This window comes from Helianthus annuus, chromosome 4 (assembly GCF_002127325.2).
Source record: "Helianthus annuus cultivar XRQ/B chromosome 4, HanXRQr2.0-SUNRISE, whole genome shotgun sequence".
Classification (NCBI taxonomy): Eukaryota; Viridiplantae; Streptophyta; class Magnoliopsida; order Asterales; family Asteraceae; genus Helianthus; species Helianthus annuus.
Window position 1 is genome coordinate 44628513 of NC_035436.2, and position 72089 is coordinate 44700601.

A 72089-nucleotide genomic window follows, 5' to 3' on the forward strand; every position below is an offset into this window, starting at 1 on the left:
CACGGTCGTGCGGCGTCTCGCACGGGAGTGCAAATCAGTGCTGCAGTCTTGTTTGCAAGGATGTGCCGCTGTGCACGGTAGTGCAGTTAGCTCGCATGGGAGTGCGTGTCCGACGACTACCAGGTGCACGATGCACGATGGTTCTAGTCTGGTGCGATTACGGAGTGCACGGTCGTGCGACCAAGTGCACGGTGGTGCGTTATCTATGCGTTTTGTGGACAGAAGTAATAGTAACCATTTAACTCTGTATTTTCACCCAATTTTTCCATTTTTGCAAGGTTATGTATGTTTTAACTGTAAACCAACTTCAAAACTTCAAAAGTGATGGATCAAACTTGTATGTACCTACGTTTAAACCGAAAAATTAATGAACTAGGAAATAAATACAAAATATCAATATGTACAAAATTACCCCTAACGTGTGAAAACACGCTCGCTAAATTTGTCAGTGAGTCGATAGCTAGACTCATTCTCCCCATACTTGTTTTAAGCGCGCGGGATGTGGAGTTCGAGTATTTCCTCCACCGAGTCAACCGGTCCGTAGATGTAAATTTTTAATCGATGACCGTTGACTTTGAAATTCACCACATTTGAGTCCTCGATAGTTACGGCACCGTACGAAAATATTTCTTTAACTGTGTACAGACCCATCCATCGGGATTTTAGTTTCTCGGGGAACAAACGCAGCCTTGAGTTATATAACAACACAAGATCTCCCATGCGGAAATCCTTATGGTCTCTCTTTTGTCATGAAATCTCTTGACTCGTTCTTTGTACCTGCTAGAACTCTCATAGGCATGGTTTCTTAGCTCCTCAAGCTCGTGGATTTATAGAAAACGGGCTTCACCTCCGCCTTTTAAATCCATATTTGCCATTTTCAAGGCCCAGAATGCCTTGTGTTCTAGCTCGATTCGTAGATGACAGGCTTTTCCGTAGACCAACCTAAAGGGAGTGGTCCCAATAGGTGTTTTAAACAATGTTCGAAAAGCCCACAGAGCATCATCACCAATCCTTGCGATTCCGACTAACGGACCGTTCAAGAATTCTTTTTAAACCCCGATTCGTGACCTCCACTTGCCCGCTCGTTTGAGGATGGTATGGCGTAGCCAATCTATGATGAACACCATAACGGGACAAGGCTCGTTCCAACTGCGCATTACAAAAATGCATTCCTCAGTCACTGATTAGTGCTTTTGGAGCACCAAATCAGGCAAACAAACTTTTTTAAGAACCTCACAACTACCCTTGCATCGTTTGTGGGCAAAGCTTGTGCTTAGGCCCATTTTGAGACATAGTCTACAGCAACTAGGATGTATTTGCTACCTCGTGAGGCAGGAAATGGACCCATGAAGTCGATACCCCATATATCAAAGACTTCATAGACTTGCATTGGATGTTGAGGCATTTCATTACGTGCGGAGATATGTGTTGCCCTCTGGCAAGCGTCGCACGCTCTAACCCATTTATGCGCGTCATGAAAGATAGTGGGCCAGTAAAATCCAGAGTCTAACACTTACTTTGCTGTGTAATTCGCTCCATGATGACCTCCGATGGGCCCCTCGTGACAGTGGCGCAAAATGCTAGTTGCATCTTCTCCAAATACACATCTACGGCAACTCTAAACAAGAATGGTTCATCCTAGATATAATATTTTAAGTCTGCGAAAAACTTCCTCTTTTGCTGATATGATAATCCTTTGATAAGTATTTCACATGCGAGGTAGTTTGCGAAGTCGGCGAACCAAGGTGACTCGTCATTCATTTCGACACTCAAAAGAAATTTGTGGGGGAAATTGTCATTTATTGGTTCCTCCCATGAATTCTCAGAATTACCATGCTCGAGTCTCGAGAGATGGTCGGCTGCAACGATCAAAGCACCCTTTTTGTCTTGGATCTCAATGTCAAATTCTTGTAATAACAAGATCCATCTGATAAGACGCGGTTTTGCGTCCTGTTTGCTAAAAAGGTATCTGATAGCTGCGTGATCCGTGTACACAATTATTTTGGACAACGCAAGGTACAACTTGAATTTATCGAAAGCATAAACTACGGCCTAAAGCTCTTTCTCTGTAGTCATGTAATGTTCTTGAGCATCATGTAGAGTTTTGCTGGCATAGTAGATAGGATTGAAAATGCTTCTCCCTTCGTTGTCCTAAAACTGCTCCTATTGCGAAACACTGGCGTCGCACATTATCTCAAATGGCAACGCCCAGTCACAGCAACCAAAATACGGGCTTCGATAAGCCTCTGCTTTAGTTGTTTGAATGCCTTCATGCATTCCTCTAAAAACACAAATGGAGTGTCTTTTTCTAACAAATGGGTCATTGGTCTTGCGATTTTTGAAAAATCTTTTATGAATCGCCTATAGAGCCCTACGTGACGCAGGTAGGGGGAGGAAATTTAGAAATGATATCTACCTTTGCGGGATCAACTTCCATCCCGTCTTCATAGATTTTGTGCCCGAGAACTACCCCTTCCTTCACCATGAAGTGGCATTTTTCCCAGTTTAGCACAAGATTTGTTTCCTCACATCTCATTAACATTCTTTTCAGATTTCCAAGACATTGATTGAAAGAACTCCCGAAAACAGAGAAATTATCCATGAATACTTCCATGGAGTCTTCAATTATATCATGGAAAATGGCTACCATGCAGCGCTGAAATGTGGTTGGTGCATTACACAGCCCAAAAGGCATACGCCGGTAGGCGAATGTGCTGAAGGACATGTAAGAGTAGTCTTTTCCTGGTCCTCGGGAGCAATAAGAATTTGAAAATATCCAGATAACCCATCTAGAAAACAGAAAAATGACTTCCCCGACTGTCGTTCCATCATCTGATCGATGAATGGAAGCGGGAAGTGGTCCTTGTGGGTGGCATGGTTGAGTTTGCGGTAATCGATGCAAACTCGCCATCCAGTGATGGTACGGGTATTAATAAGTTCGTTCATATCGTTTGGAACTACAGTAATACCACGTTTCATGGGTACTACTTGCACTGGACTTACCCAAACTGAATCAATTATCGGATAAATCAGCCCTGCATCTAACAACTTAATTACTTCTTTCTTCACCACGTCTTGCATATTCAGATTCAAACGCCTTGTGCACTAGGCTTGTAATTGTCCTCCATTAGAATCTTATGAGTATAAAAAGAAGGATTAATGCCTTTGATATCCATAATTTTCCACGACCATGGCTTTTTTATGAAGCTTTAGAACCTCGAGAAGCTGTCTCTTTTCCTCTTTTGCTAAAAATGTTGAAATGATGACTGGCAAGCAACACTCCTCATCTAGAAATGCATACTCGAGATGTGGTGGGAGTTCTTTTAACTCCAACGAAGGTGGATCTTCAACTGAAGGTTTTGACTTTTCTTCAACTTCACGGTCAATCTCCACAAATCGATCTGGACTTTAGGAACCATCATAACCGATTTGATAAACCGGTTGCTCAACTCTGTGGCCCTCTTGTGAAATGCCATCTAGGTTCTCACATAATAAATGTTTGTTTATGTCGATTTCCTCAATCGTACCTCAAAAATGAGAGCTTACACAAGTGTCGACAATGTCGACATAGTAAAGCATGTCATCGTGACTTTGCGGATGCTGCATTGATCTTTTAGTATCAAATGTCACATGCTCGTCATTTACTCGGAGCGTGATTTGGCCAGCCTCCACATCAACAATCGTCCTCGCAGTATTGAGGAACGGTCGTCCGAGTATTAAAGGCACTTTTGAGTCTTCGTCCATATCAAGAATAACAAAATCCATGGGAAAAACGAATTTATCGATTTTAACTAACATATTCTCAACGAATCCACGCGAATACTTAATTGAAAACTCTACAAGTCAAATACTCATCCTAGTTGGTGAAAGCTCACCCAGATCTAATTTTGCAAAAACCTTGTATGGCATAAGGTTTATACTTGCTCCTAAATCAGCCAATGCGTGACTGACAGACATACTGCCAATGAGGCAGGGAAGAGTAAACCTACCTGAATCTCCCATCTTTTCAGGTAAACGATTTTGGAGAAGGGCCGAACAGTTTTCATTCATCAACACACAAGACAAGCTTTTGAGTTTTTGCTTGTTTGTGAGGATATCTTTCAAGAACTTTGTGTATTTAGGCATTTGAGCCAACGCTTCAACAAATGGTATGTTTATGTGTAATTGTTTAAACATTTCGAGAAATTACCATGTTGTTCATCGTTCTTTTGCTTCTTGCTCGGGTATGGAACTGGAGGAGTATAATCTGCAACTAGCTCCTGGAGCTGTGCTGTACTTGCTGGGACTTGCCTAGCGTGAACCTCGTCTGAAGCGTCAGAATGGACTTTCTCAGTGATCGGTAGTGAGTCCGATTTGTCAGGTCCCGTGGTTTTACCACTCCTCGTCATTACGGCATTAACATGCCCTCTCAGGATTCGTTCCGTGTTACCTGGAAGACCACAGACAACATCTTAGCCAACTAGCTGACTTGATTCTCAATGGTTTGTATTGAAGCCTTCTAACTCTGCATATCCCCTTCTTGCGCCATGAAACGCTCCTCATGCTGCCGGTATCGTTTTTCAGATATTTGATTAGCATTATTGGAGTTGTTTAACAGCTGCGCCATCATCTCCTCTAATTTTGAGTTATTTTGAGAGGCGGGTGGCTGGGAAGTTCTTCCTGAACCCTGATTTTGGTAACGTGGTTGAAAGGATTGTCCTTGAGATTGAAAAGATTGCCCCTGGGGCTGAAAGGATTGCCCCTGAGTCTGTTGTGTCGCGGGAGTGCGTTGAGCATACCCGAGTGGGTTTTGATTATTAGAATTACTTTTCTTTGTGTGTTTAAGTGTATATTGATAAATGTGATTTCACATTTATTAGCAATCATGGTGTCCATGTTGGTTCTTGAGTAAGCAAATCAGAATACACATATGTACTTGCAAAAGTTAAACGGCAGAAAAAATCTAAACCATATAAAATGATATTGTAAATTATAAATTTCTTTTTTCTACCATACAAATTGTGATTTAGCTATTGCTTGTAATTAATTTAATGAGTATGCTACAAGAATGCTTTGCAAGGAAATTTAAATCTAACTAATTGCAACTAGAACGGGCTAAGTTACGAAAATTAAGTGAGGACAAAATAGAGTAAATAAGATACAATCACAAGAACTTATACTTTGTTTTCCTGATAACTAAATAGAATAGTTTTTCATGACGCAATATGTTCTTAGGAACAATGGTTCTTATTGCTTTTAAAACCTTAGAATTAACAGTTTAGATTGATTCTAGTTGTACAACCAACTTGCACGTTGGTGGAGAGCCCCCTAAGTATTGTAATAATCTTTAATGGGATGTGTGCTTGTAGTTATGCAATTTTTATTGAGAGAAATATACTGAGGCATAAAGTGAATTGTTTTTTTCTTTTTCTTTTATTGTGTTATTAATTAGTTTTTTATAGTTCTTTGTAAGTTTGAGTATATATTATGTGACAACCCGAACATTTAAGGTCAGTGCCTTTACGTCACGTAATCCCTATTTTCTCATTGTTTCTCTTTTCACGCCCCTTACGACAATATAAATTGTTATAAAACGTGTGACTTTAATAATCGTGCTAAACGAAAATCCGGTTTAATATGTTTGCGTGTTAGTGAGTTAGTTTACTATGCCTAGTGTATGTGGGTCGAAACCCCTAGTAAACTACATCAAATGGAAATGGGGCCGTACATGCTGGTTATCCCATAATCTAACAAATTGAGCCCACCTTTGATTGTCTTGAATAACCGGCCCAGCTGTTTGATACATCTCATGGCCGGCCCACCTCAATTGTGATTGGTATTATAGTAGGAGGTTACGTAATATATTTATAATAATCACATTATCACAAATTTCATGATACAACAAACCCTACCCCTACATCCCCTCCCCTGATCGCACAATCTCAGCAGCGGAACCCCCCCCCCCCCCCCCCCCCGTGTGTGTGTTAATCATCTATACCTTCTCGTTCGTTTATCCGGTTAGTATAATCGTTCCTGTTTCATCTACGTATATATATATGTTGCGTGATGTCGGTATGCACAAGTAATCAAAGTGTGATTTCCTGTTTTGATGTATGCTTTCGTTGATCGTTAGTGGTTTAGGTTGCTATATATGTGTACATCTTGTAGGTGATATTAGAACTTTGTATTCGTATGCATGACGGTCACGTAATCAGTTAGAATAATAGCAACCGATGGTTATGATGTTTTGTGTGGAAACTGTTAGGTATTCTTGGATGGAAAACAATGTTATATAAAAGAATCAACTCATGAATTCAGATTGTTTAATGATTATTATGTTGTGTATATGTGAATGCGATCTTGGGTAATACTAGTATTATGTATGATCAGAGAGTGAGTTAGAATTGGTTATGTATTGATTTATGCTAAGAAGGGTAGATAGAATCTTGGTAAATCGGCTAGACCCTTTACGTATTCATTGGGTTTAGGAGGTGTTACAGGGTGGGATCTTTGAGTAGGTTCTTTGGTCATGTTAAGTGTTATAAAGAGGAATCTGGTTTGTTGTGGTTATACTTGGTTAATAAATTAATGATAAATAGAAAGCATGATGATCATAGTAACTGTTGTAAGTGTCTAAAACTTGGTTGAGAAACTGATGAGCCGTGATTAGAGGGGGGGGGATGGGTAATGGAATTAGGTGGAATCGCACACCTATATTGGGCTGGGTGATAACATCAGATAGCACATGGGTAGTGGATTACACACAACATCACTTGGGCCCTGTTAACGGGAATAGGCTGCATAGCTTAGGGTGGTTGGGCTGATATAAAAATTGAACTAATAAACTTATGTAAATAGGTTTGGGCCTGATGATTAATGAGGGGGCTGCAACTTATTATTGAATCGGGTAGTTAATGATGTTAAATGGGTAGTGGGCTGATCATTTATTATTGAATTGGGCCGCTGGGGTTAACTGAATTCGACAGCCCAACCGGCCAACTAAAGGAAACTGGGTTATTTTATTATGGGCCGAACAAACTTGTTGGCTGGGATGGTAGTGGTGATGATTTTATGTTAATTGCTTGGACTGGGCTGAAGTAGAGTGAGGCCGGTTATAACTTAAAATGTTAGATTGGTGTTTTAGGTTGAATAGATATATCTTTGGGCCTGTTAGAAACTCGTGACTCACATATTCATCTTAAACACATCTATTATTGGGCTGCATAGTGTAGAGCTATTCAGCCGAGCTTAATTTTGTAGATATGGGCTGATCTATAGGGTGCACATCAGAAGGGTTGATCTCGTGTCCATGAAAGGTGTTGTCTAAATTGTGTATCACTAGTTTGAATGTTACTTGTTTAGATAAGATGGTACACATGGTTACTCGAGCTAGGGGCTTCAGTAAAGAACGTGTTACGACGTGAATAATTACAAATGTGTTGAGAATTGTTCAAGTCTAGTATCAGTGCACTATTTGTGAAACTTGTGACTTACGTAAATGTGGAACTGATTGTTATGTGTAATATGGTAGGTTTTGATTGATCATTGTGTGAAACGTGTAATTAATTCTACCGAGCACTCTAAGGTGAGTTCATCTCTCTTGAGCATGCGTCCCGGTGGTTGGGACAGTTAGTGGGTATCCCAGGGAGGGAAAAGTCTTTTGGGTAAAAACGGGAATGTTGGATAATATACTCTTCCTATCACCTTTAAAGTCCCTCCGTGTTGTTTGGTTACCGGGAAGGTAACATGGTATTAGTTAGTAGCGCTACTTAGGTTTGGCAACCTCACCCCGTTCCTGGGAGGACGGGTGTTGAACTAATGACCTAGTCATGACCAATGCTTTGATAGGAGCATTGGAGAAAGGGCAAAATAATCAGAAGCCGTCTTGTATTGGGGTATTATCAACATTGTTTTCAACATTACTTCGGGAATTAACTTCAATGGATTAACTACATATTTGGTAAACAACGTTTTCGTAAAACTATGAACTCACCAGCGTTGTCTGATACACTTGTTGCATGCTCGCAGGTTGTTAGGTTATATGGATTTGGAACTTGCTGTCTGAAGTAGCTGGAGTGGTCATGGGTCGTTCCGAGTGGATACGAATGATGGGTTTATTGATTTCACACATTTAAACTGAAACAGTTAATTATGTTTTCTTTTGTTTGCTTCCGCTGAACATGTTGATTTTCTTTTAAACTTATTGACAGTACTTTTCAGAATAATTGATGATTTTATTCAACATTATGATTGGTTCAATATGATTAGTGGCTCGTTATTGGTTTGTCTCACGCCTGACAGGGACACTCCCTAGGTGGTATTTTGGGGGTGTGACAGTTTGGTATCAGAGCCACTGGTTATAGTGAACTTGGTTTTAAAACGTTTTTATAAAACCAGACTATAACCGAACAATACCGAAATCGACCATGACACTCAGCTCCAGACTGCAAGGTTCGTCTCTCGTTTATTATTGCATAGCATATCTAGTGTTTGCTTATGAATAACATTACCCGTGAATGCACACCTGACACTGTAGTATGAGCCCTTTGTTATCAATCCCGTTATGTGAACTGTTAGTGCGACACTACCCTTCGACTATTGTCATTCTTGATCATGTGAAACCTTTTGCTTGCTATTTGAATGTGGGGAACCTTTTAGCGCAAGTTAAGAGGCACTGAGATAAGCATGCAAATCGCCTTATTATTATGGGTGCACACATAATAATAACGCGAGGTGCATGCAAATCCCAGTGAGGCTTAATGAGCGTGAGAAGGGTTCTGCCCTATTGTGTGTAAACTTGGTAGTTTGTAGATTTCAATGTGATACTCGACTTTTACCTCATTTCGACCCTTAAGATTGTTCCCTTCTCTTATATAGAACCATGAGTGGACGTGGAGGAGGTCGAGGTGGTGGACGTGGTCACATTGCTATGACCCAGGCCGAATTAACCAACTTGATCAACACTCGTGTAGCTGAAGCCCTAGCGGCTTACCAGGCTGGTACGATATGTTGCCAATTACTCTCTATCCTTGCGACGTATACTCGAATCTTACTTGTGTGTTGTATGTCCCTTCGTTTTAGGTCAACCTGCGAATCAACACAATCCGCCTGCCTGCACATTTAAGACTTTCATGGATTGTAAGCCACAGACCTTCAGTGGGACTGAAGGGGCTGTGGGACTCTTGCGTTGGTTCGAGAAGGCTGAATTAGTATTTGCTATGTGCAACTGCCCCGTGGGGGACCGTGTGAAGTATGCTACAGGCACTTTGGAGGATGGTGCCTTAACTTGGTGGAATGCCCAAGTACAAATGTTAGGTATTGAGATGGCGAATGCCACTACCTGGGATGATTTCAAGGAGTTGATGCGAGAGGAGTATTGTCCTCGTGATGAGATTCAGAAACTGGAGAACGAGTTCTACAACCTGAAAATGGAGGGGTCTGAGATTGAAGCATACACTAGGAGGTCTAATGATTTAGCAACTTTGTGCCCTAACATGTCTCGACCCCCACCTCGGCGAATTGAGTTGTATCTCAAGGGCTTAGCACCAGCTGTTAAGGGGTACGTTACTGCTGCAAACCTAGACAATCTGCCCCGTATCGTCCGTTTGGCACATAAGATTACTGACCAAGAGGTCGAACGTGGCAACTTGCCGCCACGTGTTTCTGCTACTACCTCGACTGCTACAGCTACAACCCCTGCTAGTGATCACAAGCGAAAATGGAACGATACTGACAAAGCAACCAGTGCCAGCCAACCTCAGAAAAGGGCAGACAACAACATCCACTGTAGTTTTAGCCAGTCGTCTTCTGTGAACCAGAATCAGAGCAACAATTCAAATCAGGGTTCCTACGCGGGAAAGTTACCAAAGTGTGATAAGTGTATGTTTCACCATCGCGGGCCGTGCACCCGGGTATGTCATAGGTGCAACAAGGTGGGTCATATGGCTAAAGATTGCAGGGTCTGGCTTCCAAAGCAGCCGCAGCAGCAGCCACAGCAACAGGAGAGGCAACAGTCTCAACAGAACCAGGGAAATTAAAAGGGGTGCTTTCAGTGTGGTGATGAGGGTCATTTTAAGAGGGATTGCCCTCAGCTTAATCAGAATGCTGGCAACAACAACAATACTGGGAGCGGCAACAATGGGAACAATGGTGGGAACGGAGCACGTGGAAGAGTATTTACTATTGGCGCTGGGGGAGACTCGCAATGATGGCAATGTTGAGACCGGTACGTCTTCTTGAATGATCTTTTTCTGCTTCTGTTTTATTTGACTCTTGTTTCGATTGGGGTTATGTGCGTTAGGGTTCAGTCGTCAGTTAGGACTGACTCCCACCTTTCTTGTAAATAAGCATGTAGTAGAATTAACTGATAGTAAATCGATAGAAGCTTCTCATGTTCTTTCTGGTTGTAAACTTGATCTCGTGGGTCAAGTGTTCGACATTGACCTACTTCCCAATACTCTTGTAAGTTTTGACATGGTCGTTGACATGGACTTGGTTATCTATGTACCAAGCAGAAAATTCTCTGCAAAAAGAAAATCGTGCGTTCCCTCTCCCAGTGGGGAATCCTTATCAGTTTGAGATCATCGTAGTGGTGCCATTGTTGGCATCGTCTCAATCGTGAAAGCCCAGAAGTGTCTACGGAAGGGCTACTCTGCTATACTAGCTCTTGTCACCGATTCGCCACTTTAAGAAAGGAAGATCGAGTATCTTCCAGTTATTCGTGAATTTCCTGACGTGTCTTCTGAAGAGTTACCTGGTTTACTTCCACATCGTTAGGTGGAATTTCAGAATAGACCTTATGCTAATCCTGATTTCCTTCTGGGGTACAGCAATCCCTTGGATTCGCTGGATACTATCACAGATTCATCACGGGATTTTCGAAGATTGCGCAACCTTAACCTCGTTAGCACAGCGGGGAGCGGTGAACTCATCGGAACCAAAGTAGCAGGACGTCTTCTCAGCTTTTGAAACCCAACCCTGTAACGCAAGGAGCATCACTTCTATCCGAGGGTACTGATGATCCGGCGATATATCATGATGGTTCGATTCAGAGTCCCGGTTACACGCCAATGCAACATGAGCGGGCGATGGCTTACGTGGTGGACCTACAGGAAGAACTGCATGAGTTCCGACCTGCGGTGGGAGCCGTGGTCTTTGGATTTAAATTGGAGGCATTACTTGGACGGTACCAAATGCACTACTTAGACCGATCACAAGGGCCTCCCGTGTATCCTTGTTTCAAGAAAGCTAAACATGTGATGGCAACGCTGGATGGAACTTTTGAATGAATACGACCGTGAAACCTGGACGTGTACGAGCTTTGCAGCTCGCTATCGACTTTATCATACCTGATCAGACTCACCCTATTTAAATTGAAGAACTGACGGAAGAGAGTTCTCAAGATAGACCCATGCGGGGCATGGGGAAGCAACCTTTGGCAGGACGGACGATATTTGCTGCTTCGTGGAACGGATATGGACCTCACTATACAGCAACCTTAGGGAACTGGTGCAGGCGAAGCACACGGGCCTCAATATCCTACTCATCAGAGCTTTGATAGGATGTATTAAAACCTGAAGACCATGTACGGATGACCGGGCCTGAAGGCCCACATAGCCACACATGAGAACGAAGTCAAGGTGGGATGCTTGGGAAGCGTGGCGAGCTTAACTGACGTCTGATGAAACGCGAGCGATACCTTTACTGGAGAAACTTATCGAATACATGGACCAGGAAGTCAAGGTTCGATTAACATAGTCATATCTCGATTGTGAGAGTTCGTTGGAACTCGAGACTAAGTATCTGCAATCATGCGAATCTGCTGAATCAATTCCGATGCAACTGGTGAATTTCGAGGACGAAATTCCCTTTCAAGTTGGGGATGATGTGGCACCTGAGAATAATCCGCAACAATCTTGATTTCTCACTTCACTCTTTCGTGCTCACTTGTCAAATTTCGGGACGAAATTTCTTTCAAGTTGGGGATGATGTGACAACCCGAACATTTAAGGTCAGTGCCTTTACGTCACGTAATCCCTATTTTCTCATTGTTTCTCTTTTCACGCCCCTTACGACAATATAAATTGTTATAAAACGTGTGACTTTAATAATCGTGCTAAACGAAAATCCGGTTTAATATGTTTGCGTGTTAGTGAGTTAGTTTACTATGCCTAGTGTATGTGGGTCGAAACCCCTAGTAAACTACATCAAATGGAAATGGGGCCGTACATGCTGGTTATCCCATAATCTAACAAATTGAGCCCACCTTTGATTGTCTTGAATAACCGGCCCAGCTGTTTGGTACATCTCATGGCCGGCCCACCTCAATTGTGATTGGTATTATAGTAGGAGGTTACGTAATATATTTATAATAATCACATTATCACAAATTTCATGATACAACAAACCGTACCCCTACATCCCCTCCCCTGATCGCACAATCTCAGCAGCGGAACCCCCCCCCCCCCCCCGTGTGTGTGTTAATCATCTATACCTTCTCGTTCGTTTATCCGGTTAGTATAATCGTTCCTGTTTCATCTACGTATATATATATATGTTGCGTGATGTCGGTATGCACAAGTAATCAAAGTGTGATTTCCTGTTTTGATGTATGCTTTCGTTGATCGTTAGTGGTTTAGGTTGCTATATATGTGTACATCTTGTAGGTGATATCAGAACTTTGTATTCGTATGCATGACGGTCACGTAATCAGTTAGAATAATAGCAACCGATGGTTATGATGTTTTGTGTGGAAACTGTTAGGTATTCTTGGATGAAAAACAATGTTATATAAAAGAATCAACTCATGAATTCAGATTGTTTAATGATTATTATGTTGTGTATATGTGAATGCGATCTTGGGTAATACTAGTATTATGTATGATCAGAGAGTGAGTTAGAATTGGTTATGTATTGATTTATGCTAAGAAGGGTAGATAGAATCTTGGTAAATCGGCTAGACCCTTTACGTATTCATTGGGTTTAGGAGGTGTTACAGGGTGGGATCTTTGAGTAGGTTCTTTGGTCATGTTAAGTGTTATAAAGAGGAATCTGGTTTGTTGTGGTTATACTTGGTTAATAAATTAATGATAAATAGAAAGCATGATGATCATAGTAACTGTTGTAAGTGTCTAAAACTTGGTTGAGAAACTGATGAGCCGTGATTAGAGGGGGGGGATGGGTAATGGAATTAGGTGGAATCGCACACCTATATTGGGCTGGGTGATAACATCAGATAGCACATGGGTAGTGGATTACACACAACATCACTTGGGCCCTGTCAACGGGAATAGGCTGCATAGCTTAGGGTGGTTGGGCTGATATAAAAATTGAACTAATAAACTTATGTAAATAGGTTTGGGCCTGATGATTAATGAGGGGGCTGCAACTTATTATTGAACCGGGTAGTTAATGATGTTAAATGGGTAGTGGGCTGATCATTTATTATTGAATTGGGCCGCTGGGGTTAACTGAATTCGACAGCCCAACCGGCCAACTAAAGGAAACTGGGTTATTTTATTATGGGCCGAACAAACTTATTGGCTGGGATGGTAGTGGTGATGATTTTATGTTAATTGCTTGGACTGGGCTGAAGTAGAGTGAGGCCGGTTATAACTTAAAATGTTAGATTGGTGTTTTAGGTTGAATAGATATATCTTTGGGCCTGTTAGAAACTCGTGACTCACATATTCATCTTAAACACATCTATTATTGGGCTGCATAGTGTAGAGCTATTCAGCCGAGCTTAATTTTGTAGATATGGGCTGATCTATAGGGTGCACATCAGAAGGGTTGATCTCGTGTCCATGAAAGGTGTTGTCTAAATTGTGTATCACTAGTTTGAATGTTACTTGTTTAGATAAGATGGTACACATGGTTACTCGAGCTAGGGGCTTCAGTAAAGAACGTGTTACGACGTGAATAATTACAAATGTGTTGAGAATTGTTCAAGTCTAGTATCAGTGCACTATTCGTGAAACTTGTGACTTACGTAAATGTGGAACTGGTTGTTATGTGTAATATGGTAGGTTTTGATTGATCATTGTGTGAAACGTGTAATTAATTCTACCGAGCACTCTACGGTGAGTTCATCTCTCTTGAGCATGCGTCCCGGTGGTTGGGACAGTCAGTGGGTATCCCAGGGAGGGAAAAGTCTTTTGGGTAAAAACGGGAATGTTGGATAATATACTCTTCCTATCACCTTTAAAGTCCCTCCGTGTTGTTTAGTTACCAGGAAGGTAACATGGTATTAGTTAGTAGCGCTACTTAGGTTTGGCAACCTCACCCCGTTCCTGGGAGGACGGGTGTTGAACTAATGACCTAGTCATGACCAATGCTTTGATAGGAGCATTGGAGAAAGGGCAAAATAATCAGAAGCCGTCTTGTATTGGGGTATTATCAACATTGTTTTCAACATTACTTCGGGAATTAACTTCAATGGATTAACTACATATTTGGTAAACATCGCTTTCGTAAAACTATGAACTCACCAGTGTTGTCTGATACACTTGTTGCATGCTCGCAGGTTGTTAGGTTATATGGATTTGGAACTTGCTGTCTGAAGTAGCTGGAGTGGTCATGGGTCGTGCCGAGTGGATACGAATGATGGGTTTATTGATTTCACACATTTAAACTGAAACAGTTAATTATGTTTTCTTTTGTTTGCTTCCGCTGAACATGTTGATTTTCTTTTAAACTTATTGACAGTACTTTTCAGAATAATTGATGATTTTATTCAACATTATGATTGGTTCAATATGATTAGTGGCTCGTTATTGGTTTGTCACACGCCTGACAGTGACACTCCCTAGGTGGTATTTTGGGGGTGTGACATATTATAACGTGATTTCGCGGTTCATAGCAATCACAGTGACCTTGTCACTTCTTTTCTTCTGTAAGTAAATCAGAAAGAAAGCACTCATGTATTTGCAAAAGTTAATGGTAACAAATCCATACAAAATTAGATTATAAAGTAAGAAGTTCCTTTTTCTATGATACAAAGTGTTATTTAGTGTATGGCATGTAGATAATTTACTGACCATGGCACAAAACAATGTGTTGCAAGGCAATTTATATCTAGCTAATTGGAAATGAAACGCGCTAAGTTAAATAAAGTGAGGACAAAATAGAGTAAATAAGAACGCCTCACTATATAGAATTAACTCAAAATCCGCAATTTTCATTATGAAATTTTCCACAATAAAATACAAATTTTAATTGACGCTAGATTATCGAATAATATGGGTTGAATTTGAATATAAGAAACTTTTTTTTCAAAGTATTTTAATATAACTATTCTCTTTTTTCTTTATTAAAGATAAAAGATATAGAGAGAATAAGTAAAGTTTTGACCATCATTTGTGTAAAGTTGTCACTCCCCTACTTTGTCACGTGTATTTCAGTTTAACTTCATTTTAACTTCTATATGTGCGTTTTGAATATTATATTTCGCATATGCATTAATGTCTATGTTTTTCCCAAATCAATAAACGATATAATTTTTTTCCAAATTCTGTTTGTTATTACTTTTTTCTGTTGAATACCTCACATTTTGTAGAAAGAAAAAAATATACGCACAAGAAAATATTTTAATTAAATAATTAAATGTGATATGTATAAATAAGTTTCATAATCTTTGAACCAAGAGTTTTATTTTTTTCTAAATCAGCAATTTGGAACTAGTTGAATATATAAAGCATAATAACACCTTTAAAGGTAAAGGTAAGGACATAACAGAAGCACATTTTTCTTTTTATAATTTACTAGAACTATTAATGTGCTTTATTGTTGATCTATAACAGAAGCTGAAAATCTGAAAAATGTTCTTCTAACCATTATTGGAAAAGACAAATTTAATGCGTAATAAGGTACATTAGCTAGTTTATTCACACTACGAAAAGTAATTCGTTCGATGGAAATGATATAGAATTTGATTGTTTATCAAAACTAATTTATTTTATGGAAATGCACTAAAACACTAAGTCGACATTTACTTAATAACTTTGTAAAGCAACAAACAATAAAGGCTACTAAAACACATAGTTTTCAATACTAAATCTTTTTTATTGGAATTTGAAAGATTTAATTTACCGAGTTTGAAGGTTTAAAATAGATTGAATAGCGAACCCACCTTATCGAACTTTCCTCAAACTATGCCCTGTGTGGATGTATATGAGTAGCTTCTCTGCCAAGCTCCGACAATGAATTTTGAGAATAAAGAAAGGATTGAACTTACATTTGAGAACTATGATAATTTAATAAAATTATTTGAGATTATATAGGACTTAGAGAGAGAAATCAATTTGGAGAGAGAGAAAAAATACATTTAATTTTAGAGAGAGAAAAGATATATAATATTTAGAGAGAGAAAAAGTTTATAATGATTTAAAGAGAGAAAAGAAAAGTGTAACTCTTGTTTTAAATTTAGCAGTCTCTTATTTATCATTTATTATTTATTTTTATTTTGAATATGAACTATGTAATATATATACACACATGGTACACACTAATAATCAACTCACTTCTTTTCTCTCTTGGTCCCTCAACTTTGATAATGATATGTTTAGCCCTTAACTTTAATATGGTTTTCCTTTCTTAATTTTTATTATTTAATTTATTTTTTTCTTTTTCTAGCCTCTCACATTTATAAGGTTATTTTTTTAATTTTCATTACAACCTTAAATATAATTTTCTTTCTTTATTTTTCAACTTTGATTAATGTAATTTTTATATTTATACGTGATACGCTCCAAGTTAAAACTGAAAATGGCAGCTTTTATTCTTTTATTCTTTTAGTCAACTTTCTGGTTACGGCAGATTTTTTAAGAATATCAAAGTATTGAATTTTGATATGAAAATATTATAATTTAATATAATTATTTATTATGTTACTAATAGATGATAGATAATTTAGGAATCAAATAGACAAAAACAAATATATAATTTAGAGAGAGAAAATGCGTATTTAATTTTAAAGAGAAAAAGGCATATAATGTTTAGAGAGAGAAAAAGTATATATAGGATTTAAAAAGATATATAAAAGTGTAACAGTTGCCTTAAATTTAGCATTCTCTTATTTATCATGTGTCCACTATTTTATTTTATACATGGACTTTTTTTGAAGAAAAAAATTTCTTAATAGTAACCAAGTTTTTTTCAAAATTTCAAGCAGAGTCACTCAAAGTTTTTTTTATTACTCTAAATTCACTCAACTTTACAATGTATTTTTTTATAAATGTTTGTTTGTTTCTATATTAAGTAACTAGTGCTAATACCCGCGAATTTCGCGGTGTTGAAAAATGACATGTTTATACTTCTGATATAAATGATTTATGTTAGTTATGATAAACGGACTGTACGGATAATAAAATTATAATGGCAATCTGAATTTAAAATACTAAAAAAACAAACGCATTGTACCACAAACGTAAATAAAGGGGGATGGAAAAGTAAATGTAAGATATATGTTTTTTCGGGTTTTAAATAAAAACTGAAAGTCTATTACTGTAGCGCTTCTGCTTGCTGGAGTTTCGTAACCAATAACTTGGAATTCGTTTTAGACCAGTTGAAAAAACAATCGTCACCTAAGGAAATATGTTCAGCTTCAAGTATATCATGCCATCTAACAACACCGTACCTGTGGTAAATAAAATATGAAAAAAATTGTTAGTAATACATATACAAATAGGGTAAAAGATAAATAATAAATAAGATAATAAATTGATTGACAAACCTTCTTTGATCATCAATATTGTGTGTACGAAGATTCTTAACCCAAGTATTTCCTTTAACAACTTTGATCTTTAGTTCAGAAAACTCATTTAAACCACTTAAGTCAGTAATCAATTTGGGAAGGATCTACATTTTGTAAGAACATTAAAAATATGTAAATGTTATTAAATGAAAAACACTAAAAATAAACAAAAAAATAAACATAAAACAGCATAGTATAATACCAATTCATTAGTTACTGTTATTGCGAAAAAAGGATAGTTAGGATCGTCACTAACTTGTCGATAACCTTCCACATTGCTAATATGTTCATATTCTTGCTCAATTAAAGGAGTGTTGTTTAACAAAACTTGACGACCCTGTTTATTGAATATGGTAATGTTAAAATGTTTCAAGTCGTTTATTTTAAAACACAGAATATCCCCAGGATTTAACCTTAGATCTTCAATAAATTTAAACCAATCATCAGCAAAACAATAATTTGGACCAATCTTTCTAATACGGACTTCCCATTTATGATTCTCGGATACGTTAAATATAACCATGTTATCCGTAAAGGATAATCATAATGTTTTGAAAGAAAAGTATCTGGTAGAACCTGTAAAAAAATCAATTATTACAAATTTATGCGTATTATGTTTTTTAATAAATCGAAATAAAAAAATTAAAATCTATAATAAAATTACGTACCATTGGACTTTGTAAAGGATTTTGAATAATTTTACAAAACGGTTTTCCAAACTCTTTATTTGGATCATGACAGAAGAGCTTGAACTTGAAAGTACGATCACCAAGATAGTTGAAAATAATGAAGAAAGAACCCTGGCCAAAGTAGTTTAAAACCTGAGACCATCCATCCGTAAAGTAGAATACATCTTCTATTAATTTTATAACAACACACCATGAATGCGTTTCATCAAGTTTAACACTAACAGTTGAGGATTCTAACTTATTCATCCATATAAATCTACTCATACATATAGGTATAGCCTGAAAACCAAAAAAGAAACGGAAAATTTCTTTCGAATAAAAGATAAAACAATACGAATCAGTAGATTAAAAAATAATAATGAAAGTTATGTACCTGTTGAAGGGATAGCGGATCAAGTATAGTTATGATAAAATACGGACCATGACGATACATGTTAACCCAAACACGAAAATTCAGAAAGAAGAGTAACAATTGAATAGTATTTGCAACACATACAATGTAAGAAAAAAATTATGATATGTATTTATAAGAGAAAATTGATAAATTATTCTTAAAAATACAATAGAATCAAAACTTATTATAACTATTTATTTATGTAAAATATAACAAATTGTAATACTTTCATTAGAGTATATTCATTTTTATTCATTACTATACTTGTAAATATATTGGAAAATACTTGATATAAAGTAAACGTTTCACAAAAAGGTAAACAAAATAACCTATATCTATTTATCTAAAATATTGAAATGAATCATGGAAAAAAATTAAATATTAAATTTAAATATAAAGATACAATTATAAACAGCATTGTACCAACATAATTTAAATATTATATTTAAAATTAATACAAAACAGATATAGCATATAAAAATATTATAATAATTATAAAATCTAATATACAATGATAACATATCAACTCAACTTCAATCAACCCTATCATCCTCACTCACAAGGCTCAAGAAACTACAATCGACGGTTGAAAAAATTGGTAAAGTTACTTTACCGACTTAATTTCCGATCACATGAACGGCATTCTAAGGTTTGATTTACACACTTATTTTCCGATCACTTGAAGCGCAATTTCGGTTTGAGTTACTTTACCGACTTGTTTCGGGCGATTATTAACAAATTAGACGTGAAATAGGGTTTAGACTTTCATGAAATTGAATGTTCTTTATGTTAGTTAAAAAGTATAGAATTTTGGTTAATAATGTTTTCGGCGACTTGTATGTAATAGGGATTAGATTCTATTGCATGTGTTTAAAAGTATAGAATTTCCGTTAATAATGTGATTTAGTTGATATATTTTGTGGATCTTCTTGTGAAAAATAGAATTTCTGGTTTAAAATTGTTATTTGATTGATTGAATATCTTATAAGTATCAAATAAAACTTAAGATTGAGCATATTTTTTGTTGACTCGTAAGGTGTTTATTTCCGACTATTATTGAAAATTTAGACGTGAATGTTGTGTATGTTATGTGTATCTAAGAGGGATTAGATTGTATTGCATGTGTTTCAAAGTATAGAATTTGGAATAATAATGTTATTTGGTTGATATATTTTCTGGATCTTCTTGTCAAAAAATAGAATTCCATGGTTAACATTGTTATTTGGATGATTGAATAGGTTATTAGTATGACATAAATTTTAAGATTGAGAATATTTTTAGTTGACTTATATTGAAGTAAGATTACATTGATGTCATATACTTTTATATTTCCTTATATATGAGAATATATGTAGACAATAAGAATCAACACTAAAAAAAGAGGTGCGTTGTTAAAAAATTGATCAACATTATTTGTTATTTATTTACTTGTAATCAAATTCATTGATCTGATAACAGTTCATTTGCTATCGTTTAAAGTGTAGATAGACAGATTTTATGGAGATAAATGAATTAGGATTATTATTGCTATAAAGGCATATTTATAATAAAGTGTGTATCTAGTATTGCTTAAGATGTAGTTCTGTTATTCATATAAACTTATATGTATGAATTCAAGTTGAATACTAAATGTTTATAACAGTTGTTGCTATGTTACAGGTATATAAAAATGAATTCATCATGCGTAACTGTGTTAGATGAGGATTCTTCATTAAAACTGGTATGATACAAATCTTACAAAAAAAAAAGTATATATAAATTATGTTAGATACGATCTAAGACATAAAATTAAACACAGGTGCTGCCAACTGACTTTGTTAAGAATGTATATGGTGATTATTGGCAAAGAACTAAATTAATCATATATCATGAAAGTCGAAGAAGTTGGCCAGTTTCTTTGAGAAGTATAAGTGGGGAATCTGTTATCACTGACGGATGGCGTATTATTGACAAAGCAGACGTTATTGCGCTTAAGGATAATTGAAGATAACAATATGCAAATGGATTGTTTCGTCATAACATATGTGGTGAATCTTTTTTAACAGTAAACCGTTACGGCATTTTAAAAATAATACTAAGTATACTAATATGTATGAATCTATTTTTTTTATTATAGTTGAAAAATAAATGCTATACATATATATTTGAGAATAAAGAGCTACATAATTTTTCAGGTGATTCCAGAAGCGTATGTCATAAAATGTTACTCTTACACACCAGTCAATGATTATTATAACATATTTGCAGCAGGTCAGATTTGGAAAGTTAAGACGGAGAAAATAAATGATAATTATGTTTTTACAAAAGGTTGTCCGAAGTTATTTCATGATCTTGCGATAGAAGATGATGATATACTGTTGTTGATGAAGATGGATAGCAACACATTTGAGTTAAAAATTTATGGTCGAGGAGTTGAGGTTGTTTTGACCAACAAAGATGAAAGTGAAGATGAGTCTCTACTAGAAATACCTAAAGACACATACTACAAAAACGTTCAGTTTGTAAGTATTTTCAATTTAAATTGTAACGGTTTACTAATAAATACGACTTATTTAGGTATGTTATTGTATAACAAACATTCTGTGATGATGATGATGACTCGATAGATCAGTTTCTTTCTGAGGTAATAACTTTATAATTATGTAGATTAAAATACATTACAATCCGATTTTGTAATTTTATTAACTATCATACACAGATTAATGAAGGTAGTAAAAAAGAGGAGGTGAATAAAAACATTGCTGGAAAAGAAAAGTCGAAGGAAGAAACAAAGATTTCGTTGAGAGAAGAGACAAACCAACCAACAAATGATGATGTAATTATTTCAAACATAATAATTGATGATTTGTTTCATTAATATATGTAGACATATTTAGTTAATAATCATGCTTATTGTTATCTAAAGTTAGTGTTTCGCTTAACAGGTTAAGAAGAAAGGAAAACAGGTTGAGGCATATTGTCATGCGGAGGACAGTAAGGAGCTGATATGCGGGACATATGTTGAAATACCAAACGTCTCAACAGTTGGAGAGAGAACTCGGAACCGGTTGGTAAGTATATGATAAGATAACAACATTGATTGATCAATATTTTTTTTATAAATTAAGATATTAGTCTAAATATAATGTATGTCTTAAAAAATAAGGTAAACGAAAAAAGAAAGAGAAATGATCATGCTTTGAAGATATTGGATGTTGAACGAAAAGTTGTTGCAAGGAAAAATACTGTTGAGGAAAGTGGTAAATATGAATTCACAACCAAAGGAGAAAACCGCATGGTATGTCTTTTTAACATACTCAATTAGAAACAGAAATACTATAACATGCATAACCCTAATTTACTTGTTAATTAAGGAATTCATGCAGAGAATGCTTGCTAATGTTGTAAGATTTGCCGGATTCAGAAATAAAGTGCATGAGTTAAATGTGACAAACATGAATGGAAAAACCATCGACATGAATCTTAGACGCCAGAAGAATGGAGATGGTGTAAGGTATGCAATCGAAGGTTGGCCGATGTTCATGAAGGAGAATGGCCTTCGTTTGGGTGACACAATGCATTTCACATATATAAGTTCAGGAAATCTCCTGATCTTATCACAAGTGGATGGGGTTAATGCAGGTTAACAGGTAATCTAATGATGAAGGTGTTTATGTAGAACAAATCATGAATGTTTTGTGCTACTGTTTTTATGTTTACTCTTTTTTGGACAAATCATCTATGGTTATCATGTTTTATTTTGTTCCTAGGTAGTTTAAGGTTAAAGAAAATTACTATTATATCATCCAACCACGTACCATATTTTTGAATGTAATTAACAATTGGTATTGTGTATAAACACTTGTTGGTTATCAATGTTTAAATAGATATATTTACAAACTAACTTGTGCTTGTTTATATGTGATTCGGATTGTTTATATAAGTTGTAAGTAACATGTATTACAAATGTAATGTAAAAAAAAATAATCTAAAGTAAAAAGTAAAGATGAATATCGGAAAAAAGCAACGAATAAAATGACAGTTGGAAAGTAATATTAAAATAGTGAAACTATAAATCAAACTATAAATTTGAGAATATCTCTTTGTAGACAACATTTGTAGTTTTATTAGTAACGTTCCCATCAGCATCTAATATTAACATCCTTAATCCATCCATGCTTTTGACTCTTGAAGCTGCAACATATAGTTGTCCGTGGCTGCTTTAGAAATAAACCAACCTTCGATAATGACTGTCCCTGGCTTTTATTTATCGTCATTGCAAAACACACAGCTATCGGGAATTGCCTTCTTTGAAGCTTGAAAGGTATTCGTTTGTCAGAGGGCGAAAGATTGATCCTTGGAATAAAAGTTCTAGTCCCAATATTATTACCAGAAATAACTTTTGCTTCAATAATCCGATCACCAAGTGTAACGACTTGTAATCTTGTACCATTGCACAGACCGTTTTTCAGATCAAGGTTGCCTAAAAGCATTATGGGAACACCAACTTTTAATACCAACTTATGATTCGGCATTCCTGAAACTTTGAGACCATTTAGAACATCGGGGGGGGGGGGGGTAAACATTGTGTCGAATATGGTCAGTTACATTCTCAGATTGGCAGATAGAATCTGAACTTAGATACTCTTTATGATCACCAGGAAACATTGCTAATAAGGTATCATTTATCTCGTGAACAATGTCGTTCTTAGGAGCAAGTATGGCTCTTTCTTGAAAATAATTTGGATCATTGAACGATTCAAGTATCTAAGGATACACAAAGTTGATCAGACTACCGATAGGGTTAGTGGAATCAGTAATCAACAGTTCTTGAGGTATATCAATAACAGCTTCCCCGTCGTTGCGACCACCAAGTTTTCCCTCGCCAATATCCAAAAGCCATTTAGCAAACTCTTTCGTCTTGTCAATATCACCATGATTTATGCCAACAGTTAGCCTCATGTTTTTTGTTAGCGTTAGTAACTTGCATTTATTCCATATATATGACGAACTCAATGAAGCATTCACGATATCTTGTCTAGAGCCATTTGGAACAACAGGAAGAATCTGTCTAAAGTCACCACCAAATACAATTACCTTTCCTCCAAATGGTAAAGCTTCGCTATTTGAACAATCAGGCATCAATATATCTTTTAAGGTTCTATCCAATGCTTCAAAGGCATGTTTATGAATCATTGGAGCCTCATCCCATATAATAAGTTGTGTTTTTTTTAAAAGATACGCAAGTTCAGATCCAGGCTTCATGCGGCAAAGAGAATCCTCATTTAGATTCAGAGGAATGGAAAACTGAGAATGGGCTGTTCGACCTCCAGAAAGTAGCAAAGAAGCTATATCACTTCAAGCAACATTTAAAACAATTTCAAACTTACTCCGAATTGCTGCCGACAATGTCTTCCAAAGAAAGGTCTTACCGGTGCCACCATATCCGTAAAGAAAAAATACACCGCCTTTGTTCGTTCTAACATATTCAAAAATCTGATCAAAAACATTACGTTGCTCATCTGTTAAAAGTAATAACATACTATTCAACTCATCTTCCATAGTATTTTGATCATAATATAACTCCTCGTTGATCAATCGATTGTTAAAGGAAGAAATAGACTCATCATCAAGGTAAGGCATATTTGAATAGTTCCTCAGCGATGAGTTATTACGAAGTAAGAATTTCTCAATCTCTAGCAATGCCAAATTCTTTATTTCCTCATCAGAGTAATGTAAATCTGCAAAAACAAAAAATAGAAGATGTTATACAATAAGTAGTACATTTGAATATTAAAATATAGTTTAGTAAATATGATATAAATGAATTTGAAGGGTAAATAATCAACATTTTTTTTATAAATGAAGTTTTTTTTTTATTTCATTCAAATAATAAATTTATAAACAGAAAATAATTAAATTTTTAAATATATTAATTGAATAAATAGATAACATGAAAAAATTAAAAAAAGACATACCATCAACATGTAAATGTTTTTCTTGTCATATAAAATGTCATCCGATAAATACGTCCATGTCTTCTCCCATACAAAATCTGGTCTAGACAAACTACCAGACATCAGCATTGTTCCAAATAACATACGTAGATAAGTAGCGCTTCCATACACATTAGCTTCTTTAATAGCTTCAACGTACTCGTTGTCATCATCCAAAAGCCCTAGCGCATAACATGCGTCCCTGAAAGTTGGATACAAAGTACCATTTACAGTACGAATATCTTCAAAACATTTTGGTCCCTTTACTTTGTTCAATAATATTCTTAGGTAGTATGCTTCACCAGCTGAAGGAAACACCAAATGAATCCTACCGATTGAAGGATGTCGTTTCCTTACATCCCAACTGCGAGTATTTAATTTAAAAACAAACTTTGAAGGAAACTCAACGTAAGTAAACTTATGTGCCATTGGTAATCTTTCGTTACACTTCATCCAAGATAAGAACATAGTAGAAGCAACAGATGGTTTGTTAAGAACCTCGTCAATGTCATCGTCTGCACCATATACTACGTTTTGCTGACCAGGTAAATGAAACGGCAATCGAATAACTGTAGGATATCGATAATGAATATCATAGGAAAACATCCTCCAAGCAGATACGCATGCAGAAATATACCGGCAATCGTAATACTTTTCTACCTCATCGACTACAGGTTCGTGCTCATCATGATTTCCACTTTCAACAATTCTAAGAGTAGTTCTATCTGGGCCTTTGTTAATGTACTTGAACAAATATTTGATAGAACCAACTTGATTGCACCATTCAACATTAATATGCGCCTGGTATCTTTTTAACAGCTTTTTACTATATGGAACAACATATCTATTGTCTACGTTCACGCGTGATTTAACAACAGATACGCCAGAATCCCTTTTACCATAAACTGGAAATCCTTTTTTATCCAAACATGTTTCGTTAACAAATTTTTTAGGAAACTTCTTGGAACACTTACGATCGATCATGCAAGGACAATTCATATTGAGAGCACCACACGGCCATGAATCATGTAGTCTGCCACAAATTTATATAACTCTAGATCCTCGGCTATGTCTGGAACTTCACTTCGGCAGAAATGATTGGATCTAGTTGGTCAACGGGTAGTATCTTGCTGTCAGCATGCATGAATACACATATGTGTGCATGAGGAAGTCAGCGTTTTTTAAATTCAACAGTATAGACAACTACAGAGTACAATAACAAAAATATCATATATTAGAAAAAAATATATAACTAACTCATATTATAAACAATAAACATAGATTAATAATAATACTATTAACAAAAAAATAAAGTAAAATTATTTAAAAACTTTAGCCTTTAAATGTTAACGTATAAAATAAACATACCAGAATTAACTCTGCCCAGCAACTTGCCTTCTTTCAAGTCTTTTGTTATGGAATCTAGTTTTATCTTGAAAATTCTGTCACACCCTGGCTTTTGCGGAAGCGTGGATTATTTTGGTGTGACTTCTCAATACCATTGCATACGATCATAACAACACTATATCATAAAACCAGTAGATGTACATCCATTAATTTAGATTAAAAAGTAATACAACATAATTTTCTCAAATGTCGATAACAAATTTAAGTTACAAACCATAACGTGTTTTAAGGAGTTCAAAAAGACTCAACAAAAGATTTTAAAACAAACCCGAGTTTAGGACCGTGTATCTCGTCCAGGATTAAGATACGTCTCCTAAGCCCTAATGACTTGGATGACATCTTTATTCACAACGCAGCTTAAAAACTCCGACGCCCGCCAGATCCATTTACTAATTTCCTGAAATACATGTAGTTTGAAAAATCAACATAAAGTTGAGCGAGTTCATGTAAAAGTGAGTATGTATAAACCTTTGAAAATGTTGTAAGTATGTATAAAAGTCCCTGGTATGTAGCAATTAAGGAAAAAGAGATCACCATTGGGTTGCAAAGCCAATGATATGTGTGAAGTGATGCAGGAAGACTCAAACCTATTGGATTTGTGCGTCGGGCAGTTAGTCACCACCTGGTCCACTCAGCGGGCTCAGGAGTGGGGCTCGCTACACCCAAATAGATCTATCACTAATGTCCCTCGATCCTACAACGAGGATTAATGGCCTCAGTTTCCACCTACCCACTCACATGATCTAAGTAGTAAACCCTCCTTAAGCTAACCATACCATGTATATATAAGTCTGTAATAATTGTCGCACGTATTTCACCCCCGACCTATAAAACTGAAAACAGTTAAGAGAAAAGGGGGACATGAACTCACAGTATTGCGTCTTCCGTATGTGTAACCCAAGTCTCCTCAGCCAACACGACTACCTACAGCGTACTAACGTCTATTAGACGAACGGGTCGTGCCTTGTCTTAGTATTTGTGTTTTTGGGTTACGTTTCTGGTATTATCCCAAGTTATAATAATTATATTTAGTTTTGGAATAATTGTTTATGCAGTGTTTCTGTATTAATACTTTTCAAGTATTCGTATTTGTATATCTTGACACGTAATGGCGCTGTATTTTGGTGTATTGTTCTAAATAAAAATATGTTAATATATTCCCAATATATTTTTCCAAAACCATGTATTTCAAGTCTCACTTAAATATATATAAATAAACCTTGTTTTGTCTAATCATGTATCGTTCCAAAAAATATATATTTTTCTCCAAAATTATATATATCTTCTAAATATACTAGTAAAATATATTTTTATCTCCCACTTGGGAAAATATATTTAACTCATTTGTCAAAAAATAATGTATTTTCAAAATATATATATTTTTCCCAAAAATAATATATTTTTATTTCTATTGTTACCAAAATAATATTTTACCAAAATATTGGTATCAGACTATTTTCCCGAAATATTACAATATCACGTTTTGGCGTTTCGTATTTCTTTATCAAATGCGTAACTTAAATATTTATTTCCTGAGGGTGTTGGGTATTATTTTGGAGTCGTGACTTCGTAATATTTTCCAGTTATATTCACTACTAGAAAATTGGCCTAATGCAACTTTTTATTAGCAACCTTTTTCAAATGTGTTGCATTTGACTCTAATGCAACTCTGTTGAACATGAAGGTTGCATTAGAAGATCTAATGCAACCTTTTTCAAAAAAAGGTTGCGAAATTATATTGAATTTGCAACCTTTTTGTTAAAAAAGTTGCAAATTTTATTAAAAATTGCAACCTTTTTTTGAAAGGTTGCAAATTTAGTTGAAATTTGCAACTTTTGTTAAAAAAGTTGCATTAGGAAATTTTAAATGCAACTCTCATATAAAAGTCACGTTAATAGATAAATTAATATATGTTCTAAAAAAGAAAAAAAATTATTAAAAAAAATGGTACGGGAAATACATGGTTTTAAAAAAAGAAAAAAAATTAACAATATGTTACTAAAAGTAAATACAATAATAAACTATTATAATAAATTAAATAAAAGAAAAACAAAAACTATATATTATTATAAAAAAAAGTTACCATTTATCGTCTTTTGTCAACAATATTTATATAATTTATATAATTGTACAAACGAAACTTTTGAAAAATTAAAATCAAAATACCATTATATAAATGCTATAAATTAAATAAGTAACAACTTTTAGCTTTGATTGGTTGTAAATTAGGCTTTGGGAGTTCTAAAAAAAAAACTTGATTTTTTACTCATAACCGAAAGGTTTTTACCTTTTGCAATTTTAACCCCACATAATTTGTTTTTTTTTAATTTTAACCCTAAACTTTTTTATTATTTGAAATTTAACCTCACAACTTTTTGACTTTTAAAATTTGTCCCCTATACTTTTCATCTTTCAGAAATATTCATTTTACGTTTTGTTCTAATTTTTTCGAGTTAATACGACGCAACATACATGTGTGGTTCAACGTTTTTATGTTTAGTTCAAAAATTTGCGAGTTAACATGGCGCAACGTGCATGTGTCTTTCAACGTTTATACGTCTATTTTTCATGTTTGACAGGTTCGTCGCAACCCGTAGGTCCTAGGTCGAGTCAGTGTTGGTGATCGCTGACGATGGTGTGACATTGGTACTATTTGGCATGATTTTACGCCCCGCAATGTAGGGTGCTTAATTCTAGTTGATCATAAAATATATCTTACATTCTAGAAATCCCTACAATTTTGTCAAGGTCGTGTAAGTTGTAACAAAAGAAAAGCAATTCGAATTGAGAAGAGAACTAAATGGGTCGGGCAACCCGCCAATCCGAGTTAACCCACAAATCCGGGTGAACCCAAACCCAAACCTAGCAATGGAACCAAATAAGACCCTAATCGAATTCATCCATCCATCATTTGTTCATCTCAGTTCCCCTCCATATTTCCAACTCGTGTGGCGATTTTCCGGCCAGCATTGGAAGCTCCGGCCACCGTATGAACAACCTACACAATCGCATCTTCACCGTCGACAGATCTCTGGTAAATATTTACGCCTCTTGAAACCCTAAAATTGCTTAAAACGGAATCCTACGACTCGATTTTTGCTCCGATCAACTACTGACGCAACAGAGGTAGTAATTCCTAACTTTTTATTTGTTTTGTAGTCTTTTTATTTGACCTTACATTTCCTTAGTACCAATTAACAAGAATCTGTGATAATTTTGCAGTTTTGAGTATAATATGTGTTGTATCTTTTGATTCAAGTTGATAATATCATCTTTATTTCGTGTTATGAAAGGCACATGATATGATTTTTCTAACTTTTGTTGAAGATTTGATGGAAGTTCCATGTAGTTTGGTGGACCTTCTGTGTTTAGCATAATTTCATAATAATGCTTGTCATTAACTTACAGTCTTACACAATAAGGTAGAAACTAGTGAAAGTAAGACTTCAGAGGTGTCGGACTTGTTATATATTATCAATTTGTAAGAGGTGTAGGCTTCACCCTGTTGTACCATGTGCTTCATCTTTATTTCCTGTATTCATCACTTGCACAACATGTTTTTCTCTCTATTAGACCCTCCGTAGAGAATTAGCTATCAATGATTAAGATCAAACTCACTTCTTGTTAATTAGTACTTCAATTACTTTGATCTCATTAACTTTATTACATGTTTGCTTTAACATCTAACAATACTCCTTAAAAATTACATTACAAAATCTATGTGTTTCGGATTTGGAGGTTAGAAACTGTACATTTTGTTTTTTTTCCAGTTTTTCCACTTAAATAGCTGGCTGGATTTTATTCTTCTAACTAATCAGTTAGAGCGCATCAGGAAACACTCATGATAAGAAGAAAGTTATGGGAGTCAATAACGTTTTTAAGAGTGTAGATAAATCAATGTTCGCTTTTATGGCTTAAGGAACATAAATTGAACTTTGACCATATGAGATTACAGTTAGATCCATTACTTATATGGCTAACCATTATTCCAATTCTTTATGGGTGTAGGTCCCTTTTGTCGGAGGATGACGAACCTCAAACCTTGTTATACTAACCCACTAGCGAGTGCGGAATCCAAGCTAGCAAGCAAACCGAGATTAAGCAAGTATAAACACAAACACACACGGGTTCACCGATTAACACAACTTGTATTAATGCAAATGAAGGTTTCGGTTACAAGCACAATGTTTACAAATCTAACATGTAAACTCTCAAAGTGTGTGTGTGAGTTTCGGACAGAATGCTCTCTAAGAAGACTCTCTCTTTCAGTGTGTGAATCTGTCTAAATGTCTGTCTTATGAACTCAACACAATGCATGGGTATTTATACCCATACACAGCAGGTCTTGTCCGAAGGATCCGATAGATGGTCCGAAGGATCATCTATCGATGACATGATGTTCGAATGATCAGCAATGACCTCGAAGGATGATCCTTCGAGGTCTAACAATCGAAGCATGTCTTTCGAGTACCTCGAAGGATCAACAGTATCCTTCGAGGAGCTATCCTTCGAGACAGACAACTACTTTCTAACTGTTTGACCAAGTCAAACCGGAGGATGGTTGACTTGGTCAACTTACAGACTTAGAACATCGTTTATATACAGACTGAATACAGACAAAGTACAGACACAAGTGCACCAACAAACTCCCCCTTGGCTGTAGCTTTGTCTTTATCTTCTATAATTGTAGACTCGTCTCGATGTCCTTTCAAGTCTTCAAAGTCGGAGGATCTTCAAAGTCTTCACGTCTTGAAAGCAGAGAGTGTATCAACAAACTACCCGTATCATGTAGGAAGTGTGTTGACAAACTCCCCCTTAACATAAGCTCCCCCTTGAGTTATGCTCGTGAAAAGACTTTATCTTTATGAAGTGAGATCCTTGTGGTGTTGATGATGGCCAGCGGCAACTCGATCATCTTCATTATTGAGCACCTTCTCGTCGTGTCTTCATTCCAGAGCTTGTCATCGACCATGTTCTCCTAGCCTTTAGAATCTGCACATGCAAGAAATCTAAACGCGTAATGAGAACAACTGCTTGGAATATAGTATAAACAAATGACACACGAATGACCATGTCACAATCAAACACCGTCCGACAGTTTGAAAGTTTAACAAATTTGTCAATTTTAGACTTTAACTTTCAAAACATGCAAACTTCGACCGTTTATGAAGATTTAGTCAGTTCGGTTTTCAGTCAGGTTTCAGGTAACGAAGACTCGAGCTCCAACATCGTACGATCGAAAATAAAGGAGAAATAAAATCTTTTTGGCTTTTATAAAGTTTATATTAAAACACGCCTAAAATCTTTTTGGTATTTTTGAAATTAAAAGACAACAATTCAAAATCTTTTGAGTGTTATCAAACGACATCACCGCTAATGTCGTGCTGATATGCACCAAACGACGAAACTGTTTAAAAAAAACAATAAAAGTTAAGCAGTAAATAAATAAATATATACAAACATTCTTTTTGCGAGTTTCGAGGGTAAGAGAATCATATCAGTGTACGGTCATGCCAAAACACTCTTGTTGTTCAGTTAGTTAACATTAAGATAAGCATCCTATAACAATTATCGGTATTGTTGTCCACTTAAGCTCAACTTATCAGATGTAATCATGGCGAGGGGATACGTTAAGGTATAATTTATACTTACCGACCGGTGTTCATCCACATCACGACACATTCCCGTATCAAGGTATGCACGAGAGTTCATCTTACCGGTGAGTATACCGATTATCATCTGTTTGACCGTATAAACTGTGAGATACTCACTTATTTTGATTTGAAAACAAGTCCTATGTGATATAATCACTTATTTATGAGGAACTTGATTTTCGTATGCATGAGGGCACAGGTGCAAGTCCGTGAACAGGTCAGTACTTCCGTACAGCAGAGAGACGAACTTGACACCCGGAAAAATGTGATATTTTATCACTTATTTGATTTGGACATGTGATTGTTTATCACTTATTGAGGTCGAATGCAGTATGAAATATGTACACGTAAGTATAGTATCATGGAAGATCTAGACTTGCGTCCCCGTTATTTTTCGGTAAAAGAAACAACCATGATACCCAGATGATAAGCAGCATAAAGACCGAATATCTCAGAACCTCGGCAATCTATCAAACGAAATTTCGGTACTAAGACCATATGCCAGTGAATGGTTCCCACCTGATCTTCAGTCGATTAAGATTTATATCACCCTGCACACTTTAAAATGATTGTGAGCCTACCGATACATCTTATATAGAGCTGCTTATCGTTTTTCATTAAAGGTTTAAAGAGGTTTGGATAGACCACTGATGTACTATCATTTTCTCTTTTGCTCGCCAGGAAACTCATTTTTGTTTTTCTATTGTTTTTGTGTTTTTGAAATTTTTCGATGTTTTTGGATTTTCTGATTTTTGGATTTACTCCCCCTAAAATCAATAAACTAAGATGAATTTAAAAACACACAAAGATATTTACAAAAATGACTTTCCGATGTTGGTTTTACTCTTGCTTGACCTTAATGCCGTTTACCAATAATAAAAAGTCAAATCTTGATTTGTCAAATGCTTTGGTAAATAAGTCGGCACGTTGGTCATCGGTGTGGACCTTAACAACATCGATTAGCCTTTTCTCAAAGCAATCACGTATGAAGTGATATTTGATTTCGATGTGCTTGGTCTTTGAGTGCTGCACAGGATTTCTAGTGATATCTAAAGCAGCAAAATTATCAACGTAAATAGGAGTAGTTAGGAATTCAAAACCGTAGTCCCGCATTTGTTGTTGGATCCAAAGAACTTGGGAGCAACAACTTGAGGCAGCAATGTATTCAGCTTCGCATGTTGATGTAGCGACACACGTCTGCTTCTTGCACTGCCATGTGACTAGGCGATTTCCTAAGAACTGACATCCAGCCGTTGTGGATTTACCGTCGATTTTGCATCCGCCAAAATCAGAATCACTGAAAGCTACCAATTCAAAGTTATTATCCCTAGGATACCACAGACCGGTGTCAGGGTACGCCTTCAAATAACGAAAAATCCTTTTAACAGCAGCAAGATGTGAGGCCTTCGGGTTAACTTGATATCTGGCAAGCAGGCACGTTGGGTACATTATGTCTGGCCTTGATGCTGTGAGGTACATAAGAGATCCGATCATTGCGCGATAATTTGAGGGACTAACAGCTTCTCCCTTCAAGTCTGGAGTAATTCCGTGATTTGTTGGCAATGGGGTACCAATGGGCGTTGCATCAGACATCTGGAACCGGCTCAAGATGTCACCAACATATTTAGTCTGATGGATGAATATCCCAGACTCTGTTTGTTGTACTTGTAGGCCCAAGAAGAAGGTCATTTCCCCCATAGCACTCATCTCGAATTTATCCTGCATAATGCGCTCGAATTCCCTACACAAGACATCATTAGTAGAACCAAAAATAATATCATCAACGTATACCTGTACCAGAAGAAGATCTCCATCTTGTTCTTTGATGAAGAGAGTACAGTCGATAAGACCTCTACGAAAACCGTTCTCCAGCAGATAGTGAGATAAGGTTGCATACCAAGCTCGTGGTGCTTGATGAAGACCATAAAGAGCTTTGTTGAGCAACCAAACCCGATCGGGATGGATAGGATCTTCAAAACCTGGAGGTTGTTCGACGTATACCTCTTCTTCAACCACACCATGTAAGAATGCACTTTTCACGTCCATCTGATAAACCTTGAATCCTTTGAAGGACGCATAGGCTAGAAAGATTCGAATTGCTTCGAGACGTGCAACTGGTGCATAGACTTCGTTGTAGTCGATCCCTTCAATCTGACGAAAACCTTGAACGACTAAACGAGCCTTGTTTCGGATAACAACTCCGCGGTCATCCTTTTTGCATTTGAAGACCCAACGGGTACCAATCTTCTTGTATCCAGCAGGTTTCTCTACGAGTTTCCAGACACCCAGCTTCTGGAATTGTTGCAGCTCTTCCTGCATTGCTTCAACCCAAGCGTTATCTTTCAAGGCTTCTTTCCACGTTCTTGGTTCTTCCTGTGAGACATAACACGCGAAAGACCAATCGTTTTGTTGCCCGGATTCTCGAATAGCTGCATACAAGCCTGCATTGTTGTTGTTTCGCAACATGTTTCTTGTTTGAACGCCACTTTGCACATTTCCAATGATGTTTTGTTGAGGATGGGTATTATGAATCCTTGTCTCTGGATTATCTGGAACTGGAACACTTATACCCAGGTTGTTGAGGTTAAGATCAACAACCAATTCAAGGCCCGGAATTGACGAAGAGGATGATGCAGTAGCCTCAGCTGTTCTATGGGCATCCACTGGAGGAGTACCCTCTGAAGTACCATGAACTGCTGTTGTAGGAGCTTCCTGATCTGCATCTAGAAATTCATCATCCTCTGAAGATTCGTTCAATTCGTTTGCATCATGAAAATCCTCATTGTTGAGAGTATTATTGTTCACCGAAGAAGATGGTTCTTGATTAACAAGAATTGGACGAACCACCGGTGAAACTGTTGCATTGTCACTCTCGAAAAACATCCTAGCCGCAGCATTTTCTTCAACGGCTTCAACATTGATCGAATTGAAGAAGTCATCATACTCAAACATCCAAGGTTGACCCGGATTTTTGACTGGCAAAGTGTGCCTTTGTACTCTGACCTCAGACCATTCCTCGACCCTTTTAGTCTCTAGATTCCAGACTCGTAAGTTAGGGGTGGCATACCCAAGAAAGTATCCATCAATTGCTCTTGCCCCAAACTTTCCATTAGGATCGATGATTGTGCATGGAGCTCCAAACGGTTCTAGATAAGACAAATCTGGTTTCCGTTTTTGAAGAAGCTCAAAGCAGGTCTTGTTGTGCCTTTTGACTGTAAGGACTCTGTTCAATGTATAACATGCAGATGCCACAGCTTCAGTCCAGAATGGAATGGGTAGCTGCGACTCTACCAACATTGTCCTAGCAGTCTCGATCAATGTGCGGTTCTTACGTTCAGCGACACCATTCTGTTGAGGAGTATAAGCTGCACTAAACTCATGAAGAATACCCTTTGAAGAGCAGAACTCCGTCATGGAATGATTTTTAAATTCAGTACCATTGTCGCTACGTATCCGCCTAACCTTCAACTTATACAAATTCTCAATCTGAATGATCAAGTTTTTGATAATACCAAAGGTTTCACTCTTGTGTGCCATGAACGCAACCCATGAAAATCTTGAATAATCATCAGTAACCACGAGGCAGTATTGATCACCCCGAATACTCTTGTGCTTGACAGGACCGAACAAATCCATGTGCAAGCGTTCAAGAGGAACTGCCACCGTGTTGATCTTCTTTGTAGGGTGCTTCTTCTTTGTTTGCTTTCCCTTCTGGCACGAAACACAGACGTCTTGAAGATGGAAATTTTTGAGAGGAACACCATTCACCAACTCATTTGATACCAAATGATTCATTTTGCGTAAGTGAATGTGACCCATTCGTCTGTGCCAAGAGATAGTGTCTTTTTCTGTGGCTTTGGAAACGAAACAAGTTGCTTGTGCAGACGTAGTAATAGCTTGGCTCATGTCAAGGACGTACAAGTCATTTATCCTTGGAGCCGACAAGAGAATCCATTCTTTTGGAATTTTGAAGCCGGGTTTCAGCACATAACATCCGTTAGCATCAAAGTGTACTGAGAACTGCTTGTCACAGATTTGAGAAACACTAAGAAGATTGTGATCAAGTTGTTGCACAAAATTGATCTTGTCAAAGCTGACAATCCCGTTGGATATCATTCCTTCACCCGTTATATATCCACCTTTATCTCCAGCAAAAGCAACATAACCTCCTCTAATAGATTTGACGTCGTAGAGAAGCTTCATGTCGCCTGTCATGTGCCTGGATGCCCCACTATCAACAATCCAATGACTACTGATAGTTCCTCCTGCACATGAACTCAAATGAATTAGTTGGAGATGGGGACCCAAGCCATTGTGGTCTTGGGTCTTCCATTTTCATCAATGACAATAACTTCTTGTCTTTGATGGTTGGTGAATTGTGATGGTCCCCCTGATTTAGTAACCGATTTAGGTTTCCATGTCTGTTTTGTTTTACCAGTGTCTTTCTTTAAAACTTTAACTTCTTGATTGTTTGAAGTTGTAGAATTGTCTGGTTTTACAGCAACAGATTGTTTTTGAACCACATCGATTTTAATTGCTTTTTCAATTTTCTTGACCTGTTGCCTTTTCTGTTTCTTTTCCCTTTCTTTTACAAGTCGGGGATCTTGTTTTGTGGAAACAGTTGGCTTATGGTCAGTTTTGCCACGGGGATCATCAACCTTTCCTTTCTGTTTATGAAGATATGGGCAGTTTCTAATAATATGCCCAATGGTTCCACACTCAAAACATGATCTTCGTTCTACAAACCCCGAAGTATCATGTGATCGCTTAGCCGAAGATGTTGAACTTTGTGAACCCGAGGTACTAGGCTTTGAACTGCTTGGTTCATTTCTTTTCTCGACAATAGTTTTCTTGACAAAATCTAAGTTAGATTGATTTTCAAACTTTTCAATTTTGTCTGTTCCCATCGATTTCACAAAGTTAACATTTTTCTTCTTCTTTTGGTTCGGCTTCTTTTGGACTTGAGTCGGTGGTTTTCCTTTGGTCTTGGTGTGATTTTGCTGTTTTGGCACTGTTGGTAATTTCTTGTTGCCAAATTGTTTTCGAATTTCAGCCTTTGGAATAGGAGGACACTGTGTGACTGTAACACGTGGTCCTGTCTTTCCCAAAAACTTACTTGTCGAATTTTCAAAGACTTTGCAGATTAAGGATTGATTAACATTCTTAATGGGAAAATCTTTGTCTGAGTAAATTTTATCGTCACCAACTAGAGTGTACAGCAAATTCACACTCTCCGGCTCTTCTGCAGATGAGGACTCAGTTGCAACAGTCTTAGCGGGTTGTACAGGGGGATCACATAGAATGTGATTCTCAAGAGGTATGTCCCCATTTTTGACTACCGCATCAGACTTTGCTGGCACAGTATCATCAGATTCATCATCAGACGAATCAGCATCCTCAATCACAACTGGAGGATCTTGATTCTGTTCAGCACTAACAAATGTATCTGCTGACACATCTGAATCTGAGGATACTTCCTTTTGGTATCCGAGTCCTGCAGCAAACTCCTTAACATCTAGAGGCACAGAAGGTTCAAAGAACACCCTGTCCTCTTCATCAGGCATGGCATCATAATTATGTCTCACTGGTGGTGGACACTTCTTGTAGCCTATGCATGTGACATCCCTCTTTTCCTTCTGAACATCAATGATGTGATCTAATACATAGCTAGAGCTCAAATAACTGTCTAGCTTGAGTTGGATCGCATCACTTTCGGTTTTCACACAAGCCATCTCTTTTTGCATAATCTCAAGGCGAGATATATACAAATTAATATCAGTTTGTTTTCTTGAAACCATTTTAGTCAGTTCAGTTTTATCTTTCTTTAATGTTTCAATTACTGACTTAAATTCTTTTTCATGGTTTTCATAAAACATGTTGGCTTCTGTGCATTTGGAAAGGTCCACAGTCAATTTCTGATTGTGGAGGAAAGTCACATCATACTTTTCTTGCAAAGTGTCATGCTTACTTTGCAAGTCACTCAAATTCTCATTCACAGTAGTATGTTTGTCTTGCAAGTCAAACAAACTAGCTTGTAAAGCATCATGTTTGCCTTGCAACTCAGACATACTTTTCTCCATTTCAGCACATTTAGCATGCAACCTAGTACATTCATCACAATTAACAACAGTGGGTTCATCGACACATACCTGACTTGATGAACCGTCGACATTAGCCATAAAGGCTGAATGGAGAGAAGACGAAGTATAAGCAGCTTGATCCACCAGAATAGATCTTCTTTGAGCTTCTGCTGCAGCTTCCTCCAAAAGTTCATCAATATCTGCATCGATTGTTGCATTTGAGGTCTCACCCACATGATCATCACCAGAATTTGATGATTCTTCATCGACACTCCTGCTGTACCCAGAAGAGTCTTCATCTTCAGACGATTCACCACCACTTGCAGAAGATTCTCCACCACTGGTGTGAACTAGCTCCTTCACAACCTGAGCAAAACATGCTGTTCCATCGGGAGCATCACCACCCAACTGGATTGACCAGTCACAACCTTCATCTACCTGAACCGCAAGTGCCCGGTTGGTTTGGTTGTTGACAGGTACCATGGCACGATCATTGTTTCTGTTCTGCCGGTTGCCTTGGTTTCTGAAGGGGTTTTGATTCCCGTGTTGAGCTGGCTTTGTGCATTCCCGTTTAAAGTGACCCCGTTCACCACAGTTGAAGCACTTTACAGCTTGCTTATCGAACCCATACTTGGTGTCTCGCTTACTTTCCAAGCTGGTTCTGCCAGTACTTTCCATCCAATCCTTTGCTCTTCTCACAGCACTAGCAAAGGCCCACTTGATGTCCATCAAGTCCATCTCTTCTTTATCAATCTGCCGGTAGTCTTCTTGTGTCAGATTAATATTGCCAATCTGACCTTCTATCAACCCACAGTACGCGCTCACTACAGTGTTAAGTAGCTCCATGTGTTCCTTAGCTATTTCTACACTGACTTTAGAAAAGCTTGAAGTGTCGAGCTGTACGGTACTTGGCTTTGATTGTTGACCTGCAGATGATGTTCCTCCATAACATGCACGTTGTTGTTGAGCAGGAGGAGGTGGAGGTGGTTGGATTGGATTTCCATACATGTCTGTGGTGGGAGGTGGCTTAACAGGAACTTGTATTGGGTTGCCAAAACAATCTGTGCTTGTGACAAACGCTGTTTGAAGTGGAGCATGTGAACCGGTTCTTGCAGACGAAGAATTGGAAGTTCCACAGTACATTTCTGGATTCTGTGGCAATGGAACTCTCTTCGCCTTCAATGTTTCCTCCTGATCCTTGTTTTCCAAAAGTTGCACGAATTCGTTGATATTAGTGGTTCTCAACACTCCGTTGTACTTCAGGATTTCCAAGAAACTACTCCATTGAGGAGGCAAAGCATCAGCAAACTTCTTCACAACTTCAGCTTGAGTTGTCACTACACTATAATTATCCAATTCCGTTAGCAGATGATAAAATCGGCTTGTCATATCTCCCAAGGACTCCTTATCCATACAAGTGAAACCTTCAAATTCTTTCTTGAGAAGATCATGACGCATTTGACGTGTTGCTGCATTTCCCACTCCTCTGTTTTTCAATCCGTCCCACAACTTCTTTGTTGTCTTGAAGCTGACAAACTGATGGTAGATATCCTTGCTCAACGCCTGAGTGAGAATGGCGTATGCCTTCTTTTCCAGATCATAGGTTTTCTTTTTATCTTCTGGAAGATCAGCAAACGTAGCAGAATCTGAAGCAGCAACCTCTATGGCTTGATCGAAATCTGTGGTGAAACGTATCCACAGTTCGGTATTTTGACCAAGAACATATGTTTTAAATCTCTCAACCCATCCTGGATATTCATTCAAATGCATCAACTTTGGAGGTCGATTCAGACTTCCTGTTTCACTTTCGCTTAGTAGAATACTTTGAATGCTCGGAGTTTGATTCGATACCAAAGCCCATTGATTTCCCTGAGAAGAAGTTGATACTGGCGACTCAGCCCATAAAGGAGATGACCTTGTATTCGTGTATTTTCCATCGTCTGGAGCCGGTGTACCCCACCATGAGGGAGTGACATTTGATCTTGTATATTCACCATTATCTGGAGCAGGATTCCACCAACTCGGATTCATGATTGATAAGCAAAATAAATGCTAAGTGAGTAATCCGAAAGATCACACAGCCGAAGGATCTTTGTCGAAAAATCTGAAATCACAGAAACTTGTCAACAATAAACTGACCACAAACGAAAGATCAACTCTTGTTCGAAGGATCAACAGTACTCGAAAGTTCACTGTTGTATCTCGAACAATGGTTTCGAAAGATTCAAGAACTCGAAGGATTCCCTTTTGAAAGATCCTTATCTTTCGAATTAAATATCCTTATCTTTCGTATAGCTGACTTTCGAAAGATCACACTTGTTCGAATGATCAACAGTGTTCGAAGGATCACTGTTGACTTTCGAGCACTGGCTTCGAAAGATTCAAAATCTCGAAAGATTCACACTTGAAAGATCCTTATCTTTCGAGATAAATCCCTATCTTTCGGACACTTACCTTTCGAATAGATTCCTTTATTGAAAGATATGTTTCAGACTTCGAAGGATGGGTCGAAGGATGATGATCTTTCGAGCCTTCCTTGATCGAAAGATGGTCTTTCGATGTCGAAAGATATCTTTCGAGAGATTCTGACACAACTGACGTTGATGTGATAGGTTGGTGAAAAGGTGATGGGTTGCTAAGTCAACTTTCGGCAAAGAGTATGGCAGGCTGACAACTTTCCCACCAACTAAGATTTTGAAAGATAATTTACCCAAAAAGGAAAACCCTATCTTCAAACCAGTCACCGGAATATTGACCGGAATATGGCCGGAAATTACCAACACACTCAAAAATAAGTTTTTAAGTTACCCAACCCAAACTTGAACACTCCCGAAGGTTTAGAACGCCTTTTATGTAAGAAAAACCAAGAAAAGCACTAAAAACGGAATCCAAACTAAGTGTCCAAACACACCAAAACTTGAATAACCCGGTTTTAAACAAGGTAAAGAGCCAGGCTCTGATACCACTTGTAGGTCCCTTTTGTCGGAGGATGACGAACCTCAAACCTTGTTATACTAACCCACTAGCGAGTGCGGAATCCAAGCTAGCAAGCAAACCGAGATTAAGCAAGTATAAACACAAACACACACGGGTTCACCGATTAACACAACTTGTATTAATGCAAATGAAGGTTTCGGTTACAAGCACAATGTTTACAAATCTAACATGTAAACTCTCAAAGTGTGTGTGTGAGTTTCGGACAGAATGCTCTCTAAGAAGACTCTCTCTTTTAGTGTGTGAATCTGTCTAAATGTCTGTCTTATGAACTCAACACAATGCATGGGTATTTATACCCATACACAGCAGGTCTTGTCCGAAGGATCCGATAGATGGTCCGAAGGATCATCTATCGATGACATGATGTTCGAATGATCAGCAATGACCTCGAAGGATGATCCTTCGAGGTCTAACAATCGAAGCATGTCTTTCGAGTACCTCGAAGGATCAACAGTATCCTTCGAGGAGCTATCCTTCGAGACAGACAACTACTTTCTAACTGTTTGACCAAGTCAAACCGGAGGATGGTTGACTTGGTCAACTTACAGACTTAGAACATCGTTTATATACAGACTGAATACAGACAAAGTACAGACACAAGTGCACCAACAATGGGATTGCAGGCTACGAACCTTATGGTTGCTGCACCAGTTGTATAAATCGTATGATCTTATCATCTTAGTTAAATGCTAAAGGTAAATCAATTTATGGCTTTGGTGCTCATATTTTTTTATATAACAATAGTGTTTTAAAGGTAAATCAAAGAAAATGATGAACTTGTGCCACTTCCGCCTTCAAGTGTACAAGTCATTTATCAACTGTACAAAATTCATATCAAGATGAGTCGGACAAATAGTAATTTCATATATTATTCTATTAATCTGTATTGATATTAAGTTCTCTAATTCTTTTTTGATTGATTAATAACATTTTTTAATCAGCCTCAATGACTAGTGTGTCACCACCAGACCTCTTAGCTTAAAAAACAAGCATGCCTTAGTTTGATGACAGATTTTGACAACGACTTCAATAGCCCTCAGGATTACCATACCAGCGACAAACAGAGGTTTGCATCTTCTCACTTACAAGCCCTAGTTATTTCATTTATTAATTATTGTTTTGAATTAGTTTTTATATTGTTTGTGGTCTACAAGTTGAGAGAATTGTGGAATGACTTTTGCTCCGGTACCTTAAGAACATAAGAATTTAGTTCATACTAAGATCGAAAATCTTGTATATATGTAGGCCTTTTCTGATATGAAAACTCAATAAACTAAAGTATATTGTATATGATGATATTGTGAAATTGATTCTAGAATTGAAGGACCGTTTTTTTTAAATATAACATGAGTAGTATAAATCGAAGATGATGCATATTTATTTTGACATGTGATTGCTGCAACTTGATGAGCTAGAATCATATATTTAAATATAACATGAGTACTATATATTTATTTAAAGTATATTGTATATGATGATATTCTAGTAGTCTTTGTGAGGTTTAGAAACGAGGTTTGTACGTTCAGAAAATGTGTAGCTTGTAACTTCAGGCATTCAATCCTTTCATTGTTATTTTTGGTAGAACACTTGTTTATTTGGGCGGATGATATGGTTGGAAGTAAGAACGTTTACCAAAATTCTTGTATTATGTAGGAAGTCACACTTGTAGAGCTTGATGGAGACGGAGATTACCACCTACTTTTTGAACTTGGAGGTAGTGGTGGAATGGTACGCTTAAAATATATTTCTGTGTCTCTGTGTTATGAATTATGTTTCGCTAGGCAGTTATTTTATTTATCAAGTTATTAATTTTACAAGGCTTATTTCAACTAATTTAAATGTTGAAGTTGAGAAAAACTAGTTGTTGGAAATGCGCACAAGGATTGAAGATGATCATTAAAGAAAAAAAGCCGAGCTTGAAACTATGCGAAAAGAGTTTGCCAGCCAGCAACCCAACTTGGAAGCTATGATGCGGAAGGTTATGAAACAAGTAGTTGGAGGTCGAGATTAGTGGAATGTTTTCACTTTTTTTATTATTGTAATTGACTGTAAAGTTATTTAAGTTTCGACAAACATGTTGAAGTACACACTTTGATTATCAATGATATCTTGTTTATTATTGTTTTCGTGTAATTACTATTGAATTTACATCAATTAATAGCAATTGAACTTATGTTGTAAGGTTGCATTTGTGTGAAAAAATGTTGCTTTTGCTATAAAAAAAGGTTGCGTTTTATCTGTTAAAAAATAATAACGGTTGCATTAGTTCTAGAAAAAGGTTGCTTTTTTTTTTTTGTAAAAAAGTTGCATTTGAGTGTAGAAAATGTTGTATTTTTGTAACTAAAATACAAAAAAAAAGTTGCATTAGAATGTAAAAAAGGTTGCATACTAAAAAGGTTGCATTTGAATAGTAAATGCAACACTTTAAAAAAAGGTTGCATTTGGTCTTTAAAAGGTTGCATTAGATTTAATGCAACTGCTTCTAATGCAGCCCTGGATAAAAGGTTGCATTAGGCCTAATGCAACCTTTACAAGGCCTAATGCAACTTTTTATCGGGGTTGCATTAGGTTCATTTTCTTGTAGTGATTATTTTTGCCTAGAAAATAATATATATAGTTCTCAAAATAATCACATAATCACGCAAGCGTTTTAGTATAAAATATATATTCTAAATATATATTTATCAAGTTTTATTTATGAAAACCCACCTCCGGTACTTGGTAATTTTGTAATAAAAATCAAGGAGACGTTTATTTTGAAAACCAAGTTAAAATATATTTTGTAAACATTTGTTTAGATAAATATTTTTAAGTGTTATATTCCTAGAAAAATTTCGCCAAAGTTTCCTCTGTAAATGGAGGTGTTCACGCTTACTAGCGTATCATTTTCTTTTCAAAAATCAATCAAACAATTTAACAATCATCAATCAACAATGTACGATCTTTAAATATCAAACTTGACAAAAACAAGCCTAAATCATAAACTCATGAACTCCAAAGTGTGTAAAAATATGCAGTAAATCACTAACACATTTAGTGGGTCTCGTTATTTTTAAAAACATGATTGGTTTCTTGAAAACTTTATTTTTTAAAGAATTTGAAGTTTAACAACTTCTAGTCATGGTTTCCGAAAATATTTCTTTATGAAATTTCCTCGTTACACAAGTGTTTACACACTTATTTATTTACTAAAAATGTGCTTCTTTCGTATAATACCCAAGTTTTAACAAAACCAGTACTCTTCACTTGGTTCTTCCGAAAAACCACTTGTAGATCTTTAGATGTACAGGTTTATAACCTTATTTTTCAAGAAAAATTACATTTATTCAAGTTTCAAGTTCATGGTGGATGGTTTCATCATCTTTCATTTTTTTCCAACACTTACATACTACTAGTTCATGTTCTTGAACATGATCTAGCATGTCTAGATGATGATCCATCCCGCTTTTAGTAACTAACAACATCAATTAATCCTAACTACACAAGATTTTCATGATTTACACACATAACCTCTCTTTATCCACTTTTTATTCCATGTGTTCAAGACTTTAGATTATGTTCATGGGTGTTCTTTAACATTCCAACATTTAATCATCTATTAACCACCAAGAACAAGAACAAGATGAAGATTTAGAACACTTACTACTAGCACAAGGCTAGGGAAGAAACAAGGCGTAAAAGTGGTGGTTAAAAGAAAACGAGAGAGGTCCTTGAGCTTCCCAACACACCGAGCTTACTTGTAAGGTATCTTGCACCCTTGGATGTTCTTGGATTACTTGGAAGAAGCTTGAAGGTGGGTGTATGGTGGTGGCATGGTGGCGGCCGAAACTCAAGAAGGAGGGAGAGAGAAGAGCTTGTGTTTGTTGATTGGTGAATGAGAAGTCTTAACCCTTGTATCCTTATATAAACCAAGCATTACTATTAACCATAGAGTATTATGTTCCTTATCCACCAACATTTTAAATAAAATATTGAAAAGCTTATGGGGGGTGTCCCCACATTCTACAATCGGCTCAAGGGTGCGGGGGGGTGTATGGGGTTGGGTTTCAAGTATTTAGTTACTAACTAGTTAGAATTTGATGGTTAGTTAGCGTCTTTTGATGTGTAATATAATATAAGGTGTGTTAGGGTGTTCGAGGACCCTAACTAGCTCAGAAAAGTAAAAAAAAATGTGTTTGGCAATATTTTTTTTTATTCCGGGTAAAGTCAGGTTGTTTGGTTGGGTGTTGTCTGTTAAAGTGTTAAATTAATCTGTAATGTGTCTTTTATATTACTTTAATGACATAATAAATTCCCAATACTTTCGAAAGTATCTAGGACTATTTTACGAAGTTTTTGCACTTTACTAGCATTGTTAAATGCTGAATTTTTGTATGTAGTGCAGAATTTTGCACTTAAAGTATGTTTCTGGCACTTCCCGGCACTATAACTATCACCTAGTGACGTAGTCTTATGATCCTCACTTCCTTACACTCCCTACTAGTGTAGTAATCTACTCCCGGCTCATACTGGCCTCAGAACAATGTCTGTTTTGGTGCTGGTAATGTCAGCATGTTTTTGTGGTTATCCGCTCACTGTGCTAAGTGTGCTTTTGTGCATCAAGTTTGTCACTAATGTTTGTATGTAATAAGTAGAGTGACAGTATAGAATGTGATGCATTAGTATGTATGTATCAGAAAACAGAAAGCAGTTTAATCATATTTGTAATTAAGCACAGTAATTAAGCACTAATTAAATATTAATTAATGTGTACGGATACCTGGATTTGTGAGGGTTGTCACATTTTCCCCCCGTTAAGAAAATTTCGTCCTCGAAATTTGTACTACCTTAACCCTTATGGTTTTGCCACACGTATATGTATATGAGTATGTAATCATCACACCGAATCAAACCTTACTCGCATTTGGCGAGTCCAAGAATATATAACAACCCGAATCCTAGGGTTAAAAGGTGTGTGCTTTTAGCATTTGTTGTCAAAGGTACAAGTCGTATTTGACGTATAGTCTAGTGTGATCCGGCTAGCAGGGGGTTCATAAAAGAGGAGTCTTGACTAATACGATTTTCAAACGATCGATTGCGATATGCAAACGAGTTCTCACAAACCATAGCATCCGCTATATGAATTCAAAATCAACAACTTGAATATGAAAATGATATGTCTACTTTCGAATAAATGAATGGTAAGGTTTAGTATGTTGACATTCTTAAATTTTGAAAGTACACCGAATGAATTACAAGTGAATCTGGTGTGTCATTGTCGTGATTTGTAGTTGCATCTAAAATGTTTAGATGACAAGTCAAACGAAACTATATGCAGTTTTGTGTGAAACGGTTGACCACGATTAGCACAAGCTACAAGTTTGTAAGGGAATATGTATAGTGGTGACTGAACAAGTTCACCGTATTGGAAATCAAATGAACATGTACCGAAACAAGCCTAGAGTTTTAGTTTCCACAATGTCATAGAGTTTGTCACTGTTGTTAATCGAGGGTGAGAAAGCAATAAGTACTGCAGGGTATTCAATTTATAACAACGGAATCGTTAGGGGGTACACCGTGGTATGAAATGAATCTATATACCCTTGTCTCAACACATAACTGTGTTGAGACTGCTCTGATTGTGATAAACAAAACGGATTTAGAGCAAGTCAATAAATAAACAATTAAATCCGTGTATGAGGTGCGTAATCAACTTAGCGTAGGCTTCAATTTGTGAAAGTATTCCCACAAGGTATCGAAATCAATCAAACGAATTAGTGGAGTCATAGACCAAACGAACCTGCTACGACTTGAAATGAAAGAATCTTTGCAAAAATATTTGAATATGATGCTCCCAATACATCATAGGACGTCTAAAACTGAATATGCGAAGTGGATAAGTTCAAGCAATTGAACGTGGTTTTAGTGTAACCCGACAATAACCGTATGTATCAACAAAGGAATCTCGGCATGGTCGCAAAGATAAACCATGAATGTAACCTGAAATAAATGAAGTTTCAAGAGGGTGTGTTGACTTGATAGCAAAAGAGTCAACAGTCACAATAATGTAGGTCGTTCGTATTCACCATTCAGTACTCAGACTTAGCAACATAATATTTGAACTTCAATGAAGCGTTTGAAATGAAATGAAGTCGCACGCGTAGCAAATGGTGCATGTGTGAAAAGTAAGTTTCCAAGAAAAGGAGAAATGAGTATCTTCTAAAAATGAAGAAATGACCAGATATCGAAACAAATGTGTGTTCGCTCTCAGCGAGAAAATTATTGTGATGCAACTACCATTAAAGGGGAGTAGAGGTGCAAACATCTACTTGCTAGAGGTAAAAGAAATTCAAGTACTCTCTGTTTGGTCAACCGAACTGGCATATATGTCAGGTTAATGGTGTCTGTTTGAGTTAACAGATGCGGTTCCTAAGTAACAACCTTTGTGAATTTGATCCTGGGTTCTCAACGGTCCTAAGTACATGTTTTCTAGTTTCTCAAAGTTTCGTATTTGGTGTAGAATCGTTTTGTGCGTCGTGTAGGAAACACCATTCTTGTGCATGTTAAAACAAGTTATTGTCCCACAATTTCCCCTCGGTATATTTTCTTCCTGAATTTGCCGCCAATAACACCCGATCGTCAATCAATCGTGTAATAGTAGTCGGATCCTCACAGTTAGTAAAATAAATAATTCGTCAATCCTTAGCAAGAGCCACCGACTCTGGTTGGCTAGCTCGTCCGACTCCCGGTCAGTTGTAAGTCATCGTCCTTTCTTTTGACGAGCAGAACTGAGGTTATCCAAAACGGAAACTTTGGTCTGTTATCTTCCTTCTCTATCAACCACTGAGGGTGCACTGTCAGTCCTTGCATCTCTGAAAATGTAAGTCGTTACGATGCATCGACTACAGGTACGGTGCCTGGAATTAAATCGATGAGAGATTCGATTAATTGTTGAGGAGATGATTCCGGCAAGTCTTAGAGGAAGACTTTAGGATATTCTCTGATCGCGGGGTAATCTTCGAGTTTTAGTTCTTCGGCCCCCTTGTCCCCGACATGAGCCAAGGAAACAACGCATTCTTTATGCAACATCCTTCGTGCCTTCAAGCAATTTGTAATTTGCAGAGGCGTATCCCACTTCATGAGTCAAGATTGTTTCTTCGTTCGCCTTCGCGGTGCAGATGTCAATCTCCTATTGATTCATTTGTCAACCAATCCATCCAACTACCTTGTTGAAGTCTCCCAGTTTCACTGGCAGTAGATCAAGCGTAAACTCACGCTCTCTGGGTTCTGTCTTGCCGTTTCCGGTTACTTCGTTGGCTTCTACTGGCTTCCCATTAACTAGTCCTATCGAGTGCGGGTTATCTAACTTACTTACTACAAAACCAAACATACTCTCAACTTTAGAGATGCGAGGCTAAAATTTGCAACAGTATCTAGTAGCGCCAATGCATAAAGTTGAGTAATATGGGACGTATCGATATTCACGCTTGGGTTCCTGGCGTGCTCCCCTAGCTCTGCTACTGAGCTTTTATCCTTGTGCCCGGTTCTTCTTAGGGCAGTATTTCTGAAATGCTTCTTGCTTCCACAGTTAAGACAACCTTGAGCATGTTTTTGTTTGTCACTCATCCTGCCTTCGTCGTTGTTGTTGTTTCCTCCGTGATTCTTGCTATCATCTTGACCTTCATTTCCACTTTCAATGCCTTGTCTACAGGTCTCCTTGGGATGCCCTCTTTTACCACAGTTATCACATTTTCCATATTTACATCGCCCGACATGATAACGTAGACAATTGTCGCACTTAGGTAGGATACCCATGTAGTCTTTCCCCTTTTTGGCCTTCTTCTTATTACTCGCCCGAGTAATCATTTTGAAATTTGCGAGCTTTCTCTTGTTATCTCCAGATGACTCTACAGGAGTCTCCTCTTTCTCTTCCATGCTAGAAAATTTTCTTGTCTAATTGCTTCTTCAGTGAGTGCCACGCTTATGCTGATAGCCTCGGTGATCGTTGAAGGTTTAGATGTTGTTACCAGGCTTAGAATCTGAGGTGCCAATCCCCCTATGAAACGCTCGATCTTCCTAGGTTTTGGTTCTACCAAACGCGATGCAACTTGTGATAATTCGCCAAATCTCTGCACGTATTCAGCTATCTTTGGACCTTCCATTTTCAAATTCCAGAATTTAGTTTCCAACTTCTGGACTTCTACCCTAGAGCAATATCTCTTACGCATCATCTCTTTCAGTTCATCCCACGTCATAGCATACGCAGCGGCCTCGCCCATTGTCTGAACTTGAAGGTTCCACCATGACAGAGCCCCATCTACCAATAGCCCAGCTATATACATGACCTGATGTTCGGGGTCACATTTGCTCAATCGTAGAACAGAATCCATCTTCTCCACCCAACGCACAAAAGCTAAGGCACCCCCAATGTCGTCGAATTCTCGAGGTTTATGGTTCAAGAACTGCTCGTAAGTGCAGCCGCTGGGTGGGTTATTTCCTGAGGTACCTCCGCCGTGTACGGAGCGAAGGGCCTCGAGTTGTGCAATGGCTTGCGAGATGCGCCCTTGTAGTTCTGACTCTGCTGTTGTCGGCAGAGGGTTGTTGGTATCAACGTTCCCTGGTATCGACATCTTCTGAAGAGAAGATTGGTTAGGTCAGGTCTTATCCGTTCGGGGAGTGCATATAGTTGTTTAAAAATCATGTGCACATACACATATTAGGTTATCATACCAACCAATCAAGCAAAAGTATAATCATAGTATAACCAAGTAATTCGGCAATTATGTTTAATGTGAGCTTAGCAAGTAAGCACGTAGCATTATAATTATAGCACACACATATAGATCAATAACGTGCTTGACGAAGACATAGCGACGGAGCTCTCGTTGGTCGCTGATCACAAGGTATTGCCACATGCTTAATGATGATTGACTTCTCATTATCCCCTGGCCACAATTACATTGTCCTATAAAATGTATTACATTAACAGGGACACAGGGTCACCCTACCCTGGCCCATTAAATATATTAGTGCATCAAAATTACGTAGTCAGATGTGGTCTTCAAAAATCTCCACAATCTTGGTGTCTCTACCCAACCGTAATGCAATCCGCGTAATCCAGACACCAACTATACTGGTGACTGAGGTGAAGGAGTAAAGAAAAGTAAACTGCCGGCGTGCGTGAATCCCTCCTCGAGCTTGTATATACATCGAAGTAACTAGCTGATCTGCTGCTTGACAGTAAGGAAACGAGCATCAGAATCCTGGGAACGATGTAATAGTAACGGTCAAGAGCGCAAAAGGAATCTTGAGGTATGTGGTGGATCCAGGTATGCTGGCAATAGACAGGGTGGAGGACGGGGTGTCTTACATAAACTTTTCAGACAATATTCTTTCTTGTGATGTAAGCACTTAAAGCATGTTTTCGGTTATGTAATGTTTTGCATTTGAAGTTGCCAATTGTGGTGTCAGCTCAAGCTCCAACATTCTGCGACTCATATCCTCAAACTGCAGTTGATGTTACAGGAGCAACTCATCTCATGTGTGGCCTCCATAATGTGAGGGATGGCAAGGGTCTAAAGTATAGTGTATTATAGGAACCATCAAATCGGCTCGTCTAGTGAAAGTAGTAAATGGTGCGGCCCGTAAGGCCGTAGAAAATGCTGCTGTAGCAAAATGATTGTTACGTGGGTACTTACCTGGGGCACCTTTCCGGGATGCAGGTATGTCTTGAAAGAAAGCGATCGGCACGTTGGTGCAATGGACGTCGGTCTTCATAGGGGAAAGGAGCAACATCATGGGTTGTGGGTGCAAAAACAAACGTCTCAACCAATAAGGAGATCGTCAGGTGTAGGTACTGGGTCAGATATAGGGGGGTGCAATGACTGGTAAACCAAAAGAAACAGGGTCACGATCAAGTAAAGGTGCAGGTTCAGCAAGTGCGACATCAAGCTGACCCATAAGGTGTAGAAGCTAGCTCAGGAGCAAGCTCTGGGTCGTGTAACGGTGTGGTGCCTTGAGTAGGTGATAGTGCAGCAGTCACGTCATCGTTGTCTGCGTCAGTAGTAGAGAGCTGTAATCCGGCTATCTGTAAGGCTGCAGATGTCACAGACTCAAAGGAGTCTGAAATCGAATATATGCTAGAATCAGAGGGTAGCTTGACAACAGGGATCTCAAAATGTGCAATTAGTAAGAGTGTTCTCGTCTAACTTTCCGTCACCATGGGTGTTATCGGAAGGACCATCAATATCACTTCAATATCATTATCCATTGTTCGTTGAGTAACCAAACTTCGGAAGGAATGTCCACAAGAGGCGCATCGTCAAGGATCGGAGTCATGGTGTGCTACCAACGGGATGACCAGTAATGAAGTGGTCATGGGCCGAGACATGAATGACGGAGGGATCTTTGTCACACCCCCAAAATACCACTTAGGGAGTGTCCCTGATAGGCGTGTGACGTACCAACAATGAGCCACTAATTACATTGAACCCATACATGTTTCAGAATATAGTTCTCAATTATTAATAAAAATACCATCAACAAGTTAAGTGAAAACCAAAGTGTTCAGCGGAAGCAAAGTTAAACAGTTTCAAAACCAAAATGTAGTATCAAGAAATCAGTAATAAGAATCCATCCAGTCGACCCATGACCGCTCCAGCCACTCCAGACAGCAAGTTCCAATCCAAGACATCTAACGACCTACAAGCATGCAGACAAGTGTGTCCGACGACGCTGGTGAGTTCAAAGTTTTGTTACCGAGTTTAGTTACCAAATATGTGTATAAAACAGTTCAACGTTTTGATTTGATGTTGTTATTAACTCGATTACCGCATGTGGCGACTAGATGTGAATGCCCAACCCCAATGCCTCCATTTAGGCATTGGTCATGAGGTCAAGGTATCAAACAACCTTGAATAGATGTAAGGGGTCTTATATGTACACGATGTGAATGCCCAACCCCAATGCCTCTAACTAGGCATTGGTTATGAAGTCCAGGTAATTAGTTCACGCCCGTCCTTTCGGCCCGGTGTGAGGGTGCCAAACCCAATAGCGCTATCAACTAAATACCTCGTTGCTTCTTCAGCAACACGGTAGATGTATGGGGTCTTACATGATTTATACTGTGTTCAATAACCAACATCCCAAATAAACAGTTTACCCAGTGTTCCCTTTAGAAACGTTTACCAGATGTCCCAAACCACCGGGACGCATGCTCAGAAAAGTGCAGTGAACTCACCTTAGATTTGCTCGGTATGTTTTATTACTTTGTTTCACAGTGATCAACCATACCCTACCGTGATTACCAAAGACAGTGTGACACTTCGGACTTTCCCGGGAAACTTTCTTGATGTAACGTTTCGTGTACGTATTTTATTAAATGAAAACGATGAATTATCTGTTATATCATGTTATGTGTACGTATATATATATATATATATATATATATATATATGTAGGCGTGTATGTATATAAGTGAGATGAGCCGGAACCTTGAATACACTCGAGACCCGACTCGAGACCGCTTAGTCTCGAGTGAGCATTTTCTGTTGGGCCGGTTGGGCCTTGTGACCGAGAAACCCACATCGCAACCACACCCTAACCCACTCGAAATCCTATATAAACCAACCCACCCCTCCCTTAACCATTTTTACAACACTCCTCTCACAACACTCTCATACTCTCCTCTCATCTCTCTCACTAAAAACCCTAAGAATTCTAGCAACCAAGATCACTTCCTCACCATCTCATCTCTCTCGGGTCAAACCATAGCATCAAGGCTCGCGGATTCAAGCTCAAGATCATCTTTCGGAGCTTAGTTTATCGAATTCTTGGACCACTACTTCTAACCGGTTAGCATGAATATTTCTACAAGTTGTTTTGCTTTGCTTGTTACTAAATGATGCTTGTAGCCTCTTGTTATGTTATCCGATTGATGCAATTAGGACCTAAAGATCACAATCATGTATGTGTTGTTTGCTATGATTATCCGGTTAGATATTGGAGTTTGATTAAATCGTTGCTAGTTGTAAGGATTTATGCATGATTTAAGGTTGAATGTTCATGAATTGTGTGTTATCCGGCTTGCTATATTTCGTTGGTTAAATAGTTTTGTTATTCGGTTGTTGATAAGGGTTGGTTAGATGGTTTTGTGCATGGTTTTGGGTTATAAATGATGAATGTGGTTTGAATATTGTTTGATTATATGATGAACAGTTTGAAGATGGTTTGTATATTCAAAAATATGTGTGTTTGATCCATTTTAGACAAGGGTTAGACAAGAAAACATGTTTTAGTGGCATAGTACAATCTGATTTCATGAAATTGCAATTCTATTGGCCAGTACTGTTTGCAGGTTCTAGAAGGATTTCTGTGCACGTAATCACGGTTGCGAGTCGGAACCTTTGGTTGCGACTCGAGACCACAGCAGGATTTGTCGAGACCTCCCGGTTGCGAGTCGTAATCAACGCGTATCGAATCCGGTTGCGAGTCGTAACCACTGCTACTGAGTCGGAACTGCTGGTTGCGAGTCGTAACCTCTGGTTGCGACTCGTAATCAAAACGTGACGGACCGAGACCTCGGTTGCGAGTCGCAACCTCGGTTGCGAGTCACTCTTGTCTCGACTGGACTGTTTTAGGGTTATTGGGCTTTTGACTGTTGGGCTTTCTGCTGACCGGACTGCATGTTTGTTACTGCTGATTATATGTTTAGGGCCGACCCAATAACCCAACTGTTTGTGTATTGGATGTTATACGTGTTTGCTATGTGTATTGCCATACGTGTTCACTTTGTGTTTACTAGTACCCGACTTGACCCATATTTGGTAACCATATTAGGACGTGGTGACCAACATACTTGACCGGGTATTTAATCTACCGAGCAACCCAAGGTGAGTTCACAACTTAAAAGCATGCGTCCCGGTGGTTTGGGACACGAGACTAGAACAACCCTATCCCCTTGTAAAGGGGATACCATTTACATTCCTTCCCTAGTTACTGGGAACAAACTTACTTTACCTTCCCTTGTGTTGGGAAACCTTTTTAGTTAATTACTGTTTATACGGAATGCAACCAACGGCACTAAACGCAACTCTATCACTCAAGTCCCTACTACATAATACCGATTAGTCGCCGGGGCCAGGCGAACGGGTTATTAGTTGATAGCGCTATTTAGGTCTTACCAGCCTCACACCGTGCCATGGTATGGGATCGGTCGTGAACTAATGTGCTCAGGCATCCGTCAATGATGATAGAACATTGACATCGGGGCATCCTGCGGAAACGCAAACGGTTACCTAGTGTTCGGTATTGGAAAAACAGTTTAGTCGCTAACTTTTGGGGTAGCTCCCCATGGCATGTATAAACGGATAAATTAACTGGTGAAACAAGTTTTTGGTAATTAAAACTGGACAACTAGTGAACTCACTCAGCATTATTGTTGACCCCCTTACTGCATGCTTTGCAGGTGGCCAGTGACTGGAGTAGCTGCTTGGGATGTGTAGTGGTCGCCTGCCCGTGTGTTGGGCATTTATCATGCTTACCTTATGAACATTGTTTAAAACTGTTTATTTATGCTTCCGCTACTCATTACTGTTTGAACTTGAACCCTTAAACTCTGAACTTGATATTTTCTAATCTTATGGTTAGTAAGTATTACTTTTGTTATCAATTTAATTATTCAGTATAATTGGTGGCTGGATCCTGGTCAGTCACGCCCTCGAAGCGGGTGTTATCCGCGGGTGGAATTTGGGGGTGTGACAGATTGGTATCAGAGCCATTGGTTATAGTGAACTTGGTTTTAAAAAGGGGAAAAATCTTTTTGAGAAAAACCAGACTATAACCCGTGACTCGTGACGACACTACACTCCAAGTGCAAGGCTCGACTTATCTGACCTCATAGCTCGGACCCATATTTACTTGCTTAATTGTCTTATGCTTTCTGCTTTACTATACGTACTAGTTTGCCTGATTAGATAGATACGCCCTCTCTCTCTTCTATCTTATTCTCGCTATGTTACGACACCACACTCATACTATGTTTTCTGGTTATGAAGACAATGAATGGACGCGGACGAGGAAACGTCAACATGACTCAGGCTCAGTTCACTAACCTGCTCAACACAGTGGCTGCAGCTTTCGCAGCTCACCCTATAGGTCAGCCTGCGCCTGTGCAACCACGTGCTTGTACCTTCAAGACCTTCATGGACTGCAAGCCTCTTCCATTCAGTGGCACTGAGGGTGCCATAGGTCTTCTACACTGGATCGAGAAGGTCGAAGCTGTTTTTGCTGTCTGCGAGTGTTCCCCTGCTAATTGGGTGAAGTTTGCTACTGGCACTCTTGAGGGAAGCGCACTTTCTTGGTGGAAGGCGCAAATTCAAATGCTTGGTTTGGAGACTGCAAACGCTACTGCGTGGGAGGATTTTAAGGATATGATCAAGGAGGAGTACTGTCACAGGGATGACATCCACAAACTCGAGGACGAGTACTATGAACTCAAGATGGTTGGGTCAGAGATTGAGACCTACACCAAGCTGTCCAACGACTATGCTGCTCTTTGTCCAAACATGTCCCGACCCATGTACCGAAGGATCGAATTGTACATCAAGGGTTTAGTCCCGGAAATCAGGAGCCATGTAACCTCGGCCAACCTCACTGCCATACAGCCTGTGGTTCGTCTTGCCCACAAACTCACTAACCAGGCTGTGGAGGAGGGCAGGTTGCCCAAAAGGATCAGTGCTGCGGAAGGAACTTCTAGTGATGGTAAACGAAAGTGGGATGGAAATCAGGGCAAAGATGCTAACTCTACTCAGGCCCCAGCTCAGCAAAGGAAAACTGACAACAACAAGGGTACTCAGTAACAGGGTGGCTACCGGGGAAGCTACCCCAAGTGCAACAAGTGTAACAGGCACCACAATGGGGCATGCAACAAGGGTCAGTGTCAGAGATGCCACAAGATGGGGCACGAGGCCAAGGATTGCAGAAGTCAGTTTCCAGCAAGGCAGAATCAGCAACAACCCCAACAGCAACAGCAGCAGGGAAACAACCGGGCATGTTTTAAATGTGGGGCAACAGGGCACATGCGAAAGGATTGCCCTGAACTGAATCAGAATCGCAACAACAATCAGGGAGCTGGGAACAATGAGCAAAACAACAATGCTGGGAATGGTGCAAGGGGAAGAGCTTTCGTGATTGGAGCTGGAGAAGCAAGGAACGATCCCAACGTCGTGGCGGGTAAGTTCCTACTTGATGATCGTTATGTTTCTGTGTTATTTGATTCCGGTGCCGATGCCAGTTATGTGTCCCTTCGCATTAGTAAGAAACTTAAGCACTCGCCCGCATTATTAAGTTCTAAGCACATCGTCGAGATAGCTAATGGTAAGAACATCGAGGCCACGCACATGATCCACGACTGTACACTAGAATTGTCTGGCCACACGTTTAGTATCGATCTTTTCCCTATCAAGCTCGGAAGCTTCGACGTCGTCATTGGTATGGATTGGTTATCCAAACATCGCGCTGAGATCCTCTGTCAAGAGAAAGCAGTTCGTATACCTCGTCGTTCTGGCCAACCCCTCATCATCAAGGGCAACAAAGGTGGTGAAGTTACAGGCATTATCTCGCTCCTAAAGGCCCAGAAGTGTTTACAAAAAGGGCACACCGCTATCCTAGCACTTGTCACCAGCACCCACGAAAAGGAAAAGAGGATTGAAGATTTTCCTGTAGTACGTGATTATCCCGAGGTATTTCCTGAGGAACTACCTGGACTCCCTCCCCACCGTCAGGTCGAATTCCAAATCGAGCTAGCTCCCAGAGCAGCACCCATAGCTCGTGCACCTTACCGTCTAGCCCCTGCAGAACTGAAAGAACTCTCGACGCAACTACAAGAACTATTGGATAAAGGATTTATCCGTCCTAGTTCATCACCCTGGGGAGCACCAGTACTCTTTGTCAAGAAGAAGGATGGCACATTCCGAATGTGCATCGACTATCGTGAGTTGAACAAGGTTACCATCAAGAATCGTTACCCTCTCCCGCGTATCGACGACCTATTCGATCAGTTGCAAGGATCGAGCTACTATTCTAAGATTGACCTGCGATCAGGCTATCATCAGCTGAGAGTTCGTAATGAAGACATCTCTAAGACTGCATTTAGGACCCGTTATGGTCACTATGAATTTCTCGTTATGCCTTTCGAAATGACCAACGCGCCGGCAGTGTTCATGGATCTTATGAACCGCGTATGTAAGCCTTACCTCGATAAATTCGTGATTGTGTTTATCGACGACATCCTGATTTACTCGAAAAGTCAAGAGGAGCATGAACAACACCTACGCCTTATTCTGGAACTCCTTCGCAACGAGCAGCTGTACGCCAAATTCACTAAATGTGACTTCTGGCTTCGAGAAGTCCATTTCCTCGGCCATGTAGTTAATAAGAACGGAATTCATGTCGACCCAGCTAAGATCGAATCGATAAAGAACTGGCCTACACCTAAGACTCCCACTGAAGTTCGCCAATTCTTGGGATTGGCAGGTTACTACCGCAGATTCATTCAGGGATTCTCAAAGATTGCACAACCCCTCACTATACTCACTCAGAAAGGCATCGCCTACAAGTGGAATGAAGCACAGGAATCTGCTTTTCAGAGGCTTAAGGATAACCTCTGTAGCGCTCCTATTCTCTCGTTACCTGAAGGCACTGACGACTTCGTGGTTTACTGCGATGCATCTATTCATGGGCTCGGTTGCGTGTTGATGCAACGCGAGAAAGTCATTGCTTACGCCTCACGACAACTCAAGACGCACGAAAAGAACTACACGACGCATGATTTGGAACTGGGAGCAGTGGTTTTTGCTCTTAAGATATGGAGACATTACCTGTACGGTACCAAGTGCACAATTTACACCGATCACAGGAGCCTCGAGCATATCTTTAGGCAAAAGGAATTGAACATGCGACAACGTCGATGGATCGAACTCTTGAATGACTACGAATGCGCCATCAAATACCATCCGGGCAAGGCCAATGTCGTGGCGGACGCCCTCAGTCGAAAGGACACTATACCGAAGCGCGTGCGAGCATTGCAACTTACCATCCAGTCTAACCTCCCTACCCAGATCCGAAATGCTCAAGTTGAAGCATTGAAACCGGAAAACATCAGGGCTGAGTCTCTGCGAGGGTCGAGGCAGCAACTAGAACAAAAAGAAGATGGTGCTTACTATGTAATAGGGCGCATTTGGGTTCCTCTCTATGGAGATTTACGAGAACTAGTGATGGACGAAGCCCACAAGTCCCGCTACTCAGTACATCCTGGTTCGGACAAGATGTACCACGACTTGAAGACTACGTATTGGTGGCCTGGTATGAAGGCCCACATAGCAACATACGTCAGCAAATGTTTGACTTGCGCAAGAGTCAAGACAGAATACCAGAAGCCAGCAGGTCTACTCCAACAACCCGAAATCCCGAAATGGAAATGGGAGCAAATTTCCATGGATTTTGTTACAGGGCTACCTAGGTCTCAACGCGGAAATGATACTATCTGGGTAATAGTAGATCGATTGACCAAGTCCGCACACTTTCTGGCTATTAAGGAAACGGACAAGTTTTCTACCTTGGCGGAGATTTACTTAAAGGAAGTAGTTTCGAGGCACGGAGTGCCAACCTCAATTATTTCCGACCGAGACGCTCGCTTTACTTCGGAATTGTGGCAAGCTATGCACAAATCCTTTGGCTCACGTCTGGACATGAGCACCGCATATCACCCGCAAACGGATGGACAGTCCGAACGCACCATCCAGACTCTAGAAGACATGCTTAGGGCGTGTGTGATCGATTTTGGCAAGAACTGGGAGAAGCATCTACCGCTAGTAGAGTTCTCCTACAACAACAGCTACCACACTAGTATTCAGGCAGCACCTTTTGAGGCATTGTACGGTCGTAAATGCCGGTCACCTCTCTGCTGGGCGGAAATCGGTGATAGTCAAATCACGGGCCCAGAGATGGTGGTGGATACAACGGAAAAGATTGCCCAGATCAGACAACGCATGGCGGCAGCTCGTGACCGTCAGAAGAGCTACGCTGATAAGCGTAGGAAGCCATTGGAATTCCAGGTCGGTGACCGGGTTCTACTTAAAGTCTCACCCTGGAAGGGTGTGGTTCGCTTTGGTAAACGGGGCAAGCTTAATCCACGATACATTGGACCATTCGAAATTACCGAGAAGATCGGTAAGGTTGCTTATAGATTGAACCTGCCTGAGGAACTGAGTGCGGTACATAACGTATTTCACGTATCCAACCTGAAGAAGTGTTTGTCGGATGAAACACTTGTGATTCCTTTCAAGGAACTAACTATTGATGAACAGCTACACTTTACTGAGGAACCGATTGAGATCATTGACCGAGAGATCAAAATCCTCAAACGTAGCCAGATACCTCTTGTACGAGTCCGTTGGAACTCGCGACGTGGCCCAGAGTATACCTGGGAGCGGGAAGACCAGATGAAGCACAAGTATCCCCAGTTGTTCCCAAACGAAAACCCCAGCACTGAAGCTACAGCCGAATTTCGGGACGAAATTCCAAACTAACGGGGGGATGATGTGACACCTCGTTGAAACGCTTTCATTTCACACTAGCTTGACAGTGGCTGCCTTAACTTTCGGGACGAAAGTTCCTAAAACTTGGGGATAATGTGACACTTCGGACTTTCCCGGGAAACTTTCTTGATGTAACGTTTCGTGTACGTATTTTATTAAATGAAAACGATGAATTATCTGTTATATCATGTTATGTGTACGTATATATATATATATATGTAGGCATGTATGTATATAAGTGAGATGAGCCGGAACCTTGAATACACTCGAGACCCGACTCGAGACCGCTTAGTCTCGAGTGAGCATTTTATGTTGGGCCGGTTGGGCCTTGTGACCGAGAAACCCACATCGCAACCACACCCTAACCCACTCGAAATCCTATATAAACCAACCCACCCCTCCCTTAACCATTTTTACAACACTCCTCTCACAACACTCTCATACTCTCCTCTCATCTCTCTCACTAAAAACCCTAAGAATTCTAGCAACCAAGATCACTTCCTCACCATCTCATCTCTCTCGGCTCAAACCATAGCATCAAGGCTCGCGGATTCAAGCTCAAGATCATCTTTCGGAGCTTAGTTTATCGAATTCTTGGACCACTACTTCTAACCGGTTAGCATGAATATTTCTACAAGTTGTTTTGCTTTGCTTGTTACTAAATGATGCTTGTAGCCTCTTGTTATGTTATCCGATTGATGCAATTAGGACCTAAAGATCACAATCATGTATGTGTTGTTTGCTATGATTATCCGGTTAGATATTGGAGTTTGATTAAATCGTTGCTAGTTGTAAGGATTTATGCATGATTTAAGGTTGAATGTTCATGAATTGTGTGTTATCCGGCTTGCTATATTTCGTTGGTTAAATAGTTTTGTTATTCGGTTGTTGATAAGGGTTGGTTAGATGGTTTTATGCATGGTTTTGGGTTATAAATGATGAATGTGGTTTGAATATTGTTTGATTATATGATGAACAGTTTGAAGATGGTTTGTATATTCAAAAATATGTGTGTTTGATCCATTTTAGACAAGGGTTAGACAAGAAAACATGTTTTAGTGGCATAGTACAATCTGATTTCATGAAATTGCAATTCTATTGGCCAGTACTGTTTGCAGGTTCTAGAAGGATTTCTGTGCACGTAATCACGGTTGCGAGTCGGAACCTTTGGTTGCGACTCGAGACCACAGCAGGATTTGTCGAGACCTCCCGGTTGCGAGTCGTAATCAACGCGTATCGAATCCGGTTGCGAGTCGTAACCACTGCTACTGAGTCGGAACTGCTGGTTGCGAGTCGTAACCTCTGGTTGCGACTCGTAATCAAAACGTGACGGACCGAGACCTCGGTTGCGAGTCGCAACCTCGGTTGCGAGTCACTCTTGTCTCGACTGGACTGTTTTAGGGTTATTGGGCTTTTGACTGTTGGGCTTTCTGCTGACCGGACTGCATGTTTGTTACTGCTGATTATATGTTTAGGGCCGACCCAATAACCCAACTGTTTGTGTATTGCATGTTATACGTGTTTGCTATGTGTATTGCCATACGTGTTCACTATGTGTTTACTAGTACCCGACTTGACCCATATTTGGTAACCATATTAGGACGTGGTGACCAACATACTTGACCGGGTATTTAATCTACCGAGCAACCCAAGGTGAGTTCACAACTTAAAAGCATGCGTCCCGGTGGTTTGGGACACGAGACTAGAACAACCCTATCCCCTTGTAAAGGGGATACCATTTACATTCCTTCCCTAGTTACTGGGAACAAACTTACTTTACCTTCCCTTGTGTTGGGAAACCTTTTTAGTTAATTACTGTTTATACGGAATGCAACCAACGGCACTAAACGCAACTCTATCACTCAAGTCCCTACTACATAATACCGATTAGTCGCCGGGGCCAGGCGAACGGGTTATTAGTTGATAGCGCTATTTAGGTCTTACCAGCCTCACACCGTGCCATGGTATGGGATCGGTCGTGAACTAATGTACTCAGGCATCCGTCAATGATGATAGAACATTGACATCGGGGCATCCTGCGGAAACGCAAACGGTTACCTAGTGTTCGGTATTGGAAAAACAGTTTAGTCGCTAACTTTTGGGATAGCTCCCCATGGCATGTATAAACGGATAAATTAACTGGTGAAACAAGTTTTTGGTAATTAAAACTGGACAACTAGTGAACTCACTCAGCATTATTGTTGACCCCCTTACTGCATGCTTTGCAGGTGGCCAGTGACTGGAGTAGCTGCTTGGGATGTGTAGTGGTCGCCTGCCCGTGTGTTGGGCATTTATCATGCTTACCTTATGAACATTGTTTAAAACTGTTTATTTATGCTTCCGCTACTCATTACTGTTTGAACTTGAACCCTTAAACTCTGAACTTGATATTTGCTAATCTTATGGTTAGTAAGTATTACTTTTGTTATCAATTTAATTATTCAGTATAATTGGTGGCTGGATCCTGGTCAGTCACGCCCTCGAAGCGGGTGTTATCCGCGGGTGGAATTTGGGGGTGTGACAGACAGTCAGTTTCGTAAACACGTATCCGATTCAAGTATTCAACAAGTCACACGTAAAACCATTGTCACATAACACGTAACAAGCATTTAGATCTCATGCACGTTTATGTCTCAAGTTCATGTTTCCAACAATGGTTGCCAACAATATCAGTTTTACAATCATTCAGGTCACATATTTGTACACAGTTTGCATCTGACACAACTATCACTGTTAACATGTAACACATACCCAATACTCATATAAGTTCACATTTTATGTGCTTTCACTTAACAATTAACAATAGAGAAATGTTCTGTCTTTACAACCAAGCCAAAGTTCTCAATCTTAGATAGTGGGGTTATCACGTAACCACAGTGTCCACCTATTCTACACCTTATTTAACTCACTAACACCACAACTCGGGTGAGTTAGGACACCGACAGTTATAATTTGCAAAAATGTGTAACACATGGCAAAAGGAGGTCTATTCATTTGATTTTCTTAGTTTTATTAATAATTAATTTGAGACTTATTTCTATAATTGCCATATATATTAAAACAAACTTTCGAATGAAGTGAATACTTAATATCCTTGACTGAAACAACTTTCTAATGAAATGAATGTCCACATGATCTCCATAACTTTCATTAAATGCAATGAATGTTCATAGGACCAAACTTTTATCACGTGAATATCTTGAAAAATTGTGAATGTAATCAGACTACTTGACTATTAATGAACATCATTATTAGAATATGGACATGGTTTTTATTAAATCAAGGTTACAACCCACATGGTGCCCATATTAATTTCAATAAATTATAGTCATCTGACATAAGCATCAAATCATGAATTTATATATACACAGCCCTCTCATCATTCGATTTCATCAAACCTACTAACTAAATATGACCACTATCATAGGTAACCACACCATTCATGCATTATCATTTTATGTTCGGTCCAATCAAGACATTTTCATGCATAGATCATCTCGATTTCACTGTTAGATACATACAAAACCTGTGCACCAAATGATACCATTGGACCGCCCTACTTTATATTATCATTACATGTAATCATATGTTCATGCCATCGACAAGAACCACAAACAAATTAATACAAGGGTTTAATATACTAACCAATTAGGCATTAATCACACATAATCATCCTAAACATACATGCAATCGGACATAATACCATGAACATAACACCACCAGTTCTTGTCGATTTAAAGTATTCAACAACCACGTTGCAAACAAGCATACATATTGATAATAATTCACATAATCACTTCCTACAGTTGAGGTTATTCTTTGTATAATTTGCGACACAAGATGAATCGAAACATACTCACACACATACTCGACAGAACTGCATGAATACCTAATGAACATACTAACCCGAAATACCAGGTGCCTAGATGCGAGGAGGAAGTGCTTCGGATGATGATGATTCCGCTGGTTCCAAAGGAGAGGATAAAGAATGCTAGGTTTGTTGTGATGTTGCAATCATTCAAAGACAAACAGAATATCTAAAGATATACGTAAGTCATGGATGATGGCTCAAGGGGTGTGGGCCGGATTTAAGTGTGGGCCGATGATGTGATTTGTTCAATGAGGCTTGATACAAAACGTAATATGTAATGTGATTTATCTAATTGTTGTAATTGAAATCCCCAAACCCATTAGAATTTAATGCAACATGTTTTTAGATAATAAATAGGGGAGTGTAAAACGTATCCATGCAAGCTAGGGGTCGAGGAATCGAGAAACACTAACCTTGGAAGTTCGGATTGTCACATCATCCCCAACTTGAAAGAAATTTCGTCCCGAAATTTGATAAGTAAACGCAGAGGAATAAAGTGATTGATCAAGATTGTTGCGGATTTTCCTCAGGTGCCACAATCTTCGTCAAGAAAGTCATCAACAAGGGTGATTCATCGCCAAAGTCTGGCAGCGCGGACGGTTGGAAGTCGTCCTCGTCCTTAGTTAGCATGTCAGGGTCACTCTCGGTGTCTGACGTAAACATCTCTGGCGCATGTGCGGTCTCATCCTCAGTGCCGGTGGCCGTAGGGTCGTTATCAACTGACAATTCGTTCCCTGAGGAAGGTGACGTGTGTGCCGGTATATAGTAGTCATGGAATGCATATTTATAGTAATCTTTAACACTTTGTGTATTGCAAATAAAGACAATTCATAATGTAATCATGCATCCACATATGCGTCCTAGTCTTCCCAGACTATCCTACCCAGTCTCTCAGACTTAACTTCCTAGTCTCTCAGACTAACTCCCTGGTCTATAAGACCAACTCCCAGTCTCTAAGACTAATTCCCTGGCCTCTAAGACCAATCCTCCCAGTCTCTAAGACTAAATCCCTGGTCTCTAAGACCAACCTCCCAGTCTCTAAGACTAAATTTTCCCTCAGCCTCTAAGACTGATCCTCCCTCAGCCTCTAAGACTGATCCTCCCTCAGCCTCTATGACTGATCCTCCCTCAGCCTCTATGACTGATCCTCCCTCAGCCTCTAAGACTGATCCTCCCTCAGCCTCTAAGACTGATCCTCCCTCAGCCTGTAAGACTGATCCTCCTTAGCCTCTAAGACTGAAATATAAATTTAAATTTGGAAGTGTGTATTTGTGTCTCTTTATTTGTAAAAATGTTTGTTCCCTGGATCTGGACATTTTGTGTATGCAATGAAAACATGTTGTGAAAACATTTTTGTGAGAGCCCTAATGATCGTAGTCTAGACTCAAGAAAGAATCCTTGTTCGCTACGACCGAAGCTCTGATACCAAGCTGTCACACCCTGCCTTTTGCGGAAGCGTGGATTATTTTGGTGTGACTTCTCAATACCATTGCGTACGATCATAACAACACTATATGATAAAACCAGTAGATGTACATCCATTAATTTAGATTAAAAAGTAATACAACATAATTTTCTGAAATGTCGATACCAAATTTAAGTTACAAACCATAACGTGTTTTAAGGAGTTCAAAAAGACTCAACAAAAGATTTTAAAACAAACCCGAGTTTAGGACCACGTATCTCGTCCAGGATTAAGATACGTCTCCTAAGCCCTAATGACTTGGAAGACATCTTTATTCACAACGCAGCTTAAAAACTCTAACGCCCGCCAGATCCATTTATTAATTTCCTGAAATACATGTAGTTTGAAAAATCAACATAAAGTTGAGCGAGTTCATGTAAAAGTGAGTATGTATAAACCTTTGAAAATGTTGTAAGTATGTATAAAAGTCCCTGGTATGTAGTAATTAAGGAAAAAGAGATCACCATTGGGTTGCAAAACCAATGATATGTGTGAAGTGATGCAGGAAGACTCAAACCTAGCGGACTTGTGCGTCGGGCACTTAGTCACCACCTGGTCCACTCAGCGGGCTCAGGAGTGGGGCTCGCTACACCCAAATAGATCTATCACTAATGTCCCTCGGTCCTACAACGAGGATTAATGGCCTCAGTTTCCGCCTACCCACTCACATGATCTAAGTAGTAAACCCTCCTTAAGCTAACCATACCATGTATATATAAGTCTGTAATAATTGTCGCATGTATTTCAACCCCGAAGTATAAAACTGAAAACAGTTAAGAGAAAAGGGGGACATGAATTCACAATACTGCGTCTTCCGTATGTGTAACCCAAGTCTCCTCAGCCAACACGACTACCTACAGTGTACTAACGTCTATTAGACGAACGGGTCGTGCCTTGTCTTAGTATTTGTGTTTTTGGGTTACGTTCCTGGTATTATCCCAAGTTATAATAATTATATTTAGTTTTGGAATAATTGTTTATGCAGTGTTTCTGTATTAATACTTTTCAAGTATTCGTATTTGTATATCTTGACACGTAATGGTGCTGTATTTCGGTGTACTGTTCTAAATAAAAATATATTAATATATTCCCAATATATTTTTCCAAAACCATGTATTTCAAGTCTCACTTAAATATATATAAATAAACCTTGTTTTGTCTAATCATGTATCGTTCCAGAAAATATATATTTTTCTAAAAAACTATATATATCTTCTAAATATACTAGGAAAATATATTTTTATCTCCCACTTGGGAAAATATATTTAACTCATTTGTCCAAAAATAATGTATTTCCAAAATATATGTATTTTTCCCAAAAATAATATATTTTTATTTCTATTGTTTCCAAAATAATATTTTACCAAAATATTCGTATCAGACTATTTTCCCAAAATATTACATAAGTCACGTTTTGGCGTTTCGTATTGCTTTATCAAATGCGTAACTTAAATATTTATTTCGTGAGGGTGTTGGGTATTATTTTGGAGTCGTGACTTCGTAATATTTTCCAGTTATATTATTTTTGCCCAGAAAATAATATATATAGTTCACAAAATAATCACATAATCACGCAAGCGTTTTAGTAAAAGATATATAGTCTAAATATATATTTATCAAGTTTTATTTACGAAAACCCACCTCCGGTACTTGGTAATTTTGTAATAAAAATCATGGCGACGTTTATTTTGAAAACCATGTTAAAATATATTTTGTAAACATTTGTTTAGAAAAATATTTTTAAGTGTTATATTCCTAGAAAAATTTCGCTAGAGTTTCCTCTGTAAATGGAGGTATTCACGCTTACTAGCGAATCATTTTCTTTTCAAAAATCAATCAAACAATTTAACAATCATCAATCAACAATGTACGATCTTTAAACATCAAACTTGACAAAAACAAGCCTAAATCATAAACTCATGAACTTGAAAGTGTGTAAAAATATGTAGTAAATCACCAACACATTAAGTGGGTCTCGTTATTTCTAAAAACATGATTGGTTTCTTGAAAACTTTATTTTTTAAAGAATTTGAAGTTTAACACTTCTACTCATGGTTTCCGAAAATATTTCTTTATGAAATTTCCTCGTTACACAAGGGTTTACACACTTATTTATTTACTAAAAATGTGCTTCTTTCGTATAATACCCAAGTTTTAACAAAACTAGTACTCTTCACTTCGTTCTTCCGAGAAACCACTTGTAGATCTTTAGATCTACAAGTTTATAACCTTATTTTTCAAGAAAAATTACATTTATTCAACTTTCAAGTTCATGGTGGATGGTTTCATCATCTTTCATTTTTTTCCAACACTTACATACTACTAGTTCATGTTCTTGAACATGATCTAGCATGTCTAGTTGATGATCCATCCCACTTTTAGTAACTAACAACATCAATTAATCATAACTACACAAGATTTTCATGATTTACACACATAACTTCTCTTTATCCACTCTTTATTCCATATGTTCAAGACTTTAGATTATGTTTATGGGTGTTCTTTAACATTCCAACATTTAATCATCTATTAACCACCAAGAACAAGAACAAGATGAAGATTTAGAACACTTACTACTAGCACAAGGATAGAGAAGAAACAAGGCGTAAAAGTGGTGGTTAAAAGAAAACGAGAGAGGTCCTTGAGCTTCCGAACACACCGAGCTTACTTGTAAGGTCTCTTGCACCCTTGGATGTTCTTGGATTACTTGGAAGAAGCTTGAAGGTGGGTGTATGGTGGTGGCATGGTGGTGGCCGAAACTCAAGAAGGAGGGAGAGAGAAGAGCTTGTGTTTGTTGATTGGTGAATGAGAAGTCTTAACCCTTGTATCCTTATATAAACCAAGCTTTACTATTAACCAAAGAGTATTATGTTCCTTATCCACCAACATTCTAAATAAAATATTGAAAAGCTCATGGTGGGGGAGGGGGGTGTCCCCACATTCTACAATCGGCTCAAGGGGGGAGTATGGGGTTGGGTTTCAAGTATTTAGTTACTAACTAGTTAGGATTTGATGGTTAGTTAGTGTCTTTTGATGTGTAATATAATATAAGGTGTGTTAGGGTGTTCGAGGACCCTAACTAGCTCAGAAAAGTAAAAACAATGTGTTTGGCAATATTTTTTTTTTCTTTTCGGGTAAAGTCTGGTTGTTTGGTTGGGTGTTGTCTGTTAAAGTGCTAAATTAATCCGTAATGTGTCTTTTATATTACTTTTAGTGACAATAAATTCCCAATACTTTGGAAAGTATCTAGGACTATTTTACCAAGTTTTTGCACTTTACTAGCGTTGTTAAATGCTGAATTTTTGTATGTAGTGCAGAATTTTGCACTTAAAGTATGTTTCTGGCACTTCCCGGCACTATAACTATCACCTAGTGACGTAGTCTTATGATCCTCACTTACCTACACTCCCTACTAGTGTAGTAATCTACTCCCGGCTCATACTGGCCTCAGAACAATGTCTGTTTTGGTGCTGGTAATGTCAGCATGTTTTTGTGGTTATCTGCTCACTGTGCTAACTGTGCTTTTGTGTATCAAGTTTGTCACTAATGTTTGTATGTAATAAGTAGAGTGACAGTATAGAATGTGATGCATGAGTATGTATGTATCAGAAAACAGAAAGCAGGTTAATCATAATTGTAATTAAGCATAGTAATTAAGCACTAATTAAATATTAATTAATGTGTACGGATACCTGGATTTGTGAGGGTTGTCACAAATTCGACACAAAATGTCCGGTCTATCTTCAGGCCTTATCGTCGTATCTTTTAAAAACCATTGAACTTCCGGCCATTTTGGATTACATCTAATAGTAATGAAAAAATCTGGATACCCAAACCATTTGCACAAAGACATTGCATCTAAGTAATTTTGCATCATATATCCAGAACCGCCAGTGAAGGAAGATGGAATAAAGATACGTGTTCCAATTTTTGACATATCTTTTTTTCCAGCATTATTTGCATTTTGTATATTCTGAACAGTTTCTGACCTCAAATGTGTTTGTTGTCGCCGTATGTAAAACAACCTTTCACTCTCAATCATAGTGTAAGCATCAACAACAAATTGTTAGAAAAGTCGTTTTGCATTATGAATAACTGAAAACTTATCGACACGATCTTGTAATCTATAAGCAAAGAACTCACGCATAGTACACATTGCACGTTTGCTGTTCGTGCCTACATTGAGACCTCTATGAAGAATGTCAACCATGTACATATCTTCTCCATATGGAAATAGAAGAGGGTATTGTAGAGAAAGATAAGAATGATGTAATTCACTTATGCGCTCAATCCGACCAGATCTTCTTTTCACTACTATATCACGATTTTCAACAACTTGAGTCAGATCTCCAATAACTAATGCAGCAACTTCAGAAGCGAAGCTTCAGGAAGGTTATATGTTCTACCATCTTTGGATCTTTTACCAATAAGACAAAGCTTCAAGTTGATGTAAGGGTTTTCATTTAAACAGTTTCTAGCTTGTCTATAACTTTGAACCAAAGGGTTGTTAGTGTCTAACATAAGTGTAAGTTCCTCAATGATCTGAACATCAAAAGCTGACTCAGTTATCGTAAAAGGAGTGTTTGAGCCCCTGTAAAATTAACAAAATGTATGGATTAATAATGTTTATATCTGTATTAGTAACATTAATAGTATATGAAATAAATAATATATATAGATAAGTATAAAGAGTAAGAAATAAATACATACCCAACAGCATTTTGTCGATTAAATATTTCATTATTTGTGTCGTATATATATAACTGGCTGAATTTTGGCTCATTTCCATGATCAGGTAATAGACTACCTATAGTATGATAATTTTGACCACCTAATCGAAAGACATAAGGTGCATTTCCACAGTTGATAGTTTTGTCAATCCTTCCTCCCATAGATGTAAATGAGAACATAGAATTATAACGCCGAATATTTTTTTAAAAAAAAAATTGCTCTTCGCGCTGACGCCAACATATAGATCTTTCAAAATTTCAGGAGGCTACTTTAAATCAGGTAACAAAACTTTACCGTACGAACAGCAAATGAAATAGCTAAGTTTATTTCGCTTATGTTCTCCCCAATCCGCCTCGGCTTTCCATAGCTTTGCGTTACACGCTCGACAAACGATGATCTGGTCACCATGATCCAAGTAGTCTGTATGTTTTTTTTTTTTTTTGTATTTTAGTTAAAAGATTAATATTAAACATAATAAATCTATGTTGTTCAAAGTAAATATAAAAAGAAATATGTGAAGCAGTAATAAATAAAAGAGGATTAGCTATACCTTTTGAAACACCTTTTAAATGTTGATCCATGATCTCAGGAACCTCGTTATCATCATCTGTTTTCAAATCAATAATAGGTATAGGTGTTAAGTTACGTCGTTTTCTTACTAATTTACGCTTTCCTGATGACATTCTTGTCAATGGTGAAGCTTCGTCTGATGAGAGAACAGCATTTGGTGGAATTCTAGATGATGACGAAGATATGATGTCAAGACTTAAAGTGGATGCTAAGTTGCTTGTAATGTTTGTTAGAATACCACTGAAAGATGCAATGTTTCCTAAAAAATTATTATAACAAATGATATAAAATGATATAATATAAATAAAAACAAACTGAAAAGAACTATATAATATCTTTAAATATCTAAAAATATGTTTAACAAAAATAATGTTTCATCAACCAAAATTAATGTACATAAATGACATGGATTAGTAAAATTAGAAAGAATTAAAGTTGTTATGTTTTTAACAACGACACTTGATAATAGACGAAAAAAAATCTAATTTCATAATTTGATAAACAGGAATAAAAATAATGTGTTACCTGAATTGAATTTAGATGAACTGGAAGAGACATTGATGCTTGATAGGACGCTAAAAGATGATTTATTCAACGTAAAAGTTGTGTTCGGACTAATATTCTCTTTATGTTTAGTATAAGAGGTTAATGTCGATTGATTCTGTGTTGAGATTTTATTTAATCTTTTGCTATTCAAATACATCCGTCTAGCCTTCCTTCTTTTAGCAGCCTCATCCTTGTCTACATTCCGTATTTCAACTAAAATGACATATCCATTAGTAAAATAAATATCAATAAAATATTTGTAATAAACTAATGAATATAGATTTGAAAATACCATTGGAAATATCATGTAAACGATATGTTGACCAAGGATTCGTCTTATGAATTTCCGAAGATGATAAACCGCCCGAAAAATTCTCTTTATTAATAGGAGTTGAATAATTTAGTGTGGATTGACTCTGCGATGAGATTGTATTGAATCTTTTACTATTGGAATATATTCTTCTAGCTTTTGTTCTTTCAACAGCTTCACATTTGTCAGTGTTGCTGCATATATCAACTGAGATGATATATGAATTAATAAAAAAAATGAAATGAAATGAAAAAATAATTAAATAAATATTACTTCATAACAAATACTTTTAGGACATACCGTTAGATATATCAGACAAAGGATTTGTTGAATTCACATTTATGTTACGGAAATCGGGACTTGATGCGGATGTACCTTTACGAATTTGAGACATTTTCTATAATGCAAAGTATAATTACTTGTCAAATAATATTGTACATAAATAAATAAATAAATAAATAAATAAATAAAGTTAGATACACAAAACGTATACTGAGGATAGAAGACGTACCTTATATCACGTGAAAGGGGTGTGTATAATATTATACTTTTTCAAACTCAATTTGTGAGAAGAAATGTTGTACATATAAATAACAATATATGAGAGTGTACTCAAGAAGTAAAAAGGAAATAAACTTAATTATGGATATAAATTTAAGATACTAATTAAGAAATAGTTCGTTATTTAATTCCCTAAATTTATGAAATCTGTATTTAAGGTAATTACACGTTTTTAAAAAATAATTATTAGCTGAGATGTAAAATATATATGGAAAGACAAAAAATTCTATATCGGATAGGTATGGTTTCTACAATTATTAAACCTTAAGTAATTTAAATAAGATATGTTAGTAAGTATAAGTGGACAATATTAATTTCTCTGAAAAATATAGTTAACCAAATTTTGTTTATTTTTGTTTTAAACAACGGAAAAATTCGATATATCTTATCATAATACATGTTCAACTTACATGAATAGTTATAAAAAAACCACATACAAAACACAAATAAAATATTATTGAGAGTTAAATGAAATATAAACAAAAGACATTAAAATGGAATTAAAATTAATAGATACACTAAACAAATTCTTA

The 72089-nt window shown here is 37.9% G+C and overlaps 2 protein-coding genes and 1 long non-coding RNA gene across 9 annotated transcripts; 2 read left to right on the plus strand and 1 right to left on the minus strand.

Moving 5' to 3' along the window:
• Positions 1–20483: 20483 nt before the first annotated feature.
• LOC110933385 (B3 domain-containing protein At4g34400-like) lies at positions 20484–22440 on the plus strand. Its single transcript, XM_022176610.1, has 6 exons — positions 20484–20534; positions 20989–21315; positions 21513–21629; positions 21739–21864; positions 21960–22091; positions 22180–22440. The coding sequence occupies exons 1-6, from the start codon at positions 20484–20486 to the stop codon at positions 22438–22440; spliced, it is 1014 nt and encodes a 337-aa protein (XP_022032302.1).
• A 1120-nt stretch (positions 22441–23560) lies between these two features.
• On the minus strand, positions 23561–25788 carry LOC110933386. The gene is made up of 3 exons (XM_022176611.1): positions 24897–25788; positions 24226–24534; positions 23561–24141 (listed from the first exon to the last, which is right to left on the minus strand). The coding sequence occupies exons 1-3, from the start codon at positions 25786–25788 to the stop codon at positions 23561–23563; spliced, it is 1782 nt and encodes a 593-aa protein (XP_022032303.1).
• Positions 25789–29060: 3272 nt separating this feature from the next.
• On the plus strand, positions 29061–43060 carry LOC110936399. Of its 7 annotated transcripts, none has more exons than XR_002589980.2 (5): positions 29061–29322; positions 41551–41782; positions 41869–41993; positions 42581–42655; positions 42775–43060. It is a non-coding gene; the product is annotated as an uncharacterized LOC110936399 (long non-coding RNA). The 7 variants fall into 7 exon arrangements; XR_002589975.2 differs by having other exon boundaries at positions 29083–29322; positions 41551–41622; XR_002589974.2 differs by having other exon boundaries at positions 29062–29322; positions 41551–41993.
• The last annotated feature ends 29029 nt before the right edge of the window (positions 43061–72089 follow it).

Excerpts from the sequence above, each read along its gene's own strand:
- LOC110933385 (XM_022176610.1), top strand. The coding sequence starts at position 20,484 with ATGAATTCATCATGCGTAACTGTGTTAGATGAGGATTCTTCATTAAAA. Across the intron at positions 20,535-20,988 it reads AGGATTCTTCATTAAAACTG|GTGATTCCAGAAGCGTATGT; the intron begins GTATGATACAAA and ends ATAATTTTTCAG. Across the intron at positions 21,865-21,959 it reads AGAGAACTCGGAACCGGTTG|GTAAACGAAAAAAGAAAGAG; the intron begins GTAAGTATATGA and ends TTAAAAAATAAG.
- LOC110933386 (XM_022176611.1), bottom strand. The coding sequence starts at position 25,788 with ATGAATTGTCCTTGCATGATCGATCGTAAGTGTTCCAAGAAGTTTCCT. Across the intron at positions 24,535-24,896 it reads TGGAAGCGCTACTTATCTAC|ATTTACATTACTCTGATGAG; the intron begins GTATGTTATTTG and ends TTGTTTTTGCAG. Across the intron at positions 24,142-24,225 it reads TTACGGATATGGTGGCACCG|CTTCTTTGCTACTTTCTGGA; the intron begins GTAAGACCTTTC and ends GAAGTGATATAG.